The sequence below is a fragment of the Aplidium turbinatum genome, chromosome 10 (genome assembly GCF_918807975.1).
Source record: "Aplidium turbinatum chromosome 10, kaAplTurb1.1, whole genome shotgun sequence".
Classification (NCBI taxonomy): Eukaryota; Metazoa; Chordata; class Ascidiacea; order Aplousobranchia; family Polyclinidae; genus Aplidium; species Aplidium turbinatum.
The window spans coordinates 17626686-17698774 of record NC_137481.1 but is presented as its reverse complement, the minus strand read 5'-3'; the positions used below and the strand labels follow the sequence as shown (position 1 = coordinate 17698774).

Sequence of the window (72089 nt, the reverse complement as noted above, 5' to 3'; positions counted from 1 at the left end):
ATAAGGCTGTTCGTTATGAAATAGGCTAATTAAAGTAATTATTGTAAATAGAAATTATGAATTCTCATTTAAGACAGACTTTGTGATATTTGATCCCACATTTCTACCAAGATATATGAGTAGCCTATTACTTCTGTGACAAGCAATTATGTCTCAGAAACAACGTGAGAAATTTCCAGCTCCTCCAGGATTTACGGAACTATCCGATGTGGATTTAAGCCACTTGGATCCCAAAGAAATGGCTGCTATTTTAGAAGTGGCTGCAAGAGCACAAGAAATAGATCAGTTGGAAAATCGCAAAGTCAGGTAAAGTGTTTGGAAATATGACGTTTGCAGCAGTGATGAATTTTTAAATGCTTATGTTCAAGAGTCGTCATCAGTCGCTCGCTACACATATTTCAACCAAGTTCTATCTACCGTGCATTTTCTATAGTTACAAATGCAATTAGGCTTTGAAAAGTCGCAGCTTTTGGGGGAATTACCAGAACCATAGCATAACTTCTGGATTGAGCTGCTGGCCTGGAATAAAGCCCTGTGATACCAATTTCGGCAACAATTAAGGTTACGAACAGTCCACAATTATTGATATAGTAGTAGGCTACTACTACATTATAAACGTTATTTATATGCCAGAATAATCTTCTCGATGTTTATAAATGCTTACATTTTGTTTTATTTTGTTGATCATACATTCAAGAAAATGATGTTTTTAAAATCAGGATTACAACCAGGAAAAGACATTTTCCAAAAGGCCACGAATAAAGGCTTCAGGCAAAGTGATTGTTTAAGTGTCATATTGTCTTATTTTATATTCGCAATGAAAAGTTGGTTACGGCCAGTGCTGTATTCGAGGGTATACGGCGGTATACGCAGTATACTCTCTGCTTTTTTCAAGCAATTATAACATACCCTCTGGTTTTTTCCAAAGAAAGAGCCTATGCTATCCTTACTGATTTTTGACAACTACTAACTAACTACTTATCCATTTGAGGACCAATTTTGTACCTCTCGTTCAATTTTGATGTTGATAATTCATGTTACGGTAGAACAAAGATTAGCATTTTGAAAGTTCTGTATTATTTATCATTTTGGCAAATCTGACAGTATACCCTGTGCTTTTTTTACGAATACAGCGCTGGTTACGGCCCTTGCATGGGCTAGCTATCTGAAGTGTTTTCGCAATAACATGAATTTATACATTAACTAAGACTATTTTTCTAATAAACTATTTATCTTTACATAATGAAGAAATATTCAAAAACAAGTTGAATCTTTTTCGAATCAAAAGTTACCGACGTCACATGCTGAAACTAAGAAAACTGAAAACAAAAACAAGCGAAACTTACACACCACCGATGCAGGTTTATCTGGAAATCAAGGTCTTGGAAATTCTGAAACTGAAGGTGATACCCTACTCCTTGCGCTCGTAGCCTATAGAGTAGGCCAGGGGTCACCAACCTTTTTTGCATGCGGGCCACTTTGGGACTAAGGAGAGCTGTGGCGGGCCGCACTAATAAAATGTTAGGTAGGTTGACTCTTATGCTAAAAAAGAACGTATTTTGTACCCAGTATCCAGCGTTACATGTTGTTCATATTTATGTTAGAATACCGCAGCAACAAAATTAATCGAACAACGCTACTGCCAGGCCAAGCTCCTTTTACAACACTTATGACGTTTTTTAACAATGCCTTATAAACGAGGCCACTTGTTTTGCGCACTTATAGCGAGGCGAGCAGTTTCATCAGAATATTCATCGCCAAGCAAGAGTGGTGTTGTCACTTCGCTTCACAAAAGATACGTTGCAATTAACAAGTAAACAAGGAAATGTTTGACACATCGCAATACAGGCAACAATAGTGACCTACAAACATATCAGCAAAAAATAGGCTCCAATAACAGGGAAAAAGAAACCAGGCACCATGAAACAAACGCTTGTAGAAATCACCCCAAAATCGTAATTCTACCGTAATTCATGAACAGTCTTCCCTTTAAAAAAGCAATAAGTTGGTTTTTCATCCTTTTTGTGAGAGTCTATAAAACCGTCTTTCTTTTGTTATAGACAACTGTCACTTGCGATGCTAATCAGCGTGGCAAGAATTTGTTGATTAATAACATTTTGCAGAACTTGCTTCGGCAGTAGATATACTAAAATTGGAACGATACAGAGAAGATTAGCATGGCCCCTGCGCAAGGATGACACTCGAAATCGTGAAGCGTTCCATACTTCTTTAAAAAAGAAGAAAAAAAAAACATTTTGCAGCACTAAGCTAAATATTTTCATAATACAATCAGAAAAAGTCTTTAAATTTATATATAATATTTTGCCAATTTATTATAAATTGAGTTGGCACACCGACCTATTTTGCCAACAAAAACTTGCATAAAGAGAACACTGGTCGTGAAACACAATAACGGTGAAACGCACACTAGTGTTTACATGACATTTGCAAACTTAAAATAAGCAACCTTATGCTCGACATTTTCGAAATTCGAAAACAAACGTTTTAATCAACCACTGGGACAGTGTGTCTGGACATCGCATTGGAATAGCTTTAAGCAATCCCCACCTACAACTATAATCTGATTGGTCGGTCGGTGGAATCGTATGCAAAGCGAAAATATGCTTCCCGGAAAGCATTTTTTGCCTTCGTGCTCTTTAAATCCTTAAGAAAAGTAATTTTGGGTATACTTGTATGCTGATACCTTCAGTCATTCATTCATAGCTTGTCACGCCAGTGTCGGAGCCAGGTAAGAGCATTGTTTGTGATGTTTTTGAGGTCGTTGTCATCACATGAAGGGCTAAGGGGGCAGTTGGTGAGGATGTGCTTCATCGTCTGATTGTCTAGGCCGCAATCACACGTTGGGTCAGGAGTCATCTTCCATCGGAAAAGATTGCTTTTATTTCTCCCGACTCCGCAGCGGGTTCTGTTTAGGCAGCACCACTCTCTTCTCTCAAGGGTGGGAGTTTGTTGTAGACTTTCGGAAGGACTTGGGATGGCAGGATGTTGTGTCCTATCGGGCTCAGAAGTCCACATTTCTAGTCGTGCAGCTGTCGCGCTTGTGTGTTCCAATGGGCCGACTTTGATGAAGCTTTTGCGTGACTTGAGTCTTGCTGGAATAAGTTTGTGTTCATAGAGAGGGTGGCGTTCGTCGGATATTTGTTTTACTCTTTCCTTTTTTGTAGCGACTTCTCTTCGGATATGAGGTGGAGCTATAGTTGCTAAGTTATAGAGGTCGGAGATTGGTGTTGGACGGAGTGTGCCAGTTATGATTCTACATGCTTGGTTTAATTCGGAGTCAATTACTTTGGTGTGGCTTGACCTAGCCCATACTGGAGCGCAGTATTCAGCGGTCGAATAACAGAGAGCCAGTGCTGTTTGCTTCAGTGTGTGCTCATCTGCTCCCCAGTTTGAGTTTCCCAGCTTTTGCAAAAGGTTATTGCGAGCAGATAATTTTTTCTTAAGCGTAGGTGTGTCTTATAGGATAGGGTCCTGTCCAGTGTTATGCCAAGGTATACAGGAAAGGGGGTATATTGTAAAGCAGTGTTTTCCCAATTGATGATAAGTTTTTGGCTAGCCTTATGATTGTTCAAGTGAAAGCATGTTACTTGGGTTTTGGAAGGGTTTGCATTTAGGCTCCAATACTTGTAATATGTGGAATACTCGGAGAGTGCTCCTGTTAAGGTCTTTTCTATCACCGAGAAGTTTTTTGATTGGGTAGCTAGGCAGAGGTCGTCGGCATAAATGAAACGACGTACATTGGGGTGATTACCTTCAGTGGGCCGCAGCGATACAGCGTGGCGGGCCGCCATTTGGTGACCCATGGAGTAGGCTATAGCTTGATTATCAGTTGTTTTTTCGTTATTTTGGGTGGGCTGACGTAAGCAATGTTTCAAGATAAGTACAAAATGAAACGATAAATTAACATTCTGAACAACCTTTTTTTCTTGAATAAACAATGAAGAAAACTGGACAATGTACGTACGTTTAATACAGTAGCCTACTATAATTTGTATCGTGTGTCTAATCTGCAAATACATTACAGTATATAGCCCAACGGTTGGCAAACTGCGGCTCGCGAGCCGCATGCGGCTCGACAGCATAAATTCTGTGGCTCTTGTATTGAATCGTAATATTACAAAAAAAATTAAGATTATATTTTATAAATATGTTTTCTTGCGCTGTCAACCAAGCAGTGGCGTACCGGTACCTAGGGTATGACAGGTATGGCTCGAGCCATGTGCGCCACACTGATTGGGACGCAAAAATTGGTTATTATAAATTAAAATTTGTTACTTACACTCAGGGACGCTGGAAGTAGGGGTGCTCAAGGGCTGCAGCCCCCCCCCTAGTGCAAATTTAGCCCCCCTGGAATTTTCAATATTTGCTTCAACCCCCTTAAAAAATTCTTACAATTTAAGGTACATAACATATTTTTAGAAAAATTTTGAACAATAATTGCTACGAGAAATCGAGTTCCTGTTACGTGCAGTCGCGCTCATCATTCGCAAGAAAGAGTCGTCAATCACAGGGAGCACCTCGCGGTAGCAGTACTAGCGTAGCGACCCTCCCTACTAACACGGCGGTCCATCGTTTATTGGACATCATTCTGCAATATTTTCATTTCACGCGTACTGCTGAACATTAGCCTACAATAATACATGATATTGCTTTGTCATATCTGACCGACATGACAGAAGATAGTGCAATGGGAGGAGACGCACTTGCAAACATATTTGGCTTGGTAAAACAAGCACGCACGATGCGGCTTTATTTTGCGATTAGGCTACCTGCAGCGGCGAAGTTTTTCAGTCTGCAGAGTGCAGAAGCCGTCGCAAGGCAGCTCCAAAACAAGAAGATCTCTGTTACTTCAGCTTTGGAATCAATCACCATTCTCCGCGAACGGATCAAAAATCTCAAGAAAGATGAATCCGTTTCTAAGCTTATGAAAGTAGCGAACGTCTTTGCGCCTGTCAATCTCAGTTGGTTAGCGCGTGACTTCTGGAACGAAGAAACTTCAAAATCAAGCGGCGCTGGTTCGACTCTCGGGGTGTGCGATTGAGCAACGCACGTTAAGGATTGCTCTCTATTCAGCGGCATATCTAATGAATGGAATAATTCCCCGGCAACAAGACTTCAACTATCGGAAACTTCACTCTGTCAATCTCGGTGACCGGGCCGCAACTTTCCAAAAGGTACCATGAAAAAACCCCCTTCGAAGTTTGTTTGGTAATTGCAGAAGAAAAAAGAGCTATAGCACTGGTGGGAATCAAACCCACATCAATGAAATGACTATCTGCATCACCGCCCTAACCCTCTGCGCCAAGTCAGCCGATGGAAAACGGATGACTTAATTTAGCTATTATTTGCGTTTTTCTTTTGTTGATCAAAGGGGATTGCTTAATGGTACCTTTTGGAAAGTTGCGACCGGGCCGCGAAATTTATTTTCCCACGAGATTTCTGTCTCATTGATTCAAGTCACTCTAAAAGTAAGATTTTCCGAAAGTGTTTTGAGAGATTGGTTGATTCAGATTGCGAAATAACTATTTGCCAATGAAATTCTGCAATGATAATAAAATATAAGTTTTCCCTAACACTACTTTTTTTGAAAAGCTCTTGTGCATCGCAAAAATTAATTTAAAGAAAAAAAAGTTTGACTTTGACGGGCGTCGAACTCTCGATCTCACGAACACAAATCAGAGGATGAAACCACTGAACCAACCGTGCCAACGAGAAAATGTTGCATTCACACGGTTTTAATGCAAACTTTTTACCAAAATATGCAAATGAGACAGAAATCTCGTGGGAAAAAAATTTTCGCGACCGGGCCTGCATCAGTGATCCAAAGCCTCTACATACAGGGGTTCTTAAACTTTTTGAGCCGCGCCCCCCTTTGACGTGCCATCCAAACTTGCGCCCCACCAAACTACAAAATTAGCAAACATTAAAGTGTAATGACTACAGGAATTTATATTTAGCTTTCATCAATGTGAGGGATGTAATTGTTTTCGGAAACCAAAAGTTTAATTCGAGGCTTTGTAGCTGATAATGCCTCAGATCGGCTTCACAATCAATAAGTTTGTTTCAATGTTTTGTTTTTATGTTCAAAAGTGTAGAAAAGCCACTTTCGTACAGATACGTGGACGAAAACGGAAGAAGTGTGCGTATCGCCACGCTACCCACTCCCTTATTGTATATGTGCAAATATTTAACCCAAAAATCAGTTAGTGGCATTGCTTCATAATCATCTTTTGCAGTGGAGTTACACTTTATTTCCAAGAATTCCTCTTGCAAACCATCGGGAAGAATGTCTTCGTTAACACGAAAGGGATTTCTTGTCATCTTCCATTCTGGAAGGTCGGTGTCACTCAAGTCTGGGAAATAGCGTTCGAATTCTTGTTTCAAAAGCTGAAGGTGAGCCTCCACTTCAGCCTTAAGCTCACCTTCCAGTTCAAGTTGCTTTTTGTCAAGTGCAGTATCTAGGTTGGGAAATGAAGCTGCATTTCCTATTTGTATTCGGCGGTGCCGCAACCCCAGCTTTGCCACAAATGCTCGAATGGAATTATAGCTATTAATCCGGTTAGTATTTCTGCCCTGCAAGAGCAGATTTAAGTTATTGAGGGCCTCGAAAATGTCCACGAGGTATACCAACTCCAGCTGAAACTTCTCTGATGAAAATGGCAGAAAGATTTCTTGCTTCCCATGAGCTTCCAAAAATAGCATCAGTTCATCTCTCATTTCATACACGCGGGCTAACATATTACCTTTCGATAACCAACGAACAGATGTATGGAAGAGGAGAGTCTCATGGTTCAAATCCATATCCTTGCACAGCTTGGTAAACAGTCTCGTATTGACAACACTGGTTTTGACGAAGTTGACGGCTCGTATGATTACTGTAAGCTCTGGTAAGACTACAACCATGGCAAGACTACAACCTACCAGCACTAGACTAAATTAAACTATTTCATTACAACCCCAAAATTTCATTACGCGACGTTTAGTCACATAGTTTGACATCGCTCGCGCCCCCCTTGTGAACCTTTTGCGCCCCCCAGTTTAAGAATCGCTGCTCTACAAGTATGCGAAACTGCCAGGATTAAGCTCTGCAAGAAGCTTTCCCAGTCTGAGGATAAAGATTCAATCAACCAATCATCCTAAAGATGCCAAAGGATCCCCGAGTGAGCAAAACTCGATTTCGAAACACAGAAGAATCGAATGCTTTGTCGTCTGCGGAGAAGGAGCGTGGAAACGGCAATAAGGCCTACATCGAAACCCCTGATTTGGTTCAATCTGAGCTTGATCGAAGATTCGACCAGGCGGATCTGCTTACAGCAGCCAACAGAGAGAAGGCCCCTCTGAGCTGTGCAAATGATGAGGAAAGATCTGGTACTAAGATCAGCTTACCCGATGCCATCAGAAAAGATCGCCTACAAACGGAACTTACTTTGCTCAGCGATGTTGTACGTGGAAAAAACCCAAATCCGTTCAAAACGTTGCTGAGATATTATCGCAACTATAAACACTCAAACACTATAAATTTTACCGTATCTTTTCAAAGAAACGCGAATATTCGTGGAGCTCTGCCTTTGCCTCCAGGTTTCAGCTGCATCATCAGAACGTTCTTTTTCTGCTCTAGACGCCTGAAAACGTGGTTGAGAAGCTCAATGACACAAAAAAGACTTACTCATTTTGCGTTGATGCAAGTCCACCAAAACATTTTGGACACTGTCGATGTCAAAGAACTCATGACACAGTTCATAGAGAAAACACCTGAGCGAAAATCAATCTTCGGAAGCGTGTGAAAGCTCATTTCCATAAACCGTCGGTTTCATATCACTTTCTAATTTGTTCGTTTGCATTTTAATTTCCTAAACAGCAGCTTTGTTGTTGCCGTTCCTCACTTGTTAACCCTTCCACATAAGGAGGGTCTGGGGGCGAAGCCCCCCAGAAGCTGACAGCACTACGGCAGCTTCAGCCCCTCCTAAAGAAAAATAGTTCCTGCGCCACTGCTTACACTTTCTTCAAAATCTAATTTTCGCCCAATACAATACAAAGATCAAAAAGGAGTCTCTATTTTTTTGTAGCCATTGTTAAACAATGGAATTGTGACGTTACAAAAGCAACATTGTGCCTCTCCTGGCTCATTTCGCGTTCAGTCATCAACAATTGGAAGTTTAGTAAAGTCGCTAAGCAGCGATGAGTTGAAGCTTAGAATTGAAGTAGCAGCAGAACTTACTTACGGTATTCATTTTTATAAGAATTTATAAATCTACTGTGTTGTATGACTTCAATTTGGCCTGACCAGAGCACTCAGTCTGTTCTAGGAAGAAATTGGCATTAAAGTATTACTGAGTCTATAAGCATGATTGTTCGAAATTTTGAGACCAAGAATTAGGCTAGGTATGATTTATTTTTACGTGCTGTGCTGGCGCTGCCTAGCTTAGCAGTCTGAAGTTTTGAGGTTCATTCACAACTTCACAAGCTGTGCTTTGTGAATATACGCCATACGTTACCGTACTTTTACTTAACTTCAAAAGGAACACTTGCAAGAATTAATTCTCACAGCGTTAACAATTTATCGTCCAAATTTTCAGAGATTAGCGAGGCAAGTACAAAACTGATATGGATAAACAATCATTGTGTTTTTATTGCTGTTATATTATTATTTCTGTCAACTGATTTTGCGGCTCGCTAGTGTTTATGGTTTATCCACATGCGGCTCTTTCTTTGAACAACTTTGCCCAACCCTAATAGCCTAACCCTAATACAATAGAAAACAAGCAGATTCTAATTAAATAATTAAGTTAATTATTATACTGCTCACGATTTGTAAACTGCAGTAGGCTACATGAGATAGACATTAAAAACAGTTCGATTTCATTTTTTTAAGAAGGGAGGAGTTGATAAATGGTGTTAAAAAATACCATTCAAAACCGACATTTTGTTGGTCAACATTGGGCAAAGTTACTCAAAATTTTTTTAATAGAAACGAAATTTTGAAAATAAATTTTAGCCTACATTCTAATGAAATGAAATGCTTCAAAGTTTTAAAAGTCTTGCTTTTGAAAATACATAACTTGAATAACTGACAAATCGTTTTATTTTGAACTGTTGTTTTTATATTTTTTAAAAGGAGGTGCCAACAAAAAGAAACAAGTAGCGAAAAACGTTGAAATTCACAAAAAACACTCAGGCTCTGACTCGCTAACAAAGCGTTCAGGTGGGAAATCAACACCCAAGCGCGAGAGTTCAGAAAAGAAAGCAACCTCAGAGCCGAAAATTGAAATGCCGTGTTCGATGTGCTCAACTGTCACATCCGTCGATGCACAAAAGGATGACGAAAGTTCAAGAAAAGTGGCAGCTCAAGATGTCAAAGAACGGTGTGATGAGATAAACGAATTCAAAAAGCACTTGAAATGCAGTTCGTGTGGCAAGTTTATCTGCAAATCATGCGCATCGTCTTCAGTTTTGGCCAAGGTACAGTAGGTGCTCTTTGTTAAAATGTGGATATTCGTTTCTAACATTTGCACACGTAGGAGTAGTGTGGAAACGTTGAAAGATTTTCTAGTGATAAGAAAGCTAAACCGTTCGTACAAACACGGAAAACTCTTTTGCTTCAATTCAGGCAAGTTAATCAAATTAAATAATTACTTCATAAAGTTAGACGGAATCCTTTTACCTACATACAGCAACTTGAAAAAACTAAAAATTGATTAAATATTTCATCGATTTATTCAGCATTGCAGTAGAGAAGCAAAACAATTCCCATGTGATTGCTTTTATTCCTGAGGATTGTTGACCTATTTCGCCTGTGTAATATTTGAATCATGACCCTCACAAAGTTAGCTCTAGTTGTCAAAAGTTTTCGTCTGCAGTTTAAGAAGCACTGAATTATAGAGATAAGCGGCATACGCGCATTTTGTGTAGCTATTGGCTTTGTTTAGCAACTGTACGTAGCCTAGTAACTACACTCAGTCATTCCCAATAACTTTATTTCAAAGTAAAATAGGGGTGCATATGTTTTAATGAGCAACATCACTAAAGACCATCATCCTGACACCCTCACGTTGAATTTTAGGTTTACTTCTTTCGTTTTTGCAGAAAGGAGATTTACTGTGTCAGCTTTGTCTGAAACGAAAAGAGCTTGCCGCTCACGAATGGCTATCAAATAAGCTTCAGACAGCTCCTTTGTTCAGAAGTGCCAGCGCAGAGATTCCCTTTAAGGTTAGGCTTCTTCTATTTTTTTTTTATAAGTTAGGTTATCAAGGTTTGGTTGTTTTGACCACAAGTTTGTTATTAATTTAAAGGCTTCTGGAAATTTTATTGTAAACACATTGTTACATTTGTCAACTACAATAAATAAAAGATAATTTTCTTCGTGCTATAGACCAAGGGTGACGAACCTTTTTGCGGTCGCGGGCCACTTTGTCAATTACACATAAGTTATCGGGCCACACAACTTTTTAATCATAACCTACTATGAAATCTTTTAGAAGCGACTCAAGATATTATTCATGAAAAGTAACAAACGGCGGATGAAAGTAATAAAACCTAAACAGTTGAAATTATCTTACGCAGAATCGAAACATACTGTATAACTGTAAAAAATAAAAACAAATCAACTTGAGCAAAAAGGATAGAGCAACAGTAATTGCACTGATAATGACGACAGTTTAATTTTCGAAGCGTTTGCTTTCATATGAGTATGATTTCTTCTTTTTTTGGCTCTATCCTTTTTGCTCAAGTTGACTAAATGTTTCGACCAGTATGCTCCGAAACAACAAATTAGTTAATGAAATTTCTTTTTCAAACAACAAACAAAAGCCCATGCGAATCATACAGCTGAAGCTATCTAATGCAGCATTGAAGCATAAAATATTAAAAAATAACATTGAAGCATTGAATTTTTTTGCTTAGTGGGATTTTTGTTTAAATTGTTTTGCGGGCCGCACAAAATTCTTTAACCGGCCGTATGCGGGCCGCAGGTTCGTCACCTTTGTGCTAGACCAATCGCTTTCAACGCTGGTGACATGAAATGTTACTCATCATTTTTGCATTCATGAGGTTTTCGATTAGTTTTTATAAATGCACCAGCATTGTTCTTTCAGTTACATTTAAGCCTAACATTAAATCATTTTAGTAAGTTGCACTTTTGTCCCTTGGTAGGGTCGCTGGTGTTCTCTCTTTCATTTTTATCCTAGGTTTTTATAACAGCTTTACACTATATATCCTCCACTCTAAATTTACGATTTTTCTTCACCTTGTACTTTCAATGCAACCTTCTATTGCTTCCTTTAACAACTCCTCATGTAATAAAATAGCTTCAGCACCAGTCATTATTGTTGCTTTCAATGGTTACTATCCAACGTCTCTTTTAGTCCACACCATCCTTTAATACTCTCTTTTTGTGATTTACTTTTCCAGTTAACAATCTTCATTCTAATCCACCATTACACTTTGCGTACCTGAAGTATCTGCCCATAACGATCTATGTAGGCTACTGTACATAGTGAGATACATAGTGTGAAGTGAGATGATGTAAAAAGCGTGAAAATACCGCAATACCATAGCAGTCGCGATGTAGCCTATTTCTCGACTGAGATTTGTCTGACAAGATGATTTTTATCGTCATAGAAAACGTCGATCTTTATCACATTTCCAGTGAAAATATCTCAGAAAATATTTTTTGTCAAATCAAAATTATTTTGTTAAAACTTAAACATCCCTCAAAAGCCGATTATGATTTTCTTTAGGTTGGTTCTTTAAACAAAAGCGAGAACAAGTCATCCGATTCTAGAAAACTGTCATCAAGGAGCAGATCGTATTCGGGGTCGCACTGTTCCAGTTCTTCCTCTCATAAAAATTCTGGTGTGAAAGGTGACTGAACTGTATTTGCATTTTCAATACCATTAATTTTATACTCATTCTGAAAATACTGAGAATTTGGTTGGTTGCAAAAAAGTTTGTATCGAGAGCACTGGTTGGTGGGCCAAAAAGTAAAAAAAAAAGTGTGATTTCAACATTTTTTATTTCAATCAGTTAATTTTTGAATGTATTGTAGTGTAGCCTACTCTACAATCTATCTTAACTAATTGCATGTCAATCTCATCATTTCAGAAGACGTCATTTCTATATCATCCATCCTTTGAACCATGCTTTGAGAAATAATAGCCTTTAATTGTTTTTTTAACTTTATTTTATTTGATGTGTCATGGCTAGGGTGATTTTTTGTCGCTAAGTTACTTTTTTTGGGGGTCACACCAATTAACAAAAGAAATGCAGAACCAGCTCTTTCATGCTGATCAACAAGCTACTACAGCCAAATACAGAAACTCTCCAGACAGCCACTTTATCTGGTCCAGATCTAGTAAAGTTCTGGTCAGATCCTTACCCAATCTGGCAAACCTTTGGACCAGATAAAATGATTGTCTGAATTCCTGTCAAAGAATGCAAAACTTTACATAGGTGTGCATTTGCCAATAATTTGAGCACTAATACTGTATAAACGAATTTAGATATTTTTTATCTTGAACTGCTGCTATTTTATCGCTGTCTTGTTTTCGTTAAATAATGTTATTTCTTGGTTACTTTTCTGCAAAGATAAGGTCACCTTGTTGAGTTTTGTAGGTTAAAAAATATTGCACTAGTCATCAAATAACTTTTGCTTCATACTTCAAGCCAAAATAGATATAAAACGATGTACTAAAATATAAACTAATATCAGTGACGATCGGTTGCGATCGGTGAGGGAAAGCAAGGAAAGCAGTGCTTACCTGAGCGAAAACTATGCAAAATATAATGACTAAATTTTAAGTTTAACTTCTTATTATTTTTATCTCGTCTATTTTAACTTGAAAATTACTGTGTTCGTGACTAGAATTACTCGTAACGCTTGTGAGTAGTCTAAGTCCTCACCAAACCGCATGTCTTGCCTATAAATGCCAATTAACGCAAACGCTTCTGTCAGAAACAACCACTGAGGCTTCAAGGAAATCAAGTTTCAAAGTTGCTTTCCCCACGTTCAAAAACGTCAAAAAACGCCTTCATTTTATCCAATCCTCACTCGTTTTGCAAAACGTCACCAGCTGCTTAGCCAATCAGATGTGTTATGGTGTTGCTTTCCCAGTGACGTCAATGCGTGCAATCGCAAGACTATCTCGTCATACGCACAGAATGGTCTCTCGTTACGGTACACAGCACAGCAGCATAAAGGCGAAAAGATTGTTGCTGTTTTTTTTATGTCTCCTCGCCATGTACTTTAGCCTACTAGCTTTCATAGTCATGCCTTTGCCCTTTTTACAGCGTTGATATAACGTTACTTCGCCAATGAACTTTCAGGTGCGGATGCAATATTTAGTTCGTTAAGCTTCTATACGCAGAAGGCAAACTTATCCAGCTTTTTGTACAAATTGCTTGCTGTTGTAATGTTTAGGCCTAAGTGTTAGTTTTTGTAGTGTAGGCCTAACTGAACATCTGAGAATGAACATTCATGACGAATTAAATATTTAGACAACTATTATTCCATGTCTAACACTGGATTTTGGTCCTGCAACGTTAAAATTAAGATTGTTCATGACTTCTAAACATTAAATGGATGTATGATCACGACATAGGCGAAGCACAATTTGACAGATTTTTATTTTTGATTTGTTTTGGAAATGCTCTCAGAGTGCACCAAATTGGAAGTGTTTTTCAAAAATTTCTGGGGGAGGCCCCCCAGACCCCCCGCTGGAAGTGTTGCCTTCGGCACCACGGCTTCGCCCGACGGTTACGCCCTTCGTGCCTACTACCTTGCTGCAGCATATTTCCAAGTTGCTTTCCCAACAGTTTAAGCCACCGAACGTCACTGACTAATATATAGTCTATAGTTTTTGGTATATTGGTCTGTGGTAACGTTTTTCAGAGCTGGAGCCTGGAAAGCAAATATCTGACTCACGTGTGAATGAGATAAGCACGTCAGAGGCGCTTGTTCGTCGTCTCTCTCAAGATGAATTAGTTCAAAAGGAACTCCAAAAAAATAAAATGGAACGAAATACCTCCAAAGCACAAGGAAATAAAAAAGCTGTGATAGAAGACATAGCTGAAGAAACAGAAATAAGTCAGAAAGAAAGCAAGAAACAAAACAATGCAACTAGCAACTCAAAAAAAGTAGTTGGGGTGATAAAAAATGAAGAAGGTTTGCTACCATCTGATAAGAATTCAGAAGCAACTAAAAGCAATAAGAGGAAGGAAGCCTTGAAGCCAACAACGCCAAAGAAAGGTGCTGTTCCTTATTTGACAGAACTTAAAAGAAAATTATCTTTTAAAATCCATTCTGACCTCAACGTTGAGAGTGTTGGAACAGCTGAAACTTCTTTATCTAAACAGGAAGAGAATGTGAGTATAAATTCAGTGCATTCTTTCAACAATAGCAAAGAGGGTGGTCTACAGTTAAAGAATTGTGATACAAAATATCAGACATCAGAAGCTAACAAAAAATCGATAACGAACTCAGTAGCCCAGTACACAAAACCTGAAAGTACTGAAACAGCATCCAAGTCAGCCTCAATTATGTCAATTACGAAACCTGTTGAATCTCTAATTTCCATTAGCGAAGAACGAGATTACATTAAACCTTTTCCCGGAGAAAAACTTCCAAAAATGGATTCGGCACAGACAATGAAAACAGATGCTGAAAAAACTTCTGAAAAACATACGCAAAATAGCCACCCAATGGAGCACAAAACTTCTACCTCAAAATCTTTGGAGAAAAACTCTGATTGTATCACATCTATTCACCCAACATCGGAAAACAATCGACCGGAAATATCTCAAAACAAAGACCGAAAGACAGACAGTTGGTCACAACCATCAAACGTAAGTTGCCAAGCTAATTTACATGAATGTGCTTACTGATGTAATTTATAGCTATGAAAAATCACTGGGCGCTATTTCAACCCCATGCTTTTATTCGTGCAATCCAACCCGACATAGTTTTAGCAAAAACACAACTCTACCGAATCAAATTCTCAACTTTGCAATGCAATTCGTAAAATGAAGACAATTAATATCAAAATTTATATCAAATAAATTCTCATTGATTTGCTCGTGTTCTACATGAGAGATTAAGGTGAACTTAATGATTTTGCTTGGAAAATGTTTGTCAAAAAAGTTTGATGGCTTTCTGAAAATCTCTCTTCTTGCTTTTTTCCTTTCCTTATTCATAAATAATTCAAACATTTTTTTTATTTTTCGATGTATAAAGGTATTGTTGTTGCAAAAGAAAATCTAAATTCTCTGACTTTCTTTGGCTACTCTTCCACGCCATTACAAGGCCAGCATGCAGAATGCACACGTTCTATAATAAGTAACAACATAGACTATTGCCCGGCCAACAAATTACTCTTTTTTTACATTGATGCAAGATCTGCAGACTTTGAATCAATGTAAAAAATAGATTGCTGAGTATGTGCATGGTAGGCTATATCGATTTTATGAAGAGTGCATATAATAACATATTAAAATATTTGCTTTTTTTTACTGTAAAAATCATTTTTGCGAAGTAGAGTTTCGTTACATTGCGCTACATATTGCCAATTGGCACCGATGCGAGTATTTCAAGATTACATACACAAATAAGGTATAAAAATAAGATAATTTGGGAAAAAAGATGAGTACCGGTACATAAGAATGTTTAAATATTAACTAAAATAAAACTGAAGTTTTGATTTGAGAAAGGTGACAAACTATTTTACTTTATCCGGTTTTGATAGCTTAGGCCTACTATCTAGACTAGTGAAAGCAATAAATCGCTTTTTATTGTCCCCATGTAAGTGACGAATAGAATAGTAACAGTTGTCTTCATTGCTTGTTCAACGTTTTGTAAGGTTACAGTTATACAGAAACGTATAAAAGTTGAAAGTAAAAGGAAAGTAATTGTAAAGGTTGTAGGCTACTTGGTTAGTTTACATATTTGCATATTAAACAAACAGCTTGTTTTGCCAAAGCAATTTTAACCGTTTGGCAGAACTGGTGAAACATAAACAGGAAGTCAATCTTAAACAATTTGTAAAAAAAGTTTTTACTTCATATAGTTACTGACTAAAACTTTGAAGGAAAACTCATTTCCGGTTTAACAACTGCTTGTAGATTGTGGACAAGAAGCCTGATGTGCCAGCTGCGTAGGCTACTGATAACAATTTTCGAAAAAATTTATGAAAAAATACAACAACAATCTGACTATAAATTTTTGTTTTATTGCTTTGCAGATTGAACATTCTGCAAATCACAAGATGAATTGCGAGGACAGCCGAATACAACGTTGGTTCATCATTTTTTAACAAATTATAGGCCTACTTTTTAGTGTGATTTTACAATTTACAAACTTAGATAAGCTTTAAACCAAATAAGTTATAACAACCAAAAATTTATTGTTTTGAGGAACGCAGCTTTCTATAATTGCTTTTCCTTCTCACGCTTGTTTATGAATGGGCTTTGCTCCATTGTGATATTTGTTGTGGCCTCTTGAATGATTTTGCTATGACGTTATCGCCTAAACTCAAACCAGCAATAGCTTTCTCCTTTAAAGTTATGGCGTGTACGTATGCAGCATTATTTGCTGTCTCTACCGAAAGCCGTCGCTCCTCCATTGATGAAGAGAGGAGTGGGATGCAAGGAGCATTGTCGGTGAGTAGCTATACTGAAAGCGAAGGACCAGCAGAGTGGAGCATAGATGAGCTGGATGATGGAGATACTTTCTTCTTAGTTACATCTTCAGGAACAAATGGGGAAAAAATGCTATCAGGTTAACGTTACGCTTGGTTTTTGTAATGCGTCTTAAGTAAAAACGCCTTTAATCAATTTTACTAATCATTATATTTTTGATATATACGGTAGTCTATGTTGGTTTGCAATTAACAATACGTGAAAATGGTTGAAAGCAATACTTTGGCTATGTTTTAAACCTGGGATTCGGAGAATGAACAAGTATCGTTACCAGAATTTATTTTTTCCTAGCATATAGGCTACGGTATGTTAGGTAAACCAAAAGCTACTCATAAACCTTGGCCAGTGTTATCAATTGATGGCAACAAAAAGCCTGCTGCATTACTTTTGAGTAATCACTGATCCAGCGAGCAACACTTTATTTCTTTTAAATTTAATGCAATGAAGGTCTCCATCTGTCCAAGACCAAATGACGTATTATTTATCGATTTTATGGCATTTCAGGTTCCAGCACACTTCATTCTGCAAGCTCAGATGAAGAATTTAATCACACAGCTACGCTTCTGTCTGGGTCAGATACGCTTAGAAGCAGTTTTGAGATAATTGATGAAGAAAATGACACAGAAGGAGACTTTGATGATTTGAGAAGAGAGAAAGAAGACAGAGAGTCTTGCAATGTTGGAGGTGAGCTTAGCCGGCTTGTTTGATCATGAATATTGTTTAGAACAAAGTTTTTGCTTTCTTTCGACAACTTGTTTTGAAGACGGGCTTTCTTGTTTTATTTGTATTACATAAGAGTGATTTTGCCGACTATCAACACGACGGCATGCTTTCCAAAAATACTCTTATTTATGATTATCATAATTCTCTTAAAAAGTGTAAACAAGCCTGCAGTAAAAGACTGAGAAATTTCAGCTAATCCAAGTTTGTTTTTATTTATCATCGCCTGCTGAGCAAGCAAGTTTTTATGGTCCCAAACCTAGACACAAAAGCCTTGAACGCAATTTGCTAGCTTGGTAGCCGCTATTGAAACATAAAACTGCCGCTTTCCTTGTGTACATTGTTATGCAAAATTTTTATAGAAAATAACTTTGCGAACGACCATTAAACGCAAATGACAGCATGCAGGGTTGGAAGTCGTTAGTCAAAAAGCAATGACTATTTCACTATTCGATAGTGCCCAAAAAAGCAATGACTTTCCGCCATCGATACTTAAAAAAAAGCAATGAATAGCAATTACTAAAAATAAGTAAAAAAATAACAATAAGCTACTCGCAAACTCAAAAAAAAACGTCAACTCGAAAAGAAAAAACAAGCCCAAACTTGCAGGAAAACCGCAAGGTTGGCAATACTGTTAACGACTCTCACTGGCATGGTTTTTCTGAACTGTGATGCCGCAAAATTTTCCTTAATCCTTTAGTTCAAAAACCAGAAGGGGGCTAGGTCGGATAGTAATCCGAAAACTAAATCTCGTAAATTCGTTTTGACGACAAGTAAGTGAACAACAAAATATGATTCAGCAGTTCTCCTAAATATCGATTAGTGAAAAACGAATAATGATTTGGTTGCTTGCATAAAAAAGCAGTGAATAACGCGCATTCGATATTTATTTTTAAAAGGAATGGGTATAAGCATTTGATATTCAGAAAGCAACGAATAACGCTATCGAATAGTGACAACTAGTCGTTACTTCCAACCCTGACAGCATGTTTCAGTCAATTCATGTAAACATAATTTGCAGTGTGTTTGTTAGTCTGGGCACCGATTTTTGATGCGATGTTTTAAGACAATAGTTCAGCTTGAAGATTGAAAAGCTTAGATATTGATTGAACTGAAATAAAAAAAATTCTTCTGTGGCCTGTAATAACAGATTATCTACAGGAATGGTAGTGTATAGAGTGCTGAAACTATGTTCTTCCATCTTCGTAGTCATCTAAACAAAACAAACTCAACGTTTTCAGTTCAACGCTGTGTCCTCGCCAGGAAAAATCAACGAAGCGTGAACAAACATGCATAATTGTTTTCAGTTGCGTACTGTTTTTTTAGATGCATAGCCATGTGGCTATGCAGTTTGACAGCAGTTGCTTTTTCTTTACAACGAGAGCATTATGCTTTTCATGCACTTAAAAAGCTTTGATTTTATTCAAAATTATGTTGCTTGTAGCGTACATCCAGCTATCCCTCAGAACAAGAAACGAAATAATGGTTTCTATTGAATTGATATTGTAAACTCGTCTGAGACGAAAAGCTAGTAAGCTACAACCCACAGCAAAATCCGTTATTTTGACATTGATTCAACGTTTGCAGACGTTAAAAATGACGGATTTTGCTGTCTGGGAAAGTACAACAAGCGATATATCAAGTGCGACAATGAACGTGAAAGCATCGAAAATCTTGAAAGTTTGAAAGAAAGAAAATGAAATTTTGTTTATTTTGGTGTTTATGTTTGAGTTTTTGATCTTTCTTGCATTTGGCCACAAGATAAACTAATCCAGTTGGAGCAGGTTTTTAAAAAAAATATTGTGATAAAACAACTATTTGCTTTACGCTAGACTGAATGTCGATTTAGTGAATTGATTTTAGTAGAGCGCCACATGCATAAATTAATTGTTTTTCTTTTTTGCATTGTACAAGTAAAGACTGAATTATTTATTACAGCACGACTCATGAATTATTGAAGACTTTTTCATGAAACAATGTGAAGTTACACTGCCTTACTCAAACAAGAGTCGTCGTTTTATACAATTTTAAATTATTGCAAATGGTGGCAAATTTTCGAAAAATGAAAAAATTAAGTATCACACTTTTTTAAATTTTATATCCTATTTAATGTAAGCATTTGTAAACTAATTATGGTTCACAAAAAATCTTTCAGAAATTGAATCATTCAGCCTTTCGTAGAAAGTCACCGACACGGTCACTGCTCAGTACGAAGTAATTTTCATCCAACAATATTGGACCTATTCTTTGCTTAGGCAATATCAAAAAACAAACTTTAGGAGAGCATGGCATATCTTCGGATGCAAAACCAGTTTGCTGCATTCCTCTATTGTCTGCTTTGGTTGCTACTAGTATACTTTGATTAATCATGGGTCGAAAAATCGCCAAACTTGATATTGATGGTAACAATGTGTTAGGGTTTCAAGAAAATATAACTCTTGACCTTTTAGGAAGGCTGAGGTCCATGCTGGATGAGCCACCAAAGATGTGGATGCAGTCACTTTACGTGCGAAATGTTATTTCAACGCATAATCACAATTAGCTGGCAAATATCTATATTCTATTTAATTCATTTCTTTTGGCCGTACAAAACAGTGGCTTAACCATGGGGGAGAGGGCTTGGGAGAGTAATCGCCCCCTCGAAATTACATCTTGCCCAAACAAATGGTTTTAATACGATTACAACTACAACGTTTGAATGACATTGCATGATATCTTCTTTTTGCTATTGAGCTGGTAATTCAGGCAACATCTCTCAATTGCTGCAACCTACATATATGTTGAACATGACGTTTCATAGTGGCTGGATGCATTCAGTAGCTACATTTTTAAGAAAACTATTTTTTCAAATATTAAAATATTCGCCACCCAACAGTTGGTATGCCCCCTCAAATTTTCTTTCTAGCTACGCCACGAGTATAACACTTCATGATAACGGAGGAGAAGCTTTATATTTCAAATTGTACACCATTTTGCAAAAAATGAAATGTTAGTTTACAGTATCTGAACGGTATAACAATGTTGATTTTTGTATGTACTCGTGTATGTCTACAACACAATAGCCTGCAAGAAATACTACATTTTTTCATTAAATTCGATAGATTGTATCGCTACTGTAGCCAAGTGAAAGTCTATATTGCTCGTCTTCACCAACTGAACGTAGTCAAAATGGATGGAACAGAAATAGGATGTTTGTGATTCGTTAATTCGTTAATCGTTTAATGGTTTGATGACTTTCACTTAATCCCTTTCAACGCAATCGTCCACTCAGTGTTTAGCCTAACGTAAGGAAGAAGTTGTTTCTGAAGTGAGGAGTATAAACAAAAAGTTTTTTTTGTTCAGTAAACTTTTTGCTTCTTTTTTTTTCTAAAATATTCAACAATTTGTTTTTAACAACAAATAGTAGGCTAAGTACAGTATACATCAAAGTAGCTTTTAAATAAGTCAAAAGTAAAAAATCTCAAGTGCATTTAGACAAGATGTTATCTTAGCTTGTCGATTTTGGTCAATAAAAGCCAAAAGTATGCAATAATGTGAAAATAAGTATAAAAGTTTTTTTTGACGTGACTAATCTTAGCTGTTTTGTATTTTATTTAGAATCTGACTTGAATATTGTTTTTTTAACATAATTTATTGAAATAAGTGATTGCTACGATTAGCCTACCTACGTCTGAACCTGGTAGATCTGATGCTGCAAGAGATTGAAACAACCATTAATGTTTCTGATAGGATTGAATCTTCACATAAGATGAAAGCTGTTGGGCCTAGAATTGCGATACGATGTTTTATTTAGCAATACCAACACCATATATGAATCTAACATACAAACTTCACTCACATAACACAAAGTGATGTCGAAATAGACAAGACGACATGAAAACAGATCTCTTTGACTAGGAGACGAACTTACAAAATTATTCCCTGTGCTGATTTACAGGCTTGAAAAGGGTGGTTCCTTTTCCTGATCTTTCGTTAGTCAGAACACAGAACGTTCCATCCTCTTCTGCCGATCAAACACAACGTACAGAAGTGGTGGCTTATACAACGACACATACTTCTGGCAAGAAAAATCGAACTTCCAAAAAGTTTACAAAAGCAAAAGCAGATGACAGCTCAACAGGTGTTTCAAACTAATTTTATCAATTCAAGTTATTCTATTTTTAGTTTTTGTCCGTTTCCGTGAATGTTGTCTACTATCTGAGTATCTACCATAGTAGGCCTATAGCCTACACAATGGTGGTATCTACGTATTTGCAAACTAATTAGGCTACTTGCGATTGCATGACTCTCAGTCACAACAAGCTTGCACTATTGATTAAAATAGAGGTCAAAATGTGTTTAGTTGCAGACTATGATCTTTTGAATTTAAATAAATATTTCTTACCCTTTCGTCAAAGAAGCAAAGCAACTTCAAACATTGTAATAAATTCTCCGAGCTATTTCATTTTGGTCATGCTTGGAAAATTTTAAACCGCTTAAATGCGCCCAATTCCAGATTAAGCCTATAGGTTCAAGGTGACGAAAACAAGTATGATTGTCGAAGCAAAGACACTTTCCAAGTGGAAAAGTTTCTTTTTTTAATTGACATAAACAAACTGGAAAGATAGATATTTCAAGATTTTTGTAAAAACAGCTTCCATAGCAAAACGTTGGATGGCATAGCCATGTTTGTTCATTTGAAGGCAACAGATTGTCGGCTGCATAGCCCAGTGGTGAGAGCCTTGGCTTGACGTTCGAAAGGGCGCTGGTTCGACACCACTCAAAAGCATGTGGCCGTGTCCTTGGCAGGACACTTAAAGGCATGCCTGAAGGTGGACACGACGATAAGCTCCCTTGCTTTCCCGTCCACTTAATCTAAATCTTCAACCACCGGGTGTAAGCCTGGATACGACAAGGAAACAAATCAAAATATCATTACGTGGAGTGATTGCCGACATTTTTCAACGTCAGTGTTTTTGCACATGGAAATATAATCTTGAAAGCTTTGCAAGAAATGTACAAAAATACCTAATTCCGGTATGCTGCATTTCTGTACAAATACCATGAAACACTAACTGCTCAGCATTTGACATTAGGGTACAATTACAAGTTTTTTCCAGCTGAACAGATAGCTTTATTTTTATTTTTGAGTTTTAAAACGTATCGTTAAAACCACGTTTTTATGTAGTATTACGTAGCATACCAACGTTAATCTAATTAAATATACACAGATGAAAACGGAAAAAGATTATTGGAAAAGCAAAAAGTTGTTTATCCATCAATGTCAATGTTTGAAAACTATGATGATGAGGACCAAGGAAACAAAAATGATTCATCAAGACAAATTTCAAAGCTACAAAGTAACCTAGTCAAGGATATGCTTCCAGGAGAAACGTTTTTTAAAACTACAAATTGTGACATTAACTTTTCTGACGAAGAAAAACCAAAACCCGTTTTGAGAAAGTCCTTTCCTGTGAATTCTTTTTCTAATCAGAAAAACGACAAAGAGCTACCAGTAAGTAATTCAGTGAAAACAATATCTGGAGAGTCTGATAAAGTAGGCAAATGCAAACCAGTTCCCGCAAAACGCTCTCAGCCATTATTGCAAAGCGTTCCCACAATTACGGTGTCCAATTTCAACGAACGTGACTCATCACACACAGCATCATCTGACCAAAATCAAGCAAGTTATTCTTTTTCGTCTAAACCTGAAACGACAGTTACAGCATGTGCAAGCAAAAATACTATTGCAAAAGATTTTGTTATACCTGAAATCACTAAATCAAGAAAAGGTAAAGATACCTTAAGTAAAAGCACCGGGAAAAGTCCATACATCGATAAATTTGGCTCAAAGGTCATACAAACTCCATCGGGTACCAAATTACCGATTTCTCCTTTAGCTAAAAAAGTAGACAGCAATGAAAATGTATCTCAAAGTTCTGCGTCTAAACCAGCTGATGTAACCAGTAAAATATGGGCGATTCAAGGAGAGAGTTATTTTGATAACGATAGCGAGGGTGAAAGTACGGACAATGAAGAAAACCTTGAAATATTGAAATCAGCAATTACCTCATTTCCAGTTCACCCTAAAGACACAAACGAATGCGATTCGCAATCTCTACTAGAGCAAAAAGAAGAAAAATCTCCCTCTTTTTTCTTCCGACGTACAGCATCGACTGATAACTTTGAAGAGTTGTTGAAAAAGACTACAGAAACGCCACGTCCCAGACGAGCCAGGCAAAGCTTATCAACTAGTAATGTAAAGAAAGCAACGTCTCTTTACGCGGAACATCATGATTTAGAAGGCACTGAAAGTTTGCTGGGACGCTCAATATCTCTTTCTCCTCCGAATCAAAAAAACGAACTTGAAACTCAAAGCTTATCCGCTGTGGGAAGGCGGAATTCAGAACCCGCTATTTTTGATGAAGTACGAAAAATATCTGAAGGATATTTACATCTCCACAACGATAATGAAACAATCAATCATTCAAAAAACAATTATATTTTGAATCAACCCAGCCACAAAACCAACGTAAAGTCAAAAAATTCTGCCGTCGTACTTTCTAAAAGCCAACTAAATAAAGACCTCAGCAGCTCACCGTCATTTTGTGGCTCAGTTGGAACGTCGAGTCTGCCTTTGCTAGCTCGCTGTGTATCATGCGGAGTATTATCACAACCTGATGACTCGCAAACGACTACGAAAGCTTTTTCATCTCCAACACGTAAAGAAACTCCTAAAGTTTTGCCTATTCATAAATCCACCATTAATTCTGTTAACTCCTCGACTCAAGTAACTCCAGAAAAAGAAAAACCTCCTTCAAGTTTAGCATCTTTTGATATTTGCCAATTAACGGCACTAATCCAAGCTTTTAAGGACAGCAGTGATCGTACGATTTCAGATCTTACTTCTAAAGACACCCATGCAAGATTTAATGTGGAAAAAACGTACAAATGTACCAATAACAGTTCTACCACAACTGCTGCAGATTTTACAACACCCATAACACGGGAGCCAAGCTCAACTAACACCTTCCATCAGAAGTCTCTTACATGTGATGCATCTACGGAGACATGCTTAGATGGTGAGCCAATTGTTTTGCCTCGAGATCAATTAATGACCTCTCGTAGCTACGTTACGTGTTGCCATTATTACGATAAACCCTTAACAAGGCTTGGTAAAGTTGATATAGGAGTTGATACTCAAGGTATCAATAGAGATTTGGTTTACCACTCTCCAGAACCGTTCAGTAGTTTTCCAAGAGTTGCATCTTCATCGTTTCACAGAAATTTAGAAGGTCATACCAATCGAAGTTCTTGTTATGATTTCACAAGCATCCGAGACAAAGATAGAAGTCCCAGTTATCACAACCCTTCTTCATATTATCATAAAGATGAAAGAAGGTTTTCACACCTTCCGGATCACGATTTCTACGCGATGATGGAAAATCGATCAAGGTTACGTAATTACCCTGCGTCTCGTTGGGCAGGACCTAACATCCCTAGAGAACCGTATGAGAGTTTCTACCAATATCACAATAAGCCTGAGGTTGATATCTATCAGCCACACTCAATGAACTACAACATGGAATTTGAAGATAGCACAAGATCACCATTTTATTCCAGCTCAGCGTCTGCTGATCAGACAAGATGTTTTTCAAAGCCAAACACAGACAGGTTTTATAGTAAACCATTCAAATTGGAACGATACGCCGACTACGAACAGCAAATGCAACTCGATCATCTGCAAGATATTTACGAAAACGAGGTTTCCAGAAAGTACGCTGAGGAAATCGAAATGAGACAAAAAACTTTGCCAAAGAGAAAAAAAAGAGATCATCGCCGACATGGTCCTGGTGGAGAAAAGAAAGGTAGGCTATGTGTATTATTGTTGAACACAATAGGCTACTGCAGTACGGCTGAAGCAAATATGGCTTCACTAGATCAATTGCTTTAAAACTGACACGTTTTTTGCTAAATTTTCTGGAAATGTAATTGTCGTAAATGTCATTTATGGCGAGTGTTTGTAACTGATGATGTTAAGTGTGAAAACTACAATCTTCAACATCCAAGGTAGGCCTTAGGGCAGTAACAAGAGCTTGTGTTTCATTAATCACCGAACGTGCTCTTGAAAATTCTTAGGAAAAACGAGAAATCTGCTTCAGGTCACCGAATGATAAAAAGTGACGTGTCATCTACTATGCACTGCATCAAAAATTGCTGGTTATAATTTTCTAAAACAAACTATTTTCAGATTTTCTGCGGTTTTTGCCAAATGGAAACTTTAGTCTAAGAAGATCTGCGTCAGTTCCGACGGTTGCTCGTTCTGAGTTACATAAAGGTGGACCTAATAGTAGGCACGATGGCAACGTTAAAACACAAAATATTAATGATCATATCAGTTACCTGGCAAAAGATTGTCATCCTGTTCCACCAACTTACAGAAGGAATGAATCCAGCATTGATCAAAATGCTGGTTTCAGTGATCGCTTCCAACAGCACCATTTTTCAAATGAAGCGCTATCGACTCACGAAGACTCAAGACCTGATTTCCAATCAGGATTTTCAACCGAATCTTCTACCGGAACGTCGTTGTCTTCTGGTGCTTACTACCTATCTCCTCCTACATCTCCTGGACACAGGAAGGGTCAAAACTCTTCATCAGTGACTGACAAGCGCTATGGTTCTCACAATGCAAGAGGTGGTGGGCATGTTCAGACAATACCAGTTCCGAACACTTCTGCAGAGGGTCATCAGTCAGTTAGTAAGGAAAAAGACACATCAGTTCGAAAATCTGCTAGATCTAAAATAAAGCTTCCTCAACCTCCAGAAGAAGATGAGTATCGTGCTAGATACCACACCAACAAGCGATACAATGCGTATTCACCTCTACGGAATACATCTAAGTTTTCGGGTAAGTCAAACATAAAATTAACTTGAAATCTTATATTACAATAAGCATATTAATACAAAGCAAATTTAGCACAATAGGTTACCCAAGTTAAATTATCTACGCATTTACATTTTCATTACAATTTTGAAAAAGGATTTGTTTTAAAGATTGTAAATCGTCTTGTTTTTAAGATACATCAGTATGCTTTTCAAAGAAGAGCTTTCAAATTTAATTAACAAAATATTATTCTTCCGATCATAGAAATTCTGGCAATTATAATTTTGAAACCGAAATAGCACGATATGTTGGAGAATAGTTATTGTTGTATTTGTCCGAGTTCCACTGAACACCAGTTCAGTTCTATGCAAGTCCATAGATGTAATATCACAAAATTGGAATAGTATTGCAGGCTTTAGAAATGTATTTCTTGTAAAGTGTAGGCTATGTGTGATCAACAATTAAGACTTTTTAACTGTACTTTCTTATAAAATAAATTTTCTATAGGCTAATTATACCTTAAACATTAAAATATTTAGAAACACACTGCACAGATAAAATATTAATATAATGGTGTTGAAAACGTGAGGTATGGAGGACGGAACAACAGTATATTTGTAATTTTTCGTAAAGGTCGATCAGACGAAAACGTGAAACTCGAAGTTAATCAACTAAGACAGACCATGGAAGATCTTGATCAAGAAGAAAAAGAACTGGATATGAAATTACGCGTGAGTTTCTTGTTCGTTGGTCAGCTTTCTTCGTTTGAACCTTCTTTGCCACTCCAGGAGTCGAGGGACTCTGCCTTTTACCACCCTTGGGCAGTGGCAACGACGCGGTCTAGATGTTTGGGAAGGTTTCGAGCAGTGATTGTATTGATTTGTTATCCAGTTCACGCAGACCACGCACACCATTTGGTGCATGGTAGATGGTGCAGTTACAGATGATGTGGTCTGGGGTTTGCTCTTTGCCACACTCACAGATCACAGATGGAACCCTCCCTCATTTGTGCATATTGGAGCGGAATAGTCCGACGTCAGTACGCAGGCGGTTGAGCCGCACCCAGGCCTTCCTTAGCAAATGCATTCCGGTTGGGTGGGGGCCGGTGTCAGAAATGAAACTTTGGAGTCTTAATGAGTTCTTCCCCTCTGAGCTCCATTGGTGGTACGCCCAAGTAGCCGCACTGATGGATTGGTCTTCAGCGGTTTTCATCAGGAGTTGTGCAGCACTTACAAATGGGTGTCTCAATTTCAGTCGCCGAGTAACTCTCTCACAAACTCTTAGAGACTTGAGTGGAGCAAGTGGTTGCGGTTCCTAGCGTAGCTATAGAAAGAGACAGGCTTTGCGACGAAGCTCAGCTGGTTGGATGCCTACAAGGACAGGGAGATTGTCCGATGGTGTAGGTTGCAGGCATCCTGTCACGATACACAAGGCGTCGTTTATGGCAGTGTCGTTTTGATGGCAGTGGGCACTGCGGCTCCAGACAAGTGCATAGTATTCTGCTGGAGCGTGAACTAGCCTAATGGTGGCAATGCGCAGAGTGTCAACTCCGGCTCCCCAGCCTGAGCCGGCTTGACGCCTTATCAAACATGTGCGTGTTGAGATCTTTTTGCGTAGTGACTCCAAATGTTGATGATAACTGAGTGACCTGTCCAGGAGAGACTAGCCCTAGATATTTATGGTTTGAGGCAGGGCAGGGTTTTTCCATCAGTGTTAATGAGCTCACGCTTCGTTTCCCGGTCGTTTAAAGAAAATAAGTTTTATTTGAACATTCTGTTTATCATCGTCATTACCATGTGCTATTTACGAAGCAAAGGTGGGTTGCCAATTGTTTCCGCAAATCGAAATCCTCCACCCTCTTATCTTTGTTTCTCCGATACTCGACCCGTCAGCCTATTGATCCACATCATTTCCCAAAGTTTTTCTCCTTTCCACTGTACATTAAATGATGATTCGATGTAATCAGCCCGTTGATTCTTTCTGAATCTGTCTCGCAAAATTTACTTTTTATTATACCAAATTATTTGTCTTTCTGTCTTGCACTCCAATTCTGTTCCTAATTTCTTCGTTTGCGATTTGCACTTTATATATTATTTTTAATCTTGTTCCGTAGCACCACTACCAACTGCGTGAAAGAGGGTGAGAAAGACAGTGAAAAAACTGAGCCGAGTTGTTAAATTTGGTGTGTTACTCAGAATAAGGCACCTTACAGTGGCCCTTGCTGCACTGTTTCAGCGTCCATGCTATCATGTATTTTAATGTTTGCTTTAAAGTGCCCCTGACAGGTTGGACCCAAGTATAGTATCTTTTCTAAGCATTTTCTAGCGCAAAATTATGCTTAGCGAACTTTTCACTGCTCTGGGACGACTTTGGTGGTATTACGTCATTCTGGGTGGGCGTCGTTAGCGACGGATGAAACAAATGCTTTCTAGATGTAATTGGTGGATCACAGTATGGTCGGAGTTGGTACAAGCGGTTTGCTTTTTTTAAAGATTTATTGTTTTTTGCAGTTTAATAAAACTGTACTGGATACGTTCCTACAAAACCTAAAATATACTTGAAGTGAAAAATGAAGAAATCGTACGAATCATTCATATTTAATTCATCATCATTCACCACTATTCATCAATAAATAAAAGTTCTCTCTCTCATAATGTGCCTTCAGGGGGCCATTGAAATCCGGTGTAACGGCCATCTGGACTTGAAAATTGTTTCGGATTCGCCAAACAATGCATGACGGCAGCACAATCCGATTGTGGCTTCCCAGAGCACCACCTTGTAGTATCCACTCCAATACATGCCTGTAAGCGTCTAATTACCGATACTGCCTGCAAAGAAATAAAATCACTTCGTTTAGTGTGCATTTTTTAGCGTTTAGGGTATTTTTAGCCTAATGTAGCATCCTTACTCTTTTGATAGGTCTCCGTTTTCTCCTTTCGGTTTATTGCTTTTTCTCGAGTTCTTCCTGCTCCTCATAAAAAAAGTCCTCAGAACTGCGTGATTTAAGTGTGCCTCAAAATTGGTAACACTGCTAGATGCGTCTTTCTTCAAAAGTTCTTTCGTCTATGGCACTTCATGGCAACATACACATTCATTGGGCTGGGACATAGACTGGCATTTGTGGCAAACGCACCACCTACAGTTCCCAGCACGCCACTCATTGCTGAGAAGATCCAAATCGGGTTGGTGGTGTTAACAAAATCATCTCCAGTGAAGTGAAGAGAACATATACGACTAGTTTTGTATGGTCCATCCCACTTTCGAACACTTGAAGAAAACTTTGACCATTTTCTTCTCAGCACTTTGTTTTGTTTGAAAGCATGAAAATATAGCACACGTCTTTGTCACTGACTCTGTCACATAAACAGCAATTTCCAGGCATTAGGCCTACCTTACCTGTGAGATACTCCTGTAACACTGCAAATGGCTATAGCCAGATTAGGACAAATAAAAAATTATCCAAATTGTAGCCCTACAAGAGTTTAGAAAAACTGCAATTTCAATTGAATTGAGATGCTGTTTGATAAAAATAAACTCAATCTATTTGATCTAAACCTGATAGTAATAATAAGTTGACTGTTTCATTTCGGTAATTCTCATTTTGCACATGCTTTAGACCAATAGAGCCCCACACATTGACGTTTTAGAGCAGTCGTACCATACCTTACCACCTGACCACAGAGAATGAATGTATCCTTCCCACCCATGGTGACGTCACAGCGGGGTTGCCGTTTTTGTTTTCGCAATTGAATGAGTGCCAGATTTGCCGAAAGTGAACGAAAGTTTGCAAGCGTGTAACTTAGTAGCCTGTTGATATTTTTTACGATTTGCTGGTCAGGGAAGTTTGTTAGTGTCATCTCTTTGGTATCTTAGGTAAATTTAGCAAATTTATTTTCCTGTCAGAGGCACTTTAAGTCAGTTCACAGAAAATGTTCAGTTTTAGTCCAGATTCTATCAATAGATGGCAAGAAAGAATCATCAGCTATTCTTTTCATCACGGGTGTACAGCAGAGTGTGAAGCTCCGATTGGAGATTAACTTCATGAGGATTTGGACTTTACTTTGAGAGGTTCGGCGAGCCTACTACATCAATTGGTTGTTAAAATATATGGAAGGAGGGTAATGCGAGAGAAAAAGACAAATTTGAAGAAATATGGTACAATAACGTGCTGGCTCGCCGGGTATCGGAAAAGCAAAGATAATAGCAGAAGAAAGCAACTTGTGGAAACACATTAACAGCTAATCTTCGCCTTGGAGATGGCACATGATAGAAATGATGTATCATTTCCATCTTTTACCAAATTAGAATAAACAACCGCTAAAATCTGAACAACTTCGTTGTGTGTCAAGTAGTTCGAACTTGTAATACGCTTATTTGTTTGCAGTATTTGGAACTAGGACGTGTCAGTAAGACAAACTCAGTGTCGTCATTGACTGGAGGCAACGCTTTTCAATCGATTCCTACTAGTATGATTTGGGGGAACGACAAAACAATGTAAGAAAAAAATGTTTGAAAAGGCAAATTTATTTTTCAGAGTACTTTTGTAAAATAATTAATAGCAAACGAAGTGTTACCCATTAAAACCTGTGTACGTCTATGTCAATTTTAGATTGTGTGGAAACAAAAATTTTTTCTGAGTAACACGTTAAGATTTCCGTCTATTCATTCTGTTTTAATGTTTTTAAGGCAAAACGATTGTAGTAAGTTTCGCTTCTCCAATACTGATCTTAACCTGGAACCTCCAAGAAACACAAATCGAAGTTTGCTCGCAAGTCACTACATTGACAAGCCGCTTGACAGCAGCAGAGACAACAATGACGTAGTCACGTATTCGCATGCTCAAAGCGGTCATGGTCAAAGGAACTATTCCAAAGCTCAACAACAGCGCGAAGATTATGTGGTTGTGAATGATGTAGCTCAAATCATTAGCGAAAAGGACAAGGACAGTTTCAAAGGCCGGCGCGAATTCTTGGATGCCGATGCATTCGAATATGCGTCAAATTGTGAAGAGAGCTCTCCTCGAGGCAAGAACAGAAAAAGATTCTCTGAAGCGCAGGAAAACATGTTGCCAAAATACGAGTCAATGCCGATGCAAAACAACCCTAGGGCAAGGAAATACGGATCGTCTTCTCGTTCTAATGAGCATGAATACCGGAGAGATGCACGCAAGCATATTCAGAACGAGTCCGCCAGCAGAGAATCGATCCATCAAGACTATTACTTAAGACAGGGATATTCCAACCCTGGTCATCCGACCACACACAACCGCTGTCATTCTCAATCTCTGAGTCGGCGTCACCAACAAAGAAATCGTCGAAATGACGATCCTTCTAAAGATCGATACCCACCTTCAGATGACCGAGTCTACCATGCACACTACGCCATGCAAGATCCTGAAGATATATCGATTCCATGGGTTAGGATGCAAAATAATCCACTTGATCACGGGAATACTTTCGACAATTCGAACCGATTAACGGAGTTTGAAAATGGCTTAAGACTTAAATCTACGCTGAACGAAAACATGTTTGGAATTGATGGGAAAAACTGCCCTTCCGAAAAATCGATGCTGTACATCAAGGATCGTGATATCAACGTCCGCAATATTTACAGGCAAATCAAAATCAGCAAAGAGTGTATGTAATATTGTGACTTAGCCTAAGCATGAGTTAGGTAAAACCGTTTCCAGGCTATTATAAATCTAACTTTAATGGAAGACATTTGCATCCTGCTTTGAAGTGATAAAAAGTACATCAAGACAATAAATCGAAAAATATTTAATTTCAAGTGACTTTGTGTTATTATGCCTGGTTCACGAAGAGCTAGTGCGACGAACCTTAATTGAAACCTTTATTTTGCTTGCTAGTTTTTATAGTGTGGTAGTTTAGCTATCCAGTTCAAACCATTGCGTCAAGAATAAAAATAAATAAAGTTATATTGAAAGGTTTGTTTGATACTTATTAACCACCACAGTTCCCTTGTATCACTAAGTTTAGTCAATCGTTTCAGCCCAAATTTTGAAATGCATAACTAAATGAATTCACTATTTCATTCTTCGTTACCTCAAAAAGGAGCCTAACTGCTCTGTAACATGTGTGCTTTGCAGTTGCAACTGAAGCTAGAAAGACTGGCTTGCGAACTAATCAAAGCGTACCTCAAGACGAACTTTGCTATTCGAAGAATCCGATAGAAACTGAAGCTATGGAAGACTGCAACTTTTCAATAAACAGCACCGCTGGTGACAGAAAGAAAAAGTCAAAGAAAAGATGTAGTAACCACAAGATGGCGTGTGAGAGCAAACTCAGAGAAAATGAATTGTCGAGGAACGAATTAAAGCAGAATGATGGAGTAAGAATAGTTGTATCTGACACAGAAGGTAGGCTAAGCCCTGCTCAATCAATATATCTTAAAGTATTGCTTATAAGTTATGATTTATTTCGTATATTTACTTACTAGTAAGTTACCATTTGTGAATAGCCGTCTGCTGCCAGTTTTTTTGCTTCACTTTGAGAAATCGATAGTCTGCAACTCTGCATCAAAAGAAGTTCACAACGAACTCACAAAACTATTTACCAGAAAATTTGATTTCACGCATAGTTTCGAACTTCATAAATCCAGCAGGCCTATTTATTTACTCATTTAATTTGGATTTGAAACCAGCCAGCTCGGAACGCTTAGTTAATGTAAATAATAAGAATGAATCCTAACCCAAAATGTAGCCAATAATAAACTGAACACATGGTTTCGTGGTAAAGCTGAACAGTATCATCTTCGCCTATCATCTTCGGGCCCTGTCTCCGGTGCAAAAATTTGTCCGACAGTTTAACCAAAATGCTTTACAACTCACATCGTTATCCCAAACTGAAATCATAGTTACAATGAAATTTTTTGGGGATAATTAAGGTTTAATGTAGCTTTTTATAAACAAAGAGCGTAGTTTTCGATGTGTATATTATATGTATTTTAATCTCTTAATTTTTTATACAAGTTCCTGCTGTAATATTTGCTTTCTTTGCTCGTTCAACTTTTGAAACATATTGTATTTTGTAATGATTTACTTATACATTCATTGACAGAACTGAATACATATTTATGTGATAGACATATAGCCTATGTGTTACAACTTGCAGAATATCACCTTCGCAAGGAACCCAACGACTGGTTTGATAAGCCACAACTTGATAAGCCTGAAAATCAGAACTCCCATGACTATGCTGAGTTCTTCGAACGTTAACAAGCTCAGGCGTGGAAGTCACAGGGTATGGACGGCAAGGAAAAAGATTGGAATTTTAGAGTGGAATACTCTGATTAGAATTGAACACACGGCTATATGATTACAAACCCGTCCGGTGCAATAGGCTACTTAAAATTGCACCAAGTGTGTATGTGCTAACTGCTAAGACGCTTATGTACGAACATACCTAGGCAAAAGGAAAGCATCCATTTGCCTTTGAGCATTTGCATTTGTTGTCTGTGTAACCACATTTTGGCTTTCCCTCCACGCAAATGACTAAAGATATTCGCACGAGTCTGCACAAAAGATTCTGGGTCACTGAGCTTGTTATTTGTAAGAAAATTACCATTTGGAATAATTTCAATGTCATGGTAGTCTTAAGCGTAGTGTTTTATTTGTGTATCTCAAAGTCAAAGCATTGATGGAATTTACCCTAAGAATAAAACGATATATGCATTTCAATGAATGTTTATTGATGGAAAATAACATTGAAAAGTTATGTGGAAACAAGCAAACAATTCTCGTTTCAGATGCTTAACTAGTATTTGTGTGCAAAGACTAACGTGTGGCCTACTGTATTGTGGTTTCCCGCGTAGCAAAATCTGCTATTTTTACATTGACTCACGCTTGCGGACGTTAAATCAATGTAACAATGGCGGATTTTGCTGTCTGGGTAAGGTTTGGCTAACATTAAGCTGCTGGACTTCCAAGTGCATCAGGGACCCTACTTGCTTTTACATTTACCTTTAGAAATAATTTTTTTGTTAAACGTTAAAATAGGCTTGTTGTGTTTAGCTTGCTTATATGCATGCTGAATAAATGTTACTGTACGTTACAATTAAAGTTACCAAAGTAATGCGCACTTTTAAAGGTAGTTTGCATGCAAGTGGTGCTTTTACGGCATGCATGGTCTACATCTGATATTCTCTGAGCACAACTTCAACTGACTGAAGGAGGCCTTGAAATGTTTAAATCAATTGCTCTGGTTTGAAATAGTAAAAGGTCAATTACACTTAGACCATTTTGTTTGCAACAAATAGATTTGCATTAGTGACTTTTAGGGAAATTTTCTTTCATAACTAAAAGTTTGATCAGATTTCTGCCAACCATAAACCTTTGATTTGAATTCAAAAAACGAAAATGAACAAGAAACGATCAAAAATCCACAGGATGATGTTGTCGTACTTCATTTGTGATCAGGTTACTTTATATTTGTTTTAAAGCTGAAATTAGTTTTTGTGAATTTTGGAAAAACAAGTCCTTTGAAATCAGGTCTCATTGTTTTGTACGTTTTCCAGACACTACTAGTTACGCGAAAATTTTGCAACTCTAACTACAAAAATCTGATAAATTAACATTTTAACGTTTGTTTGGAGCAAATAGTTGCAACTCGTTGTTTGCATGAAATTGTAAAGTTTGAAAAGTCCAAAGTTAACTTTTGCCTAATAAAGTGTTTCAGTTGATATTTTTGAAATCATGAGTCTTGCAAGTTTGTCGTTTATTTTTACACAGCCATGATTTTTATCATTAGTACAATTTCCTAAAATAACGTTCCGAGATGTGGGCTTGCACAATTCTGTCTTCCCTGTCGTAAATTGTTTTGTAATCCCATTGAAACAATATGTGGGATAATTGTTTTGCGTAACTGTAACACGATTTTTCGTTTGGTTTATGAAAGCAATAAAAGTGAGCGCATGAAAAGATTTTTTTATTACAAAATGTAAGAAAGCTTTCTCAACTGGCAAAATCGTTCTTTTTATGCCGATTCAACGTCTGCTAACGTTGAATTAACGTGACAAAAAGAATTAAGATTTGTTGGTTGCGTTTGTTTAAAGTATGCGCTGCGTTGCATTGGATTGTTTAAACCCGAGAGGAACTATCCCAAACAACAAAATCCATCATTTTTACATTGATTCAACGTCTGTAGACGTAAGAATGTAAAAATGATGGATTTTGCTGTCTGGGTAACAACAATAAAAGCAACTGATTAAACATAAATAATAGCAACAATGACACAACGTGAAATTAGCAACAAATTCGTTCTTAGACTTTGAAGGTGAATAAGACATAAGAACATAATAACGCATCAAAAGTTGATCCAGAAAACTTTCATGATGACGAACTTAAAACGACATAAAAAAACCCAAAGAAAATGAAACGTAAAAACACAACACATACCCTCTACGTTGACATACGGAACTGATGGGGATTTTTGAAAGCAAAAACAAAAAACGCTACATCACTCATCAACACCACATAAGAGCAAACTCAAGTTGTAGAAAATATTACACTTTGAAGGAACAGAAACGTGGACGGTTGTTGTTTCTCCTTACAAATTGACAGTAACTGCCCGAAAAATGGCCACATACCAACTCGCTAAAAACATAACTCGCTAAATACTCGTTCCCAAATAAGGATGTTAGACTATTGCATGTTCATGGCTAAGCATTTGGCCAAACTTTGAACAAGAGCGACAACACATGAGAGGGTGTCCTATGGTTGTTTAGCGATCAACTTCTAGAGTATTATTTTTTCACTGTCCTGTATATTGTATAAACATTTTGTGTCATAGATCATAAAAATCGATATTGACCACGTAAGGTTTTATAATTACTCCTCAGCTCAATAAAATGTAAAAGATTCAATTTTTTCAATACATCTGCCTGTTGGTGTAAAGTTCAGAAACATCCTGCGCATTCGGCCAGGCAAGGACTTTTCAAAATTTTGAATTCATTCAAACTTGGTTAGCGGGGGAAAAAAACTTTTAAAATGTTACATCGATCAAACGTCTCGTAAACTTCCAAAAGCCTCCTCTTGATCTGTCAAATAATGGATGACCTGGACAAGGGGGCAAATGACACAAAGCGTGCACGTAGCTAAAAGCGAAGAGCAGCGAAAACGACATGCAGAGGCAATAATATTTAATTGGTTTAAGAATATTTTAGCTTTACCTGTCACTTTTATGGAGATCACCTTTGAGCCCTGGTTTCTGGTAGCGTAACAGCTGTCAAGAAGGAATTAATACTTGAAACGAAAGGTCGTGGCAGTGTCTTTCATGGCAATAGTAATAAACGCTCAGTCCGCAAAGTTTGTCCTTTTCACATGGTTTCAACATCGGTAGACGTTGAACCAATAAAAAAACACGGATTTTGTTAGCAAGGTGCCGGAATGTAACATGCCCTCAACACTTGACTTCAGCAATTGAAGACAAAAGCTGATATCTTTTTTCTTTATAACCTCTTACTACTTTGGTTTGACATTAAGTTACACAATGTAACTTCAATGCAACACTTGCTTATTGAAGCCATTGACGAAATGCGACATATTTGTTGATAAACAAATTTTCAAGTATGTTTTCGCTATTTTTAAAAGAGATAATCAATTCGTTCAAAAACTGGTCTATCAAAAGCATTGGTGTCTCTGATAGTATTGAAAAGACGTTTTCTGCTGAAACTAAACGTCTACATTAAAAATTTCCAAGAGCATTTTTCAGTTTTGCATTACATCACAGTGACAGCTGGCAATGTTTGAGCAACGAAGATAACAGCGGAATTGAAAAGCATCATCTGTACACTTGTACTGTACGAGTAGTTCAATAGCCGCATTTCTTCCGAAAATACTTCTTGACCGAACGCGACATGCTTTTGCCTTCAAACCACCAGTCGCGCACTACACTTTCAACATTGATCATCAAACGACCGTTGGCAACATCTTCGTGTCCCATGACTAGATAGTCGCGTCCTAAAAAACAACCACCGTCGTTAATAGCAACCACTAGCTCTGATTCTTAATGGGCTTTCGACTTGCCGTGAAGCATTGATCCGCAGTCAACGTCGTCTTAAAGGTCAAATGGATAAACGGGCAAGAATTGAAAATGAATTTACACAAAATTTCAAGCCATTTTGTAAATATCTGAATATTTTTTGATTTGAAAACCGGAACAAAAGAAAAGCGATAGTTATAAATTTGTCTGCATTGGTGAATTCAATAAAGCTTGTTAAGAAGTCTCTTTGTTTACTCCAAATTGACATGTTGGAATGCCAGTACAATAGTTCGTTCAATAAAGTAATTGCTAAAAAAATAATTTTGGTTACATCAATTCAAAGTTAACTTTTAGTTTCAGCCTGTAGACGTGTAGCCTAACCAAAGCAAAGAACTAGCTTTTCTACAAACAAGCAAAAACTATTGGATACCGTAATAAGAAAGTAATTTTAATGTGAAAGTAAGCTCTTTTTGAAAACCTCAAGGACAAATAAATTATATGCTAAGATTCATGATGCTCATATGTCAATACAATATGTTGACAAGTAGGCATTTATTTAATTAGCCCCACAGGAATGAAGTTTCTAGAATTCCAAGGTTTGTTGATTTTTTTAAAGTGTTCCTTACTCCTCGTCGGATTGTATTCCAAAGAAACTTTTGTTTGATCAGTGAAGTTCGCAAATATGAAATTTGTTTTCGGGCTTCCAAAATTTTTTTGTAATAATTCTTTACCTGAAGCAGATTCCTCAATATATCTCCAATATTTCCCTTAGATCACATTTAGAAAAAACATTTACTCAGTGGCTAAACTTGGGGTTTATGTAGCTGAAAAACACGCTTGATTCCTAGACAACAACCAACTGTTTTTTACGTTGGTTCAACGTTCGCTGACGTTGAATTAATGTAAAAAACGAATGATTTTCTGTCTGGGTTAAAAAGAGTTTTCTGGCCATATTGTTTTTTCCAGGTGCAATATTTTTAACGGCCAATATACGTCAAATGCAATTTCTCCGTCACGTATGCCCTGCTCTTAGGGTATAAAGTTTTTAAATCTCTCTTTAATGAAACCAGTGTGCCTGGAAAAAGACTAAAGACGCATATCTGCTGCAGTTTTCCTATTAACTATGTGTGGACAAAATGTTCTGTGAATTTGCGTTCAAACAGTGCAAAACAAACAAACGGAAGTGGCAAGATTGTGCTGCCTGATTACAAATCAAATATAACAACTCCGTGCCTGGCATCAACACAGGGCAAGTGCAGCCCAGGACGGTCCATGACTCCGGGTACATCACCATTTTCCCTTTATAAATCTTCACTTTGCCTTGCTTGATGATACGACGGACAGAGACCAGAAGAGTAGCATGAGTGCCAAGATCTACAGCTTCCTTCACACGAAGCTTCAGAGCTGCGATGAAAATAATACTCCAATAATAAAGGAATGGGTTTTGTAGCTGTGCTAACTATAGACGTATAGCCTAGTACATTATCTACTATTCAGGCACGTTTTAAACCTTTCAAGGTTTTGCTACGTATTCATTAACGTGCTGGTCGGCCTATATCCACTACTGTAGTTAGTGGTACCTTTTTCGTTCCGGAAGCGTTAATGACGAAAAAATAAAAGAATATAATATGTTCCTAATTGTGATTTTCAGTATTGTACAACTTGCTATTGCCATTCCAGCTATGTATGCTCTCGATCGCCTACGCCTCACGCATTATTATTCGATGCTTTTTAAAAGGACTCAGAAAAATATTTTTTATGAAGTAAGTCAAAGTTGTTTACACCATCCCTACCTAGTGAAATGCGTCTTTTTATTAAGTTTTGTTTTTATATTTAGAACGTCTGCAGACGTTAAATAAATGTAAAAAAACACATTTTGCTAGATGAATTACAGATACAAAAGTTACACATGTTTTGTAGCCTACTACAAAACAACAATAAAATACATTTGCAATCAATAATTTTGAATCAGGTCAAAGCTAACACAAAAAAAACCTTTATTCTTAGTGTGTGTTTACAGAACTATTTGCGTGGGCTGTGTTCCACAGAAGTTGCTGTTATGTGAAAATTTTCTGGAATTTCATTTGTGCTGACGCGACAGTTTTTATTGAACAATGGAGCATTTTGTTTTCAACAACGCGGCTCTTTTGAATCTCAACCGCCTCCGCGCTGAGGTGGGACGTTTCTACAGCAATTTGTTTCAATGGGACCTAGCAACATATAATTTTGTATTTTATTGTTATTCGCTCTGAGGATTTTTGTATGTTATTCGCTTTGAGGATGCGCATTGTCATGGTGCACGAAACGTCTGTGAAGCAATAAATCAACTTGTTTGTTGTTGCTTTTACTTTCACTTTCATCAGATGAACGTTGCAACTAGTGCTAGAAACGATAATTGTCCTGATGAACACCTAAACTTTTCAGTATTCGGGTTACTTTCTGACACGCAAGTTTAATACACACAATACACCTACACGCGAAACACTGCATTCTAACGATATCAGATGCTATAGATAAAATGTATTAAAATCCAAGTTTTTTTCGGTGTCACGGGCAATACATTATCGCCATCAAATGTCACGAAATCGATAATCTGACGACCTCTGAGCCGAGACAGATTGTTGGCAAACAAACACGCTCGGGTGCTACAGAAACACATCTTTCTTTGTGTCACTTGAAGGAAAGCCAGAAATTTCAGCTTGAATGTTTTTTGTCACTTTTACGTTAAATGACAATGATATACAACAAAAACCTTGCGTTAATAACGTTATTTCTGATGAAGAATTTAATAATGAGCTCAATGCGATATTGCGTGACCGCAACTATGTCACACCTTTGCGAATTCAATCGATATGCGCTCGCAGTTTTAAGTTACGAAACAAAACCACACCAGCAAAAAGAAACTACTTGTTAAGCTGACAACAGACAGTTACAAATGCTGCGCCCTTCTATTGCTTTTAATGTAGCAATGCTTGTCGGATTACTTTAGCACAGCACAGCTCATAAGTGAAAAGAAGATGCAATGGCAAAATTTATAACTAGGTGAAACAGTCTCAAAAATTAACCCAGACTTGTTCTAATCACCCTCGAGAAATATCTGAAACTTCAATCGGTTGCGCGCTTAAACTTCAATCGGTTGCGCGCTTACTATTTTCCAATCAATGACCGAGAAATAAAATAAGAGTTTCAAAACTTTGTTGAGACAACACTTGTTGTTTTCTTTATTTGAAGTATTCAGTATTCACAATATTTGCTGATATAAGTATAATTCAGTCTAAATAGAGAAAAGGAAAATAATATTTAAGAATAGTTACATACCATAATCGTAGCCCATGGTGCAAAAGTATAGATGATCTCCGAGAGTTTTTTCCTTACATTTGCACAAGCCTAAAAGCAAATTGTGTGGTAGAGACGTACGTTGTATTTTGCAAGCAGCCATCAAGGCATGGAATTACTCAACTTTTTAAAGTCTTGCTGAGCGTGAAAAACGCCACAATTCAATGGTCTATTGATGGTGGGTGTCTTCATCGCTAGTTCTCCTAGGCTTATGTTTGGTGCCTGACCAAAGGATGTTAAAGACGTTAAAATTGGTTCCTATTATGTTCTTGTATTGCATGCTGTAATAGGAATGAGGGTATGTGCAATTATACAAATACAGGAATTATAGGAATTATGCAATTACAGTATACAAATACTGGAAAGATGATGCAAAAATAAACAGATGCACAGCAGTTCCACTGTCAATGAAAAATTTTTATTGTACATGTAGTAACATGACAAAAACAAGTTTACGACATGCCCATTGATAACATGTTCAGCTTTCTGGTACAAAAAATAGAACGTTTCATGAACACTTTTGAGAAAATTTTTACACACTTGTTGGTCGCCACGATGCTGCTACTTTCCAGGAATCCTCTGCATTGAGTGAACCATCAGAAGACTGGGAAATAACAAACGGTTCAGCGGGATATGCTGGAAGCATGTCGCGTCCTTCGTCCGGAAATCTGCGAATCGGTTGTGGAAATCCTATTCTGCAAACAAGAATACTTTTGTTTTTTTGGCAGCCGACAAAAACAAAGAATTGACAGCCATAGGCACCAGTGTTTCGCTTACGAAGCTGAGCAGTATCGCACCACTAATTTATGCAACAAACGTACTATCGAACGCTGCCTATAGGCCTACTATACGTGCTAAATATAAAAATGCCCCCACAATTTTAATATGGGTTCCTTAAACAAAAATCGTGATTTATAACATTTCAAAGTATTTATCAAGCATGCGCCTTATTCAAGGTATCTTACATCGCCATAAAAAAAACACAGATATTCACTGTAGCATGTAAACCCTCTAAAAACAGTTATTTGGAAACTGCAGCTATCAACCTGAACTTAAGCTCAACTGGGCTTAAGCTTGGCATTCCTTACCGTTCGTCCGTAGCAGTGACAAAAGGTCGTAAAAAATCTTCACTTTCACTCTCCATCCAGGAATTCGTGAGGTCATAACCAGGTGGGGAATCCTCTGCGTCAAAATCGACAAACGAAATGGTTTCGTCGCCATAATCCGGCAAACAAACGCCAGACTTCTGTTTAAAAAAAGCAAAAAAGTTATAAATAGTTTGTAGAAGCTCATAGTTCGGCGCAAACGAACAATTATTAGACTGCATAAACTTTATAATCAAAGTGCACACATGTAAAACCATTCGAGTCAAAATGTAAACAAGAAGAGGAAGTACATAGACTGAGACTAAACTACAATTAATCTTTTGTCTGACCAGTCATCAAATTAAAATTTACTATTTATACATACAACGTCAAAATAACGTTGCACGACAAGTTGTTGTTTAGTTGACAGCTACTACAGCTATAAATGGATTAAGCGTGTCAAAATTGTTCTACAGAGCTTATTTATTAAAACCATAAAACATTCAGTTATAACATAAACTTAATGTGAGAACGGGTAAAAGTAATGTCTGAACAATTTATGGACCTTTTGCATACTGCTTTAGTAGTGGTGTTATCCTAATGAATGTGCTATTTAACGTTTGTGGATATTGAACAAGGTATAAAAGACTGATTTTCTGAATTAGAGTTATTCTTACTTTTGTTGTTTCTCAGGTCCACGAGATTGCAATTTATCTCCCACAATGTAGGTTATTCTGACTTGAACAAACCTGTTCGCATTGACCACAAAGACATTCCATGCAACCTTCTTCGCTGAAACCCCAATACCCTTTTATACATCGATCACATCTCCTTCCTCCTACTCCTGGTTTGCATCTGCATTGTCCCGAAATTGCATCACAGCTTACATTCACTCCAAAACTACCTTTATTTTCCAATTGCAAAGTACCGACGGGATGACAAAGACATTCTATAAGATATTTAGAAAATCAAACAAGGCAACACCGAAATTTCAAAACATAGAAACCATACAATCACTGCTAATCTAAACAAAATCAGTTGTTTATAAAGTTATACAGTACTGTAATAATCTAAGCTCGCACTACTTTCAACTTACTGTCTGGTTGAAACTAACAAAAACAAGCTCGCCGACAAAAACATAACATGTAGCCATAGTCAAGTATTAATTCTCGCCTGCTTGTTACTAAGTTTGTTCAAAAATTCTGTAAAAACCCAAAATTATGCATGAACGATACTGAGAGGAGTTAAACACGTAAAATAAATTGATTGATAGACTGATTGCTTGATTGTGTTGTGGGAATATTTATCCTCGAACAAGGAAAGCTTCTTTGAGAGCTTAATCCTAACAGTTTCGCGTAGGCTACTTGTAGAGGCTTCAAACCACTGACGCAAGCCCAGTCACCGAGATTGACAGAGTGAATTTTCCGCTTGTTGATGAAGTGTTGTCAGTCAATTATTATTCCGTTCACAAAGTGCCGCTAGATGGAAAGCAGTTCTCACCTTAGATTGCAGATTGAAGATAACAAAATAAAGGAGTAAATACAAAATGAAACTACTCACTAAGCATCTAATCCTGATTTTGTTTTTTTAAAGAGAACAAGGAATTTTCACATAAAGTCGCCTGGTCAACATTTTTATTCATTGTAACCTAATTTTTTAACATTATTCATTTTCGTTTATGTCAACGTACGGTACTACAAAGAAACTATTCCACCTCTGGTCAAGAGCGAAATCTGCACAAACCTTGGCACACATCGGGATCAGAAAGATCTGAATCAACTCTTCTAAAATAACCAGGCTTGCATTGTTCGCAGTGCCTTCCAAATGTGTTGTGCATGCATTCGCATACACCTCCACTCCTGTTGCCTGTCGATTTGTAGATCACTGAGTCAAAACTACATCGGACTGCATGACCATGGCAAGTGCAACCTGATAGAAACAAATAAATTTTAACACTTTTGTTTGCAACCCGTTTACTTTTCCCCTCAAAGGGTTTAGAAACCAGGTTAACTACAAATGGAGGGTGCAAAATTGTTAACATATTATAAAATTTATTTTACTAGATTGCAACCAACCAACCAATCATTTTTATAGAAAAAATGAAGTTGAACGTATTTCTTAAAGTTGGATTTAGGGCACATTATTTTAGATTTCTATACTTATACTTACAGTATAAGTGAGCCCTGATAGTGATACAAAAAACTCCTAATCACAATCAAATACCAAAAAGTAAAAATAACAACTTTTCAGCTACAAGTCCGAATGAAACATTAAAGTCAAGCAACAACTTGCAGCCACTTTTTCCATTTTCATATTTCGGCAAACTCACGTTTGCAAGGATTAGCGGCACCCGTATCTCCATTTCCTGGTTTCCAAGGTGCGTCGCTGTACAAAGGTAAGCAGCGTTGGCAATGGTCTCCTGCGGTGTTATGCTCGCAAATGCATTTTCCATGCACCTGAAAGCATTTAAATGTTCGACAACTTATTACATTGTTTGAATTATTATTCAACGTCTTCAAAGGACATGATAGACTGGACAATAATACACTAAACAAGGGTGCTGAAACCAGTAAAAAATACTAAACTGGCCCAAAAATATATTTCTTTTAAAGTAGTCAACTTGTTCTTTTTTAAGTTAATTTCGAAACTTTTACTAAACATTTTTGAAGTTTTAAATGTCATTGCCGCTTATGTAAAGCAATGGCATTTTTTTAAAAGTAGAGATGCAGTTAAAAACATGATGCTGCTTTCAAAACAATATTATCACAATATACTGCAGAAAATTGACTGAGTGATAATTGACCGATTGGTTACAGCCTACGAAAAGGACAATGTTGACGACTAGAAAGTAAAAAAGTTCCTTTTTGAGATATCGGGTGTAAAGGTTTACAAATATTTCAATAACACCTAAATTTTCTACAATAAAAAGCTGTATATTGAAAGCGATACTACAGTATATTCTGCATTGTGAAATTGCGAATTGTGTGTATTGAAACATTAGTTTCGACCAGAACAAAAATTCACCATGCAGAGATCAGGTTTGATCGCAGAATTAACTCTTAAAAAGAAAATTAAACATTTTTAATTAATAGTTTTAAAAAATCACTAAAACAACTTCAAACGTTGCAAGGAGTTTCGAGTTTTTGATTCAGCTTCAATACTTGGTTTACACGTTAACATATGTTATATTAAACATGCTTAAATTTACACCTAAATCGACGTTATAGATAATGTAGATAAACCATGCTGGGAAAAACGTTTTATGCATAAATTTTTAATTTCTACCATTTTATACTTCATATCGTTTTCCTGAACACTCCTTTGTACTTTTGAGGGACCCTTAAACGTCCTCTGGTGGCAAACAATCACCAATGGAGGTTGTAATAATTTACCACAGCAACAAAGCGATACTTTATTTTCTGATTAAGCCAAATCATTTTAATATAATTGATGCAAATATCTAAAGGAGTGTCAATAAAACAATTGTGGTGGTCAAAAATAGAAAGTGACTTCACTGGTTTAGTTGTTTCATACGTAATTTCAACTTTCTATCTGTAACATTGGATTAATGGAAAACTATTTGCCGCTGATGTTGCAGCAACTGATGGTATAATTTGTTTACAGGATTAAATGTTAGAAGCGACGTCGAGAAAGTCTGCCATGTTTTGTATACAAAGAAAAGGTGAAATAATGAGCATCACATAAGCTTGCTACAAACTGTTTAATAACAACTAGAGAAAATCTTGTATAATTTGGACATTTAAACTGCTTAGAACGACTCACATAGCTACAGTTACTCTAATGTATATTGGTAAACGCCAGCGATTTTTTTTCATTATTTTTGCAAGTTAGCAACGATTAACAATTAATAACCACAATTATTTACTGTTGCAGGTTACTTAAAATGCAAAGGTAGATGAAAAGCTTACTACGATTACAAAACTGATAAAACAAGAAAAACACTTTTTTTGCATAATAAGTGACTTTGGTTTGATAGTCACCAAGAAGACAATTTATTTGGGCGTGCGTTGTTTATAATTGTTGATAGATTAAGGTTTGTTTATCAAAAATTAGCAATTTAAAACTTTTATTTGTAGACCACAAAAACCAGATGACGCCAATTTCTTCACGTTTTAGTTTTTAAATCCTACAATGCAGGTCAAACAACATCGTGAAAATACAAGGTAGCCATAATTTCTTATCGTGTTGATGAAAAGATTATTTGCAAGGCAGTGGCACAAAGAAAGGTCTTAAACCTTTTCATTACACCCCTATTCAAAGCTTACTGTGAGATTTGCAGACTTGGTAAATAGGCTACAGCGGTATCTTGTAAAGTTGACTCATGGCTTAATGCCAAACTGTGACAGGGTACCAGATTATCCTGACACTAGCAATTTGCTATTCAAAATGCAAAGAAGTCCAACTGTGAGAGAGGATTAAACTGGAATGAATCGGAATATTTCAATGTTAACTCAGAAATGAGTTAAATACAAAAACAAATCAAGTGATTCAGTGACGCAGCAAACGGATTTGCGAAGACGTGGCGTAGGTTGCTTCAAAATTAAGAGCAGTGGCAACAGCAGGTGCTGTTTACGTATTGGAACCAAAAATATCTTTAAAAAAACATTTGTTCAAAAAACGGACGTAGCAACTAGGGACGGTACATTACGGGACGCGCAACTCCGTTGTTCCTTCAACATTAGAAGGGTCAATTGCCAATTTGACATTTTTTTACGCTTTACTGCTGGCTTGCTTTCAACTAAAAACCTTAAATTACTTTAAAACCAACTTCACTCTTCTTATATAACCCATAAAAAGTAAAATATTTTGCAAATTACAAAAAAACGTAACCCTTCTAGTGTTGCGGATAAGTCAAAAGCGTTTCGCATCTCTATGATCTACAATCCCTAGTAGCAACATAAAGTTTTACAAACGGCACATCGCCATGCGGCAGCAGGTGAATTTATAATAATTTGTAATGCTGTTTGTCGACACGAGCTTGCTCTGACAATTCAGCCACTGTTCAAAAGATTACACATGAACTGAAAACACAATTCTTATCAATCTTAGAAAAGCCTTTTTTGCGTCAGAAAGTACGCAACTTAAAAAAGGTTGAGCACTTGTTGACGCAAAGAGTAGACCAATTTTGGTAACAGCTCATAACAAATTGTGTACAAGATTCCATTCTTTTCTCAATCTGGTTTGCGTCATAAACACAAAAGGGCCTGGCTCAAATGTTCTTATCAGAAACTAAAGGTCACAACAAAGTTGACAAATTGCTAACTTAAAGTTCGATAACACATTGACAAAAACAGACACCAAACAAACAAAAACACCAGATGTGTTGAAACTGAAGCAATACGTTAAAAAATGCAAAATGTATTTTCAGCAAAATATAAAGTGCAACGATTAAATGAGCTATTTTTTGTATAATTTATTGACAAGCGTTAATTTGTATTTTAACTCCTTCAAAAAAGATGTGCTGGAAAAGTTGTAGAAAAAAACTTTCTACATTTTTTATGACGTTTAAAAAAATGCTTTCCTCTCAAATAGATTTGCGTTTTCTTTTTTAAGTTAACAAAATGTGCCTAAGAAAGCTTTAGATAAAACTAATAAACTTGATATTGTATCGTCAAAATCCCAGACAGCAATATCCGTCATTTTTGCATTAATTCAACGTCTATAGATTGCTGTCTTGGATGTAAGTGTCAACACTTCTCGACAAAGACGTTGTTTAATTGTTCAATGTGCTTTTCTTATAACTGGTAAAAATTAACACACAGACAGACTTCGCTAAAGCCACCAGCAAAAAGCAGCTTTTAGCGGGCAAACATTGTTGCTGTTCTTGTTTACCGCTACAAACGGGTTCTGCACAAACGAAATGACGCGATGACCTTAAAGAGTGACATGACGTCAAGGTTAGCAACATGTGACATGAAGCAAAAAAAATCGAGCGAAAGCAGCCACATGACCATCGCCCGGTTGACAAAGTCAGAGACTTCATCACTTTTAGACGATACTTGATGTCGAAACAACCAAACTTACTGAATTGAAACTATCTGTCACTTTTGTGCTTGTTTCCTCTTTCTGAAGATCTTTAAAAACCTTTTAGGCCATAACAAAACACTTTTAGAAAAAACTACTTGTTGTCAAAATCAAGTTGTCCACGCTTGAATGTGTTTGACTAATGAGTATCTCACACGCTGAATGTGCACAGCCAAGCTAATGAAAGCAAGACTTGCGGCGTGTTGTTCTTGTTGCCTAGAAGTGTCATATTTCCATGACGATGACTACAACCACGGGCGCCGATCCCTATAGGACAGTGGGGACATGTCCCCACCATCTTTTTACATGTCCCCACCATCTTGTTACATGTCCCCATCATCTTTTTACATTATTTTTGTAACGTAAAAGGGAAAATATTACCCGAATGTCACAATTTTACCAGTCAAACGTTTAAAATATATTGAAAGGAGGGGACAACATTTTTGTTTTATGCGAGGAAGCCCCAACCGTAGTAGAAATGTTTTCTTAGGCAGAGAAACCCTGGTGTAACTCGCAAATTGTATTTAATTTGGTTACGGCAGGGCCACACAGTGCAGAGTTTTAGAATTACTTTGAAAGAGTCGTACAAGCATGTAGTGCAGTAAGTGTAGCTTGTGTTACTTTTGTATAAGAAAAAAGCTATTTTTTCAGTTATTATTACATTGAGGTTAAGAGCTGCTGAAATGTCTTTACCGGTTTGGCAAAAAATTGTATGTAGGAAAATCAGCAGTTGGAAGGCTGGCAGGCAGCTTTTTTTCAATTGAAAAAACTCTTACCCTACCCAATTTTTAAAAGACTTGTCACGTTCCAAATCGTCTTCAGTATGGACATTGGCCATGGTCATTGGTCAACCTCCTAAACTTCAAGATCGATCGGTCAGAGTATTTTGCAGTCATTGACAGCTCGCAGCAAAATCTCACTGACTATTTCAAGTCGACCGATCTTGAGCACTACAAAATTCTACAAGAATCACTCTTTAGTGGAAAGCTACAATCACATTTGGGAGACGATTATCTTCAGTTCTTTGACACAGAGTCCCTTGCACAAGATTTTCGAATGATATTCAAGAAGATACCATCCGCTGTTGGGCAAATGTTTCCGCAAGTGGAACTTTTGCTCATATCACCAGCCCGCTCGTGTTCAGCTGAACGCTCATTTTCAACTTTGCGACGTATCAAAACTTTGTTACGATCTACCATGACACAGAAACGGCCAAATCATGCAATGGTCTGCTATGTGCACAATAAAGTTTTGAATTCGATCAACCTTCATTACAAGCCAAGGATCAACCAAGGACTTCGTTTTTAATTCGCCGGAGACTCGTTGCCGAGTTGCAGTGTTTGGACTTCTGCTGTCCAATGCTGACACTGACAATTAAAATACATCGCATTAGACTTGTAGCCTATCTACTGTAGGCCTATTTGTTTGTTTGTTGAACAGACCCCAATCTTTCAGCTCGCTTCGCTCGTCTGCTCTTTCTTTCCTAGTAAATGTCCCCACCAATCTTAGAGAGCGATCGGCGCCCATGACTACAACTCTATTGGCGTGACCGAGTTGCGGTTTCATTTAAAACCAGATTAACCCTAAAGCAAACATCGAGCATATTTACTGAGTTAGAAAGTTGTTTATTTATGTAAAGCAATAAATATTATATGTGCTAAAGTATGAACTCAATTTTGTTTTTAATCTGTCTTAGACTATAAAACTTTAACAAAAGTTCAAACTTCATCAACAAATTTTCTTGACTGAAGAGCATCGGTTCATTTCAAAAAGTACAATCAACAACAATTCATTTAAACGGAAAATTGAACAAGCTTACCACGTTTTGCTCTTGATCGCTAGGCTCCTCCATGTCTTTATGGATGGGAACACATGTGTCCGCGTGGCCGTTGCAGAAGCATGTTCCACGAATGATTAAATCATAGATAGCAAATTTAGTGAAAAATCGGGATGAATGATCTTTCTCAATCTTTTCTTCTTTATTTTGTCCTTGAGAACCGAAAACTGGAGACTTAGCGCGAGAATCTGTGATGTTAGCGTTTGAGCATGAAGGACATAGTTGAGGGTCCCACATCCGGATTCGGAGGTTGGTGATCTTGAGAAGATGACGAGCTTGATCACTGTATGGATCATCAATAAGAGTAGAAGGATTGAGGACTCGGTATATAACCTGTGTTTAAATAAACCAACGGTAACTCATTGAAACTTGGTTCTCTGCTTAAAATATGAAAAAATCACTGAAGCATCTCGTGTAAAAATCAAGGGATCATACAGTGGCGTGAACAAAATCATAGCTAACATTTAGATTGAGATAAGGGTTTGCCAGTTTGTCTTTGTGACGTCATAACCTCGTACACGACGTCAAAAGAAGTTTATATTTGATGACTATAAACATTGCAACAAAACATAATGCTAAAATAACTTTACTCAAACATGAAGTTTTTAAATTGTCGCACTATAATAATATTTTCCACTATTTATACTCATACAATAGTGTTAGGCTACAATTGTGATATACACTGTACTTAAAACATAAATAAATGCACTTCTCACTGAAAATTATCGAGTTGCCGGGTATAGGCTAAACGTTATGATAATGTTCACAAGCTTATACGTTAAACTTTCCAAAATTGTTGTTCTGTCTTTTAAATGCGTCTTCAACTTCTCAAATTTACAAGCTCTCTGTTCTCCTGGACATAACGGTCAATTAAATGTTTGTTTGCATTGCGGCTTGGTTTGATAACCGCGGTTCTTATCTCCTAATCGCACAATTTTAACGTAGGCCGACTACATGAATGCACATGGCCCACTAAACGGTTAATTTATTTTCTTTCTAGCCTAATGTTTTTGCATGGTTTAGGGTACCGGGTACCATATCCCAAAGTAAACTTACTTAACCCAATGAAAAAGGTCAATGTTGAACAAACGCTACGTCGGTATTAAATCACAGAAGCAAGTGCGATTATGTAAAAAGCCTTGCAATATTTTTTTTTACTTGGATTCAAAATTAATTGCAAAGCTGTTTGCTTTCATCAATACTCGTATTGAAACAGCTGGGACACCATACGATGCATTTGCCGAAGGCGAGTTTCTATAACTCCTGATATTAATCACTATCGTTTAGCATTGTAGCCTAGTCCTAGTCTATATGATTCAGTATCATCATGGCCTGAGCTGGGGGGTTTAGGGCTGCAGGCGAAGAACAGTTTTAAGGTGTGCCAGACAATGCTTACCGAATCGTAATCAATGGACTACTATTCTTAGGAACATTTTCTCACGTGGATACAGAGAGAACAAGATCAAAGGCATTAGGGAAACATGGTGGAGAAAAGAAATAAATAAGAGAACTAAAAGCTTTAAACCTATTCTCAACAACGAACTGCAGTTCGATTTGGAGATGGGCCTATGGTCTGCGAGTGTTGCGCTATCAGTTTTAACCGACAAATAACATCATCAAGATTGACAGGTGTAGTGGCCAACGTGTAATAACTATTTTGGATTACGTACCAACGGTACTAACACATCCACCCACTTAAAGTCTTTGAATTGGCAGGTTTATTCTTTATATTGCTGATTTTACTCATTGTCTTCATGAAAGTATCTTACGTCAACAATATTAAACCTAGCCCATCCCTATGAACATGTAGGCTCTAAATCATGTACTGTTGATGGTATCTCAATCTAAAACTTAATTAGATTTTATCTATTTTAGCCTTGGTCAGTGGTCACTTCTCCTGCTTAAAATTTTGTGTTTGATCAGAATGACACTGACCATCTCATTGACATGACACAGAATCAACACAATTACTCTGAGGTTTGACCCATTGGCTACTTGGCCATATTGTAACGACTATTATTCCAAATGATAATTAACTAATATGAAATGCAGAATTTCACTTAATTGAAATGTGACCTTCAATAAAACAATTAAACCATTTGTAGTTTTCCAGCCAAAACATGAATGCAGAAACCACACAGATTGTCAGTGCATGAGAGTCAGCACACGGGGAACAGAAAATAGTCTTTTCAAGTTTCATCCAAAAAGTGGTTAATTTTATTTGACGTAGCCCTGTGTCAATCACAACTATGGGATTTTCTAGATCAGGGGTTCCCAAACTGGGGGCCATGGCCCCCTAGTGGGCCATGAGCCTTTTTCAAGGGGGCCATGGAAACAATTAAAAAATAATAATTTTTTTAATTCATCATCTCTAAGTCCACTCCAACACTATACAGTATAACAAAAGAAATAAATTAAAATTTAATAAAAATACTACTCTATTTTGCCCAAATCTTCATGAAATGGTCTTTAATTTCCAGTTGTTTCAAAAATAATAATATATGGTTAATACAGTGTATAAACAAGTTTTTTAATTAAAATGATGTTTCTTAATTTTTTCAAAAGGTTGAAAAAAGTAAGGGGGCCATTGATTTTTCTAAATTTTCAAAGGGGGCCACGGTGTAAAAAAGGTTGGGAACCCCTGTTCTAGATGTAACAAAACAAGTCTATGGCGACAAAGAAAATAAAAGTAACTACGGTACCTGCCCATCAGCAGGCCTTTGGGCCCGGTACCAAAGAAGTTCTTGGGCACCAAGTCAAGACACTGCTAAGAGAAACGCTCTATATTTAAAAATGATGCTGTGGTTTTTTCAAGTTCCTGAGCCCCTTAGAAAGGTTACTGGCCCCTAAAATCATCCCGGGTCAGGGTCCAAAAGTACCTCCTGGACCCCCTGTCAACGCTACCGGCTATCAATATCATTCTTCAGTCAGTGACAATACTTTTGCAATGGTCTACCAGGCAGAACAAAATTTTGAACCAACGAACGGCACATGTAGGCTACTAAAGATACGTACGGTAATAATAATATGCATTTTTACATAACGCTGTGTCTCGCACAAATACGGGTTGCTCTCAGCGCTTTACGAAGCAGATAGTATTGATGCAGCTGCATAGAGGCGCAGCCTTGTTCATTATTCATCTGAATATATTCCTTTGCTGAGTGCCAAGCAAGAACATGGCTCAGTGTCATTTTTTACAAGTTTTTGATATAACCCAACAAGGTATCAAGATCACAAAACAAACGTTCAGTCAAATTTATTTTGATATTTTTGCAGTGATTTTTTTAAGCTTCACCCAAAATACGTTCAACAATGAGATTGAACGTCTGGTCAACGGTTTCATTCAATATACGTTGCGAAAACAAAAAAACGATGCTACTTTTGATGATGGCCTACTACGAACGAAGCGACAATACCTCAATCCCAATACTTGAGCAGCCTTTTATTACGTCAACAATTTACAAATGTGTAAAAGCTCTTGTTCACACCGAAGATCGAAAAATGCAAGATTATTTACGAGCAGGAAGTGTATGGACAAGTACACTTCCATTCTCCTATTTAGGTTGATTTGAAACCACCGACTACTGTTTTGACAGCTGCTTTTAGGAGGCAGATACGTCACCAGAAGCTGCAAGGGATCAAAATTGAGATATTTACCGTTTGCCTAACCTTGCCGTGAAATATTACTGTACTTAAAAGCAACAAAAATGTTAATTTACCCAACAAAAAAGATACTATTTCTTCTCTCTGGAAGAGCTTAATTAGTGACATGAAAAGTATGCTTAAAAATCCTTATCGAAAAAGCTCATCTTGACTTTTAACACTGTATGATAAAAGTTACACTTGTCACTTATGATAAACCGTTGATAACTAACCTCTCCTTTATGACACGGAACAGCGTCAGAGTAACGAGAAGTGCATTTCCCACCTTCCACATCTTCATCATCATCCATCCCAAACGTCGAAGTGCAATTCCTTGAATATCTTTGGTAAATCTGCCCATAAATATTTCACAATGTTTTGCGACAGCACTTCAGCTTGCAAAATAAAGCTTAAATACATCATCAGTTGGCTGATTGTTACACTTTTACTGTGATTGTAAGAATAATTTTGAATTCACATGAAGTTGAGCAAGGTACGGTACCGAATGATTGGTTAGGCAAAAACTTTGATACACACCGTCCATGTTTGTCCAAAATCTATTGATCTTTCAATGGTCATGGCTCCTGGCCTTGGACTGCGAAATAGCATTATCAAGTGAGTAAAGTAAAAGGTTGTTTCCAAATTGAAAGTCAGTGTAACTTCGTCATCTTCGCCTGCAGATTGCCACCAGGTCCGAGGATGAAAGAAGGGCGAATCGATCATGTGAAAGCTCGGGTGTGCATGGCCCTGTCGACCGGCTTTGCAGCGTCTGCACACCGGCGAAGAGCACGATGCAGATCCAGGGTCACAGAAGAATTCACCTTCGACTTGGCCACAAGTGCTTGAGGAAGTTATGACTCGACCGGCTGCTAAATTTCCCACATCACCATGGCAACTATAACGGCCGCATTGCTGGCCATTCACAGCCGAGTAGAAACCTGAATTGTAAATTGCAACAAAATAGCAACGTTTAAAAATTAGCATGTATCAATAATTTTAAGTACAGAGTTTAAGACAAATTGCTGTAGAACTTTGTTACATGAAAACAGCATCAGTAGCAATCATTTTTTGGAAACTCATTGTCAAAATGCTTATGTCGATATAAGGCTGTACCACCAAAACGTCAAATGTATCAAACTTTTCGAAGATGAGATCACCAAACTTTTGTATTTTGATTCATAAAAATAGTCGTTTGCCCAACCACGTTTTCTTGCTTTAGTTAGGGTTAGTAACCTACCAAGTAAAAAGCAAACTACGATTGATGAAGCTGTTTATCAGGTTATCAAGCAAAAATTTTGTTGGTGAATTGACAATGAACTAGCCATATCTTTTAGCTCTAGTGCAAACATTGCGTGGGCAAGCTATATTAGGCTACTTTTATTTCCGCCCACGTCAAGGTATGGCTTTCGTATAAAGAGTAACGTGAATTAATCATGATTGCGGAGGTTGCTCAATGCTCAGTAAGGGACAAAAATATCAAGGCTGCAATCACATGTAGATCTATGCTATATAAATTTTAAAACAAGAAAAAGTCAAATCTTGTTATACATTGGCATTTCTACATTTTTATCAAGATTTTCGTCTTGCTGAACATGCGATATCACAATGTGAATGTTATGAAAGTGGAAGTATTGCAGAACACGGTACAAACTTGAGCAAGTGTGAAGGTGGCCTGCTTGTGCGGCTTATTGCAATGAATTTGTATCTAACTAAATTGCGATAAAAAGTATTTAAATTTAGAATTTAAATGAAAAAAATAGCATCAATAAAACTGTCAAAATAAAAAAAAATTCTATTCTGATTAAAATTGACAGAAAAAAAAAATTGAATTTTTAATTTCGCTGCAACATGACTCACCCAAAATGTAAGAAATTAAAATAAAAAACATCTGCTTCATTTCAGGGAGTGAAGTTTAAATTTCAACTTTAACTCCTGATGGCTACGTAACTGTCCAAAATAACTTTAAGCCGATTTCACATGAGCATCAGACGATTCAAAGTTTTTCTCTGAATTTGTTCTTCAATGTCGATAAATATTGGAATAATCTCTCAGCAGCAATCTATCAACGCCGCAAAAAAACAAACCAACGCCAGAAGCACTATCTTTTCTTGTTAAAGCAAAAAAGTGCACCCTGAAAATCTGAAAAATAAAACGTTACTTTGCTTAAGTTGCAGACATGTTTGTAAAACTTCAGAATACACAATTGATTTGCAACAGAGCTTGCAAGCAGTAACTGCAGTGCTTGTTCTTGTTACAGCACAACATTGGTCAACAGAGCGATTTGTTTATTCCAAGAGAAAGCATCGGTTAAGCAGAAAAAGTCGAAATAATGTAGCTAGTATGTTTGTGCATAATGGCATACCACTAGCCACTACCAGTTATGCTGAAAGCTTTACCTAAAAACGCGAGTATATTTGAAATGGAGTTTGGAATTTATCTGAATGGAGCTATAGAAAGAAAGTCAGTTTATATATTGATGGCGTGATGAATGTAATTGTACAGTAAAGGAAGTGCAACGACTTTAAGCATCTCTGAACGTTTACTATCCTAATATGGTGCAACAATTCTTACATTATTACCACTCGCGATGCAATGGAAACCTTCAGATAATAGTGAAAACTCTATAGTCTTACCTTGATGTGTAGATACAACTGTTTGTACCATAATAGGACATTTGGATTACAACAACCTGTATATTTGTTACCGCGTGTAGCATAGTAATAGGGACTTCAATTGCTACTGTTATGGCAGATTATATCTATATAACTTTACAGAAGATAAGAAAAATTACTTGCATACCATGGTCTTTAGGACTTATAGAAATTGCACCTTTCCTTCTGCTTAAAAGGCAATTTCAGTTATTTTTGCAGCATTGGCAAAGAAAGTTCGAATGCCAAGTCAAACTAAACCTTATTCGTTTACAAAGCAAATAAACTCTACCACCTTTAAGCACTATGAACATTTACATAATTGACCAGAGCAGTTGAGTTTAACTACGCTTACACTCTCCAACTTTTCTACATGCTCAATTTATCACTCGGATAATGCGATCAACCACAGTTTTAACCAACGCAAAAAGATTGACTTGGTCTGACTGAAGTAACTACTACAGCCTGCAGTTCCTCAGCGAGATTAAAAAACTCGTCAGTTTTCTGTCTACCTCATCGCAAACACAACACAAATCACGACTCGCTTTGTTCGTCTGGTCCAGGCTTATATTAGCGAGACCAAGGCATTTTTTCTGCATGATTAGACGTCAATGTCATGGTTGTGTGAGACCGCACGTGTCAGCCATTCTGTCTCACTCGGTCATAACAACCCAACCACTTACTTTTCTTTCAACACTTCATTTCAAAATGCTAACTTGAATAAGTTTATAGGGCACAACACAGTTTCGAATGTTTTATTTCGGAAAACTGTTGCTTTTCGCCACAATGTAAATACTTCCAGCATTTTTTGCAGAGATCTCATTATAAAAAAAATGTGAGCCTTAAGAATCAAGGCTTCTTTTTTCATTATTGTACTTGATTTCAAGCATTGACTGCTTCTTGTATGAAAAGCTTCCAAAATTCTTGGTTCTTCGCTGTGTGTGAGGTCTATGTTGGTGTTATTTTTGTTTGTTTTTGTCTAGTTTTGTTTGTTTGTTTTTTTGTCGAGGCTTACCGTTCTACAACTCTTTGAAAATCTTTTGGAATTATTATTGATTGAATACATCCAAAATTAGTTAACTTACGTATTTAACCGTAAAGTTAACCGCCCGAGCATTAGTGATCGGTTATTTTCATGTCCTTGGTAAGATTTACAAATTTATTCGTATAAGTTGTACTTCAAGGCTAATTTCGAGTTGACAAATTTGAATTCTCCGTTAAAATTGCTGGTTTGCTTACATTGAACAATCATGGTAAAACCGTTGCAGTATCCTTTTACCGAGAATCAGCCATGGTCGTGTCGGTGTTTGGTCATCACTAGGGCGATTTTTTGTCACTAAAGTTACTTTTTTTTGGTACCAATTCCCAAAGCAGGGGTGTGCAACCTTTATTAAAGGAGAGCCATATATAAATATCTGGGTGAAACCGCGGGCCGCACGTTTATTTAACATATGATTTCTAGTAGTTGCAGGCACAAAAAAGTAGTTTATTTTTGTTATTGATCTTATGGCATTATTATAGGTGATCTCCTTGCAGAAATATTAAGTTAAGACGCATAAATTTTTGAAGAAAACTGCTATTCAAATGTATTGTCACACCGACTACGAATTCAGTGAGAAATTTAAAGCTGGCTTCTTTTCCCGACGACTTTTTCCAAATTTACTTTAATGGAAGTGCTCGCAATTCGAAGTCCATTTTCCAAGTGTTTGTCTGTCAGAACCGATCGATAGGGCGATTTTACGACGCCCATTTTAGAAAAAAATTGTTCGCACAAATATGTTGAGCTAAAAAGAGCCATTTTTGAAGCCATGAATTTTTTCGAATGTGAAAAGTCATCTTGGTAGAGATGTTTTTGGTAAAAATCAAAAAATTGATGACTTCTTTCCGCAGTTCGTAAAATCGTTGCAACATGCAGCCTTTGCTTAACCAACGCACCTCGGAAAAGTAAAGTAGATCTTTATGTGTCGTGTTGAGATCATCCAGAAACTTTTGAAACTGACGATGGTTGAGCCCTCGTGCTCGAATGAAATTACTGCCTTAATAACCGGGCTCAAGACGTGTTTGAACTTCAAGGGTTTTGCGCACAGGTTTTGCTGGTGAATGCTACAATGAAAAATTGCTTTGTCATCATCGATTTTACTCTCTCTCAAGGCAGACTTCAATAGACCTATGAATCCGATGCCAGTTCTGGGCATGGATCGAGCACCACCAGTTGCGATTCCGCATAAGCTGGACAAGTCCAATTCAAACTTGTCAAAAGCATCAACTACTTCAGTAAAGATGTCAGCACCAGTTGTCGTGCCCTTCATTGACTGTAATGACAGAAGCTCTTCCCTTTCGTTCAAGTCTTTGTCCACTCCTTTTGCCAATAAGGCCTACTGTGCCGTGTCCTTCTGGTCCGTACTTTCATCGATCGCAAAACTCCATGAAACAAAGTTCTTCACCTTATCCCTGAGAGTGTCACTAATATCACTGGCAAGATCATCGATACGCCTCGCTATCGTCCACCGTGACAGACTTATTTTCTCGAACTCACTCTTCATTTTAGGGCACGTTTCTTCTGCGGCATCGATAAGACACTGCTTCACAAAATTATCGTCAGAATACAGTTTCATAGTTTGAGCTATTCTCTGTGCAATTCCGTGCCTCTGATCTACTGACGTTCCAAATAATTAAATACAATCGGATTAGCCGTCGCCGGTGGGAGATTTCTAAAATGGATAACAGAAGGTGGAAATGTACAATAATCCACTCTACAATGAATTGTTCGCACGTAGACTACTAGACTAAATTAAATTATAAACACGTTTCGCGGGCCGCACACAATTCAAAACTGGCACATCTTCGCGGCCGCACAATTTTTCTTTGCGGGCCGCATTTGGCCCGCGGCTGCACGTTGCACACCCCTGCCCTAAAGAAATGCAGAACCAAAATTTCATGGTTGTGGGGTCAATATTTAAGAAGTTGTAAAGTTACCAAAAGTCACTGTTTGTGCTTTTAGGTTACTTTTCACTTGTTAGGTCACTTTTTTTGCATATTGTTTTGCCTAATTCCCCTGTTTTTTTTATCTTTCATTGCTACTGGAGAGATAAATTTGCAATGTATGTAATGCCAAGACTTTTAAATACATCTTTTAGTACGGTACATATTTTAGGTGTGCACAAGCCCATGCTTGTTCGTATCGCTTGTATTCCCGAAAATACGTAAACATTAAGTAATGTTTTCGATGAAACAAATTGTGTTAACTATAATTAGTCACTTGTTTTCTCTGCAACAGCTAAAGTGTTTGATTGACCTTTGTCTACAGAAATGCGGTGGTGCACTACATGTAATGTTTGTTTGTTTCTATCTCTTTTTTTTCTGGAATCGCAGGAAAGGACATGTGGGTAAAAATGAAAACAATGCATTCTGTTAGCGCTAACGGCTTTTTTTTCGCTTTTTTTGTTTTTGTTGAATAAAGTTCTTTTTGGTTACTTATTTGCAAAATTAAAGTCACCTTTTTGAGTTGTTTAGGTTACCTAAAATTCGCCCTAGTCATCATCAATCCTGCGGCTGTTCCGGAACTCTTTGGCCTATGGTAATTTTATAATTGCCTTTTTTGGCAAGAATACCGTAGCCCAGGAATGGCAAACCTATGACACATTGGTCACGAGTTGACCCACCACAGATTTTCAGGGACCTCCTCATCTTTCTAAAAATGACGTATTGTAAACAAATAATTTTGCAAAAATTAATTATTTTGCTAGATATTTGACATAAGGCCCAGCCCTGTTTTCACTTATGTTCTCACCGGATTGCCACATACAGTAGCAGTATGACAACTCGAGCCATGGGCCTAGAGCATTATTACGGCAAGGAACTGGGTGCTTATAGTGCAATAATGCTATGATGCTCTTAATTGTTTGCAAATCATTTTTCTTGACTGGTTTGCATGTCTCTTGGCTAGTTCAGATTAATGTTGTCTAGAAATAAAATTGAAATATAAATGGACATGGAAGATTGTGTAATGGAAGCAATACTTTTACCTCAGAACAGTGCACTTTTTTTCGTTTTAAAATGACAAATTACAAAATTCGCTTCTACACGAAACTAAGTGTAAACTTCACTCTGCAATCTGCATAGTCTAAACAAGAGGTACTGTAGTCTTCATGCTATAGAAGCACCATTTCGAGTGCACTGTAGCCTACGCAGTGGCGTAGCCAAAGAGGGGGGGGTTAGGGGTTACAGCCCCCTTTTGGCACGCATGTGACGTCACGACATTGAGAATGATGCTTTCAGTCTAAAAAAATTTCCTAATTTTAAACAAAACTGCATTAAAAGAGCGAGTTTTGCCAATACCAAACATTCAAACATCCCATAGAGACTTGGCTTTATTTCCAAAAAATGCCGAAGAAAACATGATCTTATCCTTTTGCCATGCCACCGGACAGCACCATTGCACAGGAATATTCATACCCACATTTTTGTTGAAACTGCTCTCAGAATGCACCAAATTAAAAGTAATTTTTCAAAATTTTCTGGGGGAGGTCCCCTAGACTCCCCGTCGCTGGGTCGTCACCCCCCCCCCCCCCCCCCCCTTTCAAAATTCCTGGCTACGCTACTGACTGTAGGCTTACGATAAAATATCTAAATATAACAATGCACAAATGCTAAAAGCTTATTATGTTCTTTTACCACTTTTCTTTCCCGGTGTAGATGGGCGCATGTAGTTTTTCGTTGGCATTTGGGAGGCACAGTTTACTGCTTAATTTTGTGCTGAGACTTTTGGTTTTTGGAACATCATCTACTTTCCATGACACTGACAAACATCAGCTACTTTGTATAACATTACCAAAACTAATGCTCTTAACTCGACCTTCAACGACTAAGGAATATTTGTTTACTTTGTTGTGGTCATTTCGTCTTTTTACAAAGCCTTGAGCTTACCTGAAATATAAATGGACTTTGAACTTTAAGCCAATGTCAAGCTGACAAAAATATGCTTATGACTTGCTAAATTAACAGATAGCCTAAAAATATACACTGCCTGAATTGAAAATTGATTGACGTAGGATTACGAAGAAGGTAAACATTTTTAAATTTTGTTGTTGTTGTACGACAATAATTGAGCCTACATAACATTTGCTGAGATTCAACAGCTACTAAAATTAGTGTAATTGTAAAAATGCAAACAAAATGAATTTTCAATACTACAAACTATTTTTACCAATTTTTCGAAAGCGCTTTTGGCTCTGCTGCTGCATCCTTGAGACCTTGAGTATGAGAGATTAGTTTAAATATGTCGAATATTTACTGCAACCACATTTCAATTCTTATTGGAAAGTTTCAAGTCACTTAAAGTGCCCCTGACAGGTTGGATCCAAGTATAGTAACTTTTTAAAGCATTTCCTAGCGCAGAATTACACTTAGCGAACTTTTTAATCTTAACCTCGTAGCTCGACTGGTTAGGGCGTAATTTAATCAAACAACTGCTCCGCAGCGCCACCACAGGCGAAACTCCATATTTCACTGCTCTGAGACGACTTTGGTGGTATTACGTCATCCTAAGTGGACGTCGTTAGCAACGGATGAAACAAACGCTTCCTAGATGTAATTGGTGGATCACAGTTTGGTCGGAGTTGGTACAAGCGGTTGCTTTTTTCGAAGATTTATTGTTTTTCGCAGTTTAATAAAACTGTACTGGATACGTTCCTACAAAACCTAAAATATACTTGAAGTGAAAAATGAAGAAATCGTACGAATCATCATTCATATTATTTAATTCATCATCACTATTCAAAAATAAATAAAAGTTCTCTCTCTCTCTCATAATGTGCCTTCAGTTGGCCATTGAAATCCTGTGTAACGGCCATCTGGATCTGGAAAATTGTTTCGGATTCGCCAAACAATGCATGACGGCATCACAATCCGATTGTTGCTTCTGAGAGCATCACCTTGTAGTATACACTCCAACACATGCCTGTAGGCATTTTTACTTGAGTGGTATTAACAAAATCATCTTCAGTGAAGTGAACATATACGACTAGTTTTGTATGGCCCATCCCACTTTCGAACACTTGAAGAAAACTTTGACCATTTTCTTCTCAGTACCTTGTTTTGTGGTAAAGTGGGAAAAGAAAGCACACGGTCTTTGTCACTGACAATGTCACATAAACAGCAATTTGTAGGCATTGCCTCAACCATAAATTAAAGGTACTGTTTGTGAGATACTGTTGTTACACTGCAAATGGCTATAACCAGATTAGGACAAATAAAAAAGTATGAAAATTGTAGCCCTATAAAACTGCAATTTCAATTGAATTGAGATGCTGTTTGATAAAAGTAAACTCAACCTATTTGATTGAAACCAGGTAGTAATAATAAGTTCACTTTTTCATTTCGGTAATTCTTAATTTGCACATGCTTTAGACCAGGGGTCGGCAAACTGCGGCCCGCGGGCCAAATGCGGCCCGCGGACAAACTTTTTGCGGCCCTCGAACGATCTTACTTTTAGTGCATAAACTAAAGTTTCATCATTATCTACGCATGAATTTATTTTACATCATAACAAAAAGCCTTTTAACATGTGTCCCGACATTACTCGGTAACTCCTATGTACGCTACAAAATCTCTCAAAATTGAAAAATGAATTACGCGAAGAATAAACTTCGCACTCGTCTGTCAGATCGTCATTTGAATGACGTATTGCAAATATCATCAACAAAGTTGCCAGTTGATTTAAACACCTTGGCCATGACACAGAAACAAGCAAACAACATCATCCTTCACATTGATAAATGATAAGATAAGGTTTTAAACCTTTTAAATGCTCAACATCAAAATATCAAATTTATAGTTGAAAAATCTGATGACACTATTGCCTTTTTAGATGTTGAAGTAAAAATAAATTATGACTCGTTTGACACACAAATCTGGAGAAAACCCACCAACACTGGCCTACTTTTAAATTACAACGCTTTTTGCCCAAATAAGTGGAAATCTGCATTAATCTTATGTCTTTTATCTCGTGCCCGTTTGGTTTGCTCGACGGACTTATTGTTCCACAATGAAACTAACAAGTTGAAAAATATGCTACATTTAAATGGATACACGTCATACTTTCTTCATAAGATATTAAAAGCTTTTTTGGATACGAAACCGAAAGATAAACCCGAAGAAGACGATTTTAGCAACTTTTTTGATGTACTATTCTTGGGAAAAGATTCGGTAAGATTTTCAAAAAATCTGGCTAAAATTGTCAAAAAGAAATTTGATTGTGACATTTACCCTGTATATAGAACGTTCAAAGTAGGGAGATATTTCCAGCTGAAGTCGCTTACGCCCTTTGCTCTATGTTCTAATGTCGTTTATAAATTCAGTTGTTTGCGTGATGCAAGCCTGACATACATCGGTATGTCAACAAGACATTTATCGACTAGAGCTGGGGAACACCTCAATTTGAATTCTGTACAGAAAAGCGCAATTAAAGATCACATTTTCTCATGTACAATGTCAAAACAACGTTTCTATCAAGCAATTTGAGATCATGTCCAGAGGCAGGTCTGAGTATCAGACTAAGATCTTGGAAGCCTTGTACATAAAACGTCACAATCCACTTTTGAACAGACAATTGTATGCTTGCGGCTCGTCTTTCTTGCTCTCCGTATTTTAAAATTAGTTTTTTCGCACTTTGCCTTTCTACCATATCATGTGATCTGTTTAACACTTTTTGATGCAGTTACCTTTGATTCTCGTGGAGCCTATATCGTTGAGTTTGAGCTAGTCAGAAGTACTGTGCAGTTTTTGTCTTTTCCTGTTTATAGATTTAGTTAACCATTGTATTTTATTCAGATGTAGTTAAGTTGTATGTATATTATTCCTGAAGAGGACATCTTGTGATGTCGAAAACTTTCGATATTTAATTGTTGCGTAGTTTTGTGTTTTTTGTAAATATAATAATATTTAAATATTTTAAACTTGATAACGTTGCTTGGCTTCGTATGCCTAATGGTTCAAATGATAAGTAAATAAAAACCATGCATTGCGTTTTAATACGTGTTTGATAATAAATATGAAACGGCAACAAACACGTCTCATTGTGCAATAGACACAGGAATAGGAGTTGCAGGTGCGCCATGATTTTAAGGATAATGTGGCGATTGTTTATAGGTTGAAATTTATGCGGCCCGCACGTTACCGGAAGTTTGTAGATTTGGCCCAGTAGTACAGAAAGTTTGCCGACCCCTGCTTTCGACCAACAGAGCCCCACACATTCACGTTTTGCAGTAGCCGTACCATACTTTACCAAGTCATCACAGAGAAAGAATGTATCCTTCCCGCTTACTGTGACGTCACAGCGGTGTTGCCGTTTTTATTTTCGCAATTGAATGAGTGCCAGATTCGCCGATGTCAACGAAAGTTTGCAAGCGTGTAACTTAGTAGCCTGTTGATATTTTTTACGATTTACTGGTCAGGGAAGTTTGTTAGTGTCATCTTTTTGGTATCTTAGACAAATTTAGCAAATTTATTTACCTGTCAGAGGCACTTTAAATTCTAGACCAGCTCAGATGCGCGGCAGGCATCGACACATGCTTATATGGCTGGTCCTAACTACTTTGTGTCAGACTATTTCAATGTATTAAAATAATTATAACCAATGTATAATATAATATGCAGTAGCGTAGCCAGGAATTTTGAAAGGGGGGGTTTTGACGACCCAACGGCTGGGGGGCCTCCCCCAGAAAATTTTGAAAAATTACTTTGAATTTGGTGCATTCTGAGAGCATTTTTAACAAAAATGTAGTTACGAATATTCCTGTAAAATAGTGGTGTCTGGTGGCATAGCAAAAGGATAAGATCATGTTTTCTTCGGCATTTTTCGGAAATAAAGCTAAGTCTCTATGTTTTCTTGTTGCTAATTCCTGGCTGAGATGTTTGGTATTGGCAAAACTTGCTCTTTTAATGCAATTTTGTTTAAAATTAAGCAATTTTTTTTTAGACTGAAAGCATCATTCTCAATATCGTGACGTCACACGCGTGCCAAAGAGGGGGGGTTGCAACCCCCAACCCCCCCTCCCCCCCCCCCTTGGCTACGCCACTGATAATATGTGTTGTAGCCTTGTCCAGAAAAATTAAGCCAGGGCAATAATCAGGACTCACGAACAATTTGAATAAAGAACTCAAACCCCGAATAAGTCAACTTAAGTAAATTACGCTAATCGAACTATACAAGATTCACATGTGCGCTCTGGGCGACACACGCGCATCACATTTTGGTGCGGTCCAAGTGAGGATAAGATTTTTGCTCTGTGCATGTCGCTTCTGGACAGGACCTTCAAAACGAATTTAATTTTAAATTATTTTGAGCGAGCTATAACTGATTGTAGTGGTATTGCTTAGCTTATAGAATAGGAATGGATGTTCAACGGAACGATTTTATTGACTACTCAATTGGCGCATTATTGCTGTTATTTCCTGCTGTATCAAAATAAAAAAAATAAAAAAAGTTTTTTCAAAATAAACATTCAACAACGATAGATTAATTATCTACAAAGGATTTAATCTTACGACAAAAAGGAAAACGACTATCACGTCATAGGTAATTAATCTTTTCCTCTCTTTCACTGCAAGGACGGTATCATGGCTGACACAGCTCGCGAAGTAGGCTTACAATTCCTATGTTCTGGTTAAATAGATCTCGAGCGCCCTACCAAAGTTTAACAGGACGTTTAAAATATGGTCGAAAAGTATGCAGAAATATAAATGTTTACTCTCCTCTTGGCCGTTTTCCGAGTACAGTATTTTACCACTTATGTAGACAAATCTTCGAGTTCAGCTTATTTTATGATGAGACCCAACAGCTTCATCTGTCTCATTTCTAAGGATCTCAATAGCCCATCTGCCGTTCCTGACCTATCTTCAGGAAAACTGCTTTACTAATAAAATAATCTAATAAGCTGTGAGGTAGTAGCAGGCCTACATCTGAAGTGGAAAACAATATACTGGAGTAAAACGTAAGGGGATGACAAAGTCTTCTCAGCAGAAGGTATGATCATTGTTTTATATTGGTTTTGGCCTTGATATTTGTTAGGCATTTGCTTTCCAGTAGATCGAGCATAATTTTTAATGGCGTGAAGTAAAGCATTTTTTATAAGTTCTCTTTTCTCATTAGGATAAAAGAGCTCACCTACTATTCGATCTTCGAGCCCACCTACACCTACAGTTATTAAATATAACAGGTCTATTTACAGCAACATCTTTACTACAGTACCAGTAGTAAGTAGTACCCCATCTCGGACCCCCATACACCATGCTGTGACGTCACAAAAGAAACAAACCAAAAACCACTAATGCATGACAATGAATTGTTGTTTGTTTTTATGATGATGCTAAGGTGTTGACGTCACAACCACTCATGCATGACAATGAATTGTTGTTTGTTTCTATGATGATGCTAAGGTGTTGACGTCACAAAAGGTGTTGAAGCGGAACAGTCCCACTTTTTGTGTAAATTTACCCGCCAAAATTCAAATGTATAAAGAATAAACAAAGAAATGTGAGTATGATTCAAGCTCCAGGGTTGCCATATGTATGGTAAATAAATCTCCAGGGTTGCCAGATAACTTTTTGTGTATATTTACCGAACAAAAAAAAATTTAAATGTATAAAGAATAAACAAAAAAATGTGAGTTCTGCAGGGTTGCCAGATGTATAGTAAATAAATCTCCAGGGTTGCCAGATGTATGGTAAACATGTTCCACATGAGTGTTCAAGTGTGACAAGAACCACTCATGTGTGACAATGAATTGTTGTTTGTTTCCTGCAGGGTTGCCAGATGTATGATAAATAAATCTCCAGGGTTGCCAGATCACTTTTTGTATAAATTTACCTGCCAAAACTAAAATTCAAATGTATAAAAAATAAACAAAGAAATGTGAATTCTGCAGGGTTGCCAGATGTATAGTAAATAAATCTCCAGGGTTGCCAGATGTATGGTAAACATATTCCATACGAGTGTTCAAGTGTGACAAGAATCACTCATGTGTGACAATGAATTGTTGTTTGTTTTTATGATGACGCTCCAGGGTTGCCAGATGTATGGTAAACATGTTCCACATGAGTGTTCAAGTGTGACAAGAACCACTCATGTGTGACAATGAATTGTTGTTTGCTTCTATGATGACGTCAAGGTGTTCAAGCTCCAGGGTTGCCAGAAGTCCCACTTTTTGTGTAAATTCACGCGTCAAAATTCAAATGTATAAAGAATAAACAAAGAAATTAGATTAGAACACCGGACGATCAGTCTCAACGCACACTATTTGGTGGTGTTTAAAAACCCTAGAGACAACTCTCAGATACTTCATTTGGCAAAGCTAGCTTATCCGAGGCAAACGGGTGTTCTTCAAGAAGCTTTCGCAGACGCAACATCTAAGCCTTTCGGTGATTAACTGTTGGATTTTAAACAAAGCACTCCGGAAAAATTTCGTTTGTGCACTGACATCTTTCCAGGAGAAACCAATTTTGTATACATCCCCATTCCTTGATGATGACTGCCCGTTTACAACGACACATCGACACACTCAAACTTCTTTCCAAAGCGAATCCTAATGTTGCTAAAGGGGTTATAAAGTCAGCAGATAACGAATTGATTAAGTGTGTTTGTGATTGCTGCTACAACGTGTTGAAGGGCAACGTCCCAATCTCTTCAAAGCAAAAGGCAAATCTGCTTCAATACAAGAAACCTTTGCGTGAGCTGGCCAAAAAGAAGACCAGTCTTACTAAAAAACGACAGATTATTCAACACGGAGGCTTTCTGGGAGCTCTCCTATCCGCCGTTGTTCCTGCGATCGCTGGGTTGATCGGCACTTTGGCTTCAAAATAACAAGATGAAGAGTGTCAAAAAGATGAGCCTTGTGGAACCACGCCTTCTAGAATCGATGCGAGAAAAGAACATGCAAAAACCTCCTTTGCTGAACGCGATGAGTGAGTTGGACTCCAAAATGAATGACATTCTTTCTCGTTCTGATCTGACCACGAGTGAAAAAGTGAAACTCTACGATCAAATCTTGCAGCAGTACATTGTTTATCGTGAAAAATCTGTCAACACTCCAACCAAGATTGTTCTTGAAGAGAAAGGACATTTTACTGAGGATGACATATTGGCAGGAGTTGCAAAAACCTACCTCGGAAAAAGTCGTGGTCTTGTGGACGTTATCAAAAACAATTCTTCTCTCGGTTGGAACAAATCAGGCGAACTCACGATTCATGGACAGGCGATTCCTAACTCTAATATAAAACATTTGATTTCGGCTGTCGTTCATAAATCCAAAAACTTTCAACCGACCGGTTTGAAAGAGTTTCAAGAAGAGTTGGGTGAAACTCGCGCTTTTCCTAGTCTCAAAAAGAAGATAACATGGCGCCAGCACGATTAATTTTACTTTGACGCCGGGAATCCTGGAAGCTTCGGTGGAGAGAAAAGGCTACATAGGGTGATCAAGAAACCTGTAAAATCGTGGCTCGGCTCTCAAGATGCTTACACACTCCATAAACCGATTCGCATACGCTTTCCATGTCGTCGTGTGGTGATCGGTGGCATCGCAGAACAATTTCAAACAGATTTGATCACGACATCTACAAGGTAGAAGCGATTCTAGGAAGGAGAAAAAAGAATCGAAAGAAACAGATCCTTGTAAAGTGGCTCGGTTACCCGGACAAGTTCAATTGCTGGATTGACGAAGCGAGTGTTGTACGTTATGGCTGAGTGGAAAATGTGTGGAAAAAACGTTCCCAGAAGTGAAATAGTCTATTTTTTTCAAATGGTTGTCATTTTGATTGTGATATCGTTCAGTCTCTACAATCTGAGTTTAGAAGCGGACCCGCACAAACTTTGGATCGTGTTGCTTTCCAATTGTTTAGGTTTGGTTATGCCCCAACCCAAAATAAAATATTCAAAGAAAAATGTTTTACCTAACCCTGCCGAGTAACAGCTCCATGAAAATTTTCCTTCCAACACCTTGACGGATTATGTGGTCAGACTACCGAATGAGATCAACTTGGAAGGAGATTGGGAGGTTGGTATCGCCGAAATCCAATATCCACACTCCTGGAAGAACATCACCAATTCGGTCAATCATTGGTTGCGCTATGTAGACGGTGTAATTGACACTGTCGTGGCCTTGGATTCTGGTCACTACCCTAATCCTCAAGCCATCCTTCAATACTTGGAAATGAAATTAAAGCGTACAATTGGAACGCAATTGTCATTACACTTGTATTACAATCCTTACACAAGGCTTATCAATATGTTGGTCAAAAGCGGCGCCCACATCACGATGGGTGAAGGATTTGCTGAATTGTTGGGGTTTCATAGAAAGCGTTTTAAAAGCGGTGAATATGAAGCAAGACGTCGCGTAGATATACACCAAGGTTTTTATGCCATGTACTTGTATTGCGATGTGGTAGAACCCAGGGTGGTTGGTGACACCTTAGCTCCTTTGCTGGCTATAGTTCCTGTGGAAGGAAAAGATGGCGATTACATTTACCAAAGAAGTGAGAAAGTGTATTATCACACCGTTCAACTGAAAAACTTCGACACGGTACATATATCGCTGCGAGACGATCAGGGCAAGCCAGTTCGATTTGAGACGGGAAAAGCAGTGGTCACGCTTCACTTTCGGAAAATACGTCTTCATCAACTATAATGCCTCACAAGCCCGCGTTCTGCTGCAACGCAAGAGCCTACGAAAACTACTACGTCTCCCAGGTTGGTCACGGTACACCAGGCTTTTTTTCCGGTGCCCAATATCAAAACGGTTATGGTTTGGGGAGTATATTTTCTAGCCTTGGAAAAGCGATCATGCCTTTGATCAAGTCAGGAGCAAAGACGGTTGGAAAAGAAGTTCTCAGGTCAGGTGCACATTTTGCTTCAGATGTATTATCTGGAAAAAGTGCGAAAGAAGCGGCTTTACAAAGATCGAAGCAGGCTGTTGTCAATTTATTGAAACGTGTCGCGGCTCCGGTCCATCAAATCCCACCACACGAGACCTTTTTCTCATCTCCGCCTGTCAAAAGGCGAAAGAAAATCAACAAATCCAACAGTTTGAAAAAACGTAGACGGAAAGCAGTCGTATCAAAAGACATTTCCGATGGCTAGCTTGATTCATGAAAAGTCTTGTGAAGGGTTGAAAACCGAGCTGGATTTGTTTGCTGTTCCGCCTACCCAAACCAGTTTGGAAAGTGGACATTATGTGGAACATCGCCCGCAATCTACTCTCACCGACAGCGGTCCTGTCGAGTTTTTGATTGTCGAGGAAGGTGACTACTACATCGATTTGGCCAACACCTTACTCTACGTTCGTGCTAAAGTGGTCAAAAACGACGGCACCAATTTAGCAGCAGACGATGCCGTTGCTCCGGTTTGCAATTGGTTGCACAGTCTGTGGTCACAGATCAACTTAAGCCTAAACAACACCCAGATTTCCCAATCGAATCACACGTATCCCTACAGAGCTTACTTGGATACTCTGTTCAGTTTCGGAGGACCTGCAAAATCTTCACAGCTCTCTGCAAACTTATGGTACAAGGACTCCAAGGATAAGTTTGATACGCTCGCTGATGCAAATGTAGGCTTCAATCGACGCAAGGCGTTGACCCGAGAAAGTCGATCGGTGGACATGATCGGGAAATTGCATCTGGATATGACCTTTCAGAATCGATATTTACTCAACGGAGTCGAGATGAAGCTCAAATTGACTAAAGCCTCTGACGCGTTTTGTCTCATGGGGGAAGGAAAGGTCAAACTGCAAGAAGTGGTTTTATTTTGTAGAAAGGTCAAACCCAGTGACCCTGTAAGAATTGCCCACATCAAGGCGCTCCAGTCTGAAACAGCCAAGTATCCAATCCGCCGTGTAGAAACAAAAGCTTTTACCGTGCCAAGAGGCAACCTCACCGTCACCAAAGAAAATCTCTTTCTCGGGCAGTTACCAAGAAAAGTGGTGATCGGCATGGTGGACAATGCTTCTTTCAACGGTCTGTCGGCTAGAAATCCGTTTGATTTCAAACACAACTCTGTCAATTGTTTGGCTTTGTATCGTGATGGAAAGCAGATTCCTTCCAAACCATATCAACCTGACTTTGGAAATGGAAAGTATATACGCACGGACGAAGGCAATGATATCTCCAGAGCAGAATATTCAGGCGGATATACCCTGTTTGCATTTGATTTGACACCGGACCTTGGCTCGGGGGCGAGTCATTTCGAATTAATAAAGCATGGCAACTTGCGATTGGAAATTCACTTTGCGACAGCCTTACAGCAAACTATCAACGTCATCGTCTATGCAGAGCACGACAATCTTCTAGAAATTGATCGCAACAAAAGTGTCATATTCGACTATTCGGCATGAACTCGGACCAGATTTCAAGGATTTTATTCAACGACTCTTGTCTAAAGCGTGTTTTCAAGGGTGTGTACACGAGAGACATGTTGCCCCAAGACGTATCTCCCCATGCTGCCCTTGTATTCAACACTGACAAAAGCGATCAACCGGGTGAACACTAGGTTGGTGTTTATTTGAATGGTCACGAGCAAGGCGAATATTTCGATTCTTTTGGTATCCGACCCTACCAGCGTGAATTTATCGATTTCATGCATCTCCACTCGATCGATTGGATTTGGAACCACACCACAATTCAAGGACCTTAGTCGCTTGTCTGTGGTCACTATTGCATGTATTTTCTATTAAAACGCTGTTGCGGTGTATCCATGAAGGCGATTGTCTCAAATTTTCATTCTGATCTCAATACAAACGATCGTGCTATTGAAGACTTTGTACGCCAGCGTTATAAAATAAACATTTAATTTGCACATTTGTTTAGTTTTTGTTTTTTATTATGTATTTGTGTCTATTACACAGTTGTTGCATTTTTACCTCAATTTCATGTTGTTTTTTGTTTTGTTTTTTTCGACATAAAATTAGAAGAAAAAAATCCTTCTTGCTTCACCTTTCAATGCACTTTTTTTTTTAATTCTACCTTTGCACTTAAAATTATATTGCTGTTTGCACATTTGTTTAGTTTTTGTTTTTTATTATGTATTTGTGTCTATTACACAGTTGTTGCATTTTTACCTCAATTTCATGTTGTTTTTTGTTTTGTTTTTTTCGACATAAAATTAGAAGAAAAAAATCCTTCTTGCTTCACCTTACAATGCACTTTTTTTTTAATTCT

The 72089-nt window shown here is 37.7% G+C and overlaps 2 protein-coding genes and 1 non-coding gene across 6 annotated transcripts; 2 read left to right on the top strand and 1 right to left on the bottom strand.

Moving 5' to 3' along the window:
• The first annotated feature begins 2126 nt into the window (after nt 1-2126).
• Nucleotides 2127-2229, top strand: LOC145779191 (U6 spliceosomal RNA). The gene has a single exon (XR_014290537.1). It is a non-coding gene; the product is annotated as a U6 spliceosomal RNA (small nuclear RNA).
• Nucleotides 2230-35214: 32985 nt separating this feature from the next.
• Nucleotides 35215-60641, bottom strand: LOC145777948 (netrin-4-like). 4 transcript variants are annotated; one of them, XM_082589313.1, is made up of 12 exons: nt 60558-60641; nt 53773-54173; nt 53469-53588; nt 49576-49926; nt 44041-44167; nt 43455-43640; nt 42461-42660; nt 41715-41872; nt 41167-41321; nt 40609-40677; nt 38524-38694; nt 35215-37268 (listed from the first exon to the last, which is right to left on the bottom strand). In XM_082589313.1, the coding sequence occupies exons 1-12, from the start codon at nt 60604-60606 to the stop codon at nt 37120-37122; spliced, it is 2136 nt and encodes a 711-aa protein (XP_082445439.1). In that variant the 5' UTR covers nt 60607-60641; the 3' UTR covers nt 35215-37119. The 4 variants fall into 4 exon arrangements, with proteins under 4 accessions (XP_082445439.1, XP_082445441.1, XP_082445440.1 ...); XM_082589315.1 differs by having other exon boundaries at nt 41167-41294; XM_082589314.1 differs by lacking the exon at nt 60558-60641 and adding an exon at nt 55093-55370.
• Nucleotides 60642-69561: 8920 nt separating this feature from the next.
• Nucleotides 69562-71266, top strand: LOC145779017 (uncharacterized protein F54H12.2-like). Its single transcript, XM_082590599.1, has 2 exons — nt 69562-69958; nt 70041-71266. The coding sequence occupies exons 1-2, from the start codon at nt 69562-69564 to the stop codon at nt 71264-71266; spliced, it is 1623 nt and encodes a 540-aa protein (XP_082446725.1).
• Nucleotides 71267-72089: the final 823 nt, after the last annotated feature.

Coding starts and splice junctions, on each gene's coding strand:
- LOC145779017 (XM_082590599.1), top strand. CDS start 69,562: ATGCCTCACAAGCCCGCGTTCTGCTGCAACGCAAGAGCCTACGAAAAC. Junction 69,959..70,040: donor GAAAATCAACAAATCCAACA/GTTTGAAAAAAC, acceptor AGTCTTGTGAAG/GGTTGAAAACCGAGCTGGAT.
- LOC145777948 (XM_082589313.1), bottom strand. CDS start 60,606: ATGCCAACGAAAAACTACATGCGCCCATCTACACCGGGAAAGAAAAGT. Junction 42,661..43,454: donor TGATCCCGATGTGTGCCAAG/GTTTGTGCAGAT, acceptor AATATCTTATAG/AATGTCTTTGTCATCCCGTC. Junction 41,873..42,460: donor TTTGTGGTCAATGCGAACAG/GTTTGTTCAAGT, acceptor TTTTTTAAACAG/AAGTCTGGCGTTTGTTTGCC.